This window comes from Arachis ipaensis, chromosome B10 (genome assembly GCF_059453495.1).
Source record: "Arachis ipaensis isolate K30076 ecotype BB chromosome B10, ASM5945349v1, whole genome shotgun sequence".
In the NCBI taxonomy this organism is placed as follows: Eukaryota; Viridiplantae; Streptophyta; class Magnoliopsida; order Fabales; family Fabaceae; genus Arachis; species Arachis ipaensis.
The window spans coordinates 104,683,467-104,755,555 of NC_142435.1; the positions used below are offsets into that span (position 1 = coordinate 104,683,467).

The 72,089-nt window shown below is 36.5% G+C and overlaps 2 protein-coding genes across 2 annotated transcripts; both read right to left on the minus strand.

Moving 5' to 3' along the window:
- Positions 1–33,562: 33,562 nt before the first annotated feature.
- Positions 33,563–36,993, minus strand: LOC107622917 (protein NTM1-like 9). Its single transcript, XM_016324994.3, has 6 exons — positions 36,339–36,993; positions 35,951–36,228; positions 35,280–35,582; positions 34,707–34,976; positions 34,143–34,571; positions 33,563–34,053 (listed from the first exon to the last, which is right to left on the minus strand). The coding sequence occupies exons 1-6, from the start codon at positions 36,544–36,546 to the stop codon at positions 33,763–33,765; spliced, it is 1,779 nt and encodes a 592-aa protein (XP_016180480.1). The 5' UTR covers positions 36,547–36,993; the 3' UTR covers positions 33,563–33,762.
- Positions 36,994–41,923: 4,930 nt separating this feature from the next.
- On the minus strand, positions 41,924–44,876 carry LOC148581172 (uncharacterized). The gene is made up of 5 exons (XM_088492322.1): positions 44,829–44,876; positions 44,332–44,549; positions 43,677–43,927; positions 43,304–43,534; positions 41,924–42,189 (listed from the first exon to the last, which is right to left on the minus strand). The coding sequence occupies exons 1-5, from the start codon at positions 44,874–44,876 to the stop codon at positions 41,924–41,926; spliced, it is 1,014 nt and encodes a 337-aa protein (XP_088348448.1).
- Between the last annotated feature and the right edge of the window lie 27,213 nt (positions 44,877–72,089).

A 72,089-nucleotide genomic window follows, 5' to 3' on the forward strand; every position in this document is an offset into this window, starting at 1 on the left:
AATTCTCATCACAATTGATAAGGATAACTAGGATAGGACTTCCAGTTCTTATAACTTGCCAAGAGATTTTATTATTGTTAATTTATTTTAGTTGTCATTTAAATTACCTGTCCCTTATTTTAAAAACCCCCAATTTACAAAACTCATAACCAATAATAAGAACAAACTTCCCTGCAATTCCTTGAGAAGACGACCCGAGGTTTAGATACTTCGGTTATCAATCTTAAAGGGGTTTGTTACTTGTGACAACCAAAATGTTTGTAAGAAAGGACTTTTGTTGGTTTAGAAACTATACCTGCAACGAGGATTTATCTGCGAATTTCTAGACCACGCAAAAGTTCTCTCTTCAAAATGGCGCCGTTGCCAGGGAATTGTAAATGTGTGCCTTATTATTGGTTATTGTAAATATTTGCTTTTTACTTGTTTATTTGTTTTTATTTTTGCTTTTTCATAAATTAAGAGGTTATTGGTTTTTATTAAAATTTTTTCAAAAATTTGATCTTCGTGTTCATCTTGATCTTCAAGTTGTTCTTAGTTGTTTTCTTCGTTTTGATCTAAAAATTTTAAGTTTGGTATCATTTTATTATTTTTCTCTTTCCTCATTAAATTCAGAAATTCAAAATTTAAAACTCATATTTCAAGGTTTCAAATTTCAATTTTGAAAATCCAAATTAAAAAAAATTTAAATTCAAATTTCAAATTTCAATTTTCAAAATTCAAATTTAAAAATTTAAAATTCAAATCTCAAATTTCAAAATTTAAAATTTTAAAATTAAATCTTTTTCAAAAAAATCATATCTTTTTTAAAATCTTATCTTATCTTATTTCAAAAAATTAAATTTCAAATTTCAATATTTAAATTCCAAAATTCAAAATCCAAATTTTAAATTTTAAATTTAAAAATTTTAAAAATCAAACCTTTTCAAAAATTTAAATCTTTTTCAAATTTTTATCTTATATTGTTGACTTTTTCAAAATTCAAATTTCAAAATACAAATTTCAAATTTCAAATTTCAAAATTTAAAATTCAAAATTTAATTTTCAAAATTTAAATAACCTTTTAATTTAAATTTGTTTTTATTTTCGTTTTTACTTTTTATTTGCTACTATGAACTCTCACCCCTTTGGCTATGAGTCTAGTTACAATTATGTTGCAGGAAGAGGAAATTACAATGAGAACAGACATCAAGGTTGGAACAATCAAAGATGGGAGGAGCCACAAGGATTTGATCAACCCTCATGGCAACAACCACCTCCAATGGACTACCAAAAAGCCCCGCCATATGCTTATGAACTATCTCCTCAACACAACTTTGAACCATCATACTCACAAGCCCCTTACCACCAAACACCCCCATATGACTCTAATCCACCACACCAACCACCATATGAACCACACCCAGAACCGCCACCTCAATATTCACCATCTCCATATCCTTATCAAGAAGAACCACCTTCCTATTATGAACCCTTTCTCCAAAATAATGAACCCTCATACCCACCCCAACCTCCAATGGATGACAGACTTCGTGTTATTCTTCAAGGGCAAGCGAAGATACAAACGAGTGTACTGGAACTCACTGCTGCCTTAACTGAGGTAGTAAATTTAATAGCTTCCCGACATCTGAGCACTCAAAGTACTCCCATGGCTACATGTGGAGAATCAAAAGAAGAGCATAGCATGAAGGAGACACTAGAAACTTCGGTGGATAATGAGAAACATGGCTTTGTATTGGAACAAGTGGAGGAAGCCATAATAGTTGCAGAGGAAGAAATGGTTGAAGATTTAGGAGATGCAGGACCTCCATGGCAAAGTCAAGTTATAGAGCCTCCTTCAAAGATGTTTGAAATTGATGTTGAGGAGGGTGTACAACCTCCAAGGCATATCATGGCTAAATACTTTGAAGAGGTTGATCAAGAGATGGAGATTCAAGAAGAAGAAGCACAACCTCCTATGCCTTTGGTAAGTGGTGAAGAAGAGACTGAATTGGAAGAAATCCACCAAGAGGAAGAGGTTGAAATTGAAGAAGCTTGCAAGGAGGTGGAAGTTGTCAAGGAAGAATTCAAGGGAATGGAGCTGGAAATCACCTTGCCAATGCTGTTGGAGATCTCTCCCCCAAAGCCATCATCATCCATTCCTTCATTCAAGTGGGTAAATATTTCATCTCTAAGCTTAATTAGCTCACTTGAATATGCTTTACTTGAAACAGATGGTCAGCTTAGAGCTCTTTGTGGCATTAAGCGTCAGAGGGAGATGGTTAGTGGTAAGAATTGTCATGCAAGGTTCAATATGGTTGCATGCTCCAAACTGAAGTATCATGGTTGGAAGAATACTAAATTGTATGGGTCTAGGAAGCTGTTTGGATGCCTCAGTGAGAATTCAGATTGCTTACCACCTGGTTGTAAGAAAGATGGTCAACAAGAAGACGGGTGCAAAGGCAAGGTCTGGGACCCCGGAATTCAGTCTAGAAATCAACACTCTTGGGGCCTTGTCACTTGCTTTAACCTGCTTGAAGGCTTTCTGCGCCTAGTTTGGGACTCCGGAGGCCATTGGATTCACAAACATTGGTGGAGATTTCTGGATGAGTTCAAGCACAAGCCACCATAACAAAGGACTCTAACTAAAAGTGCTAGGTGGGAGACAACCCACCATGGTATGATCGTTCCTTTTTTTTATTTTTATTTAGTTTTATTTGTTTTCGAGTTTTATTTTACTTTATTCTATTGAACCTGGAATTATTCATAACCTCCATATCAGCATTTGCATTCTGCATTCTGCATATTGCATACTGCATCCCAAAAAAAAAAAAAGCACGCACGCGACGTAGCAGCGTCGCTAACGCGTCCGCGTCACAAGTGCATTAGGAGAAAAGAAAAGTGAACAGAGAGTCACGCGAGAGCGTGGCTGGAGGCGTGCCTTTGGCACAAATTGATCCACGCGACCGCGTCGCTGACGCGTCCACGTCATTTGCGAAAAATGCCTCCCACACGTCCGCGTCACCCACGCGAACGCGTGCCCTGAAAATCGACGTAAAAAGGGTGTATGGCAGCAAGTTGTGATGGAATGGGGCTGGACTCGTGCTGGAAGCCCAAGCCCTCCCACGCGGCCGCGTCGTTTTCCAAAAATGGCCATCCACGCGACCGCGTCACCCACGTGACCGCGTCACCCAAAAATTTGGCAAAAGAGTTTTGAACAGAGAGTTGTGCGAACGCGAGGCTGCACTCGCGCCAATCGCACAAATCAGGCCACGCGATCGCGTGATCCACGCGTCCGCGTCACCTGACCTTATCGCGCACCACGCGACCGCATCACTCACGCGTCCGCGTCGCCTGCGCCGCACAACTTATCCAAATCAGTGCCAAAAATCTTATCTTTTCTTCCCCAATCCTAATTTTTCCTCCCTCCTTTCTTACTTACTTCTTCTTCCCTTCTTTCCCTTCTTATTCTTCTTATCTTTCATTTTATTTTACTTAATTTATTTGCATATTTCCTTCATTGCATCTCAATTTTGCGCATATTTTTATTTTCTTTTCTAAATTAGTTATTTTTCTTTTGGTGTTAAAATTTTCTTATTTAACTGTTGCATCTTCTCTTGAATTATTTTGGGTGCTTAGTGACTTGTGTTATTCTGGTTAGGTAATATTATTTAAATCAATGCCAATCTTTTATACCTGTATTACTTTTGCATTGACTTGAACTTATATTATCTTTCCCCACCCACTCTCTTCCCCATTATTGTAAATTTTTGCACTCTTGATTTGCCATGTACTTCTACTGTTTTTTCACTCGCATGTTGTAGCTACCATGTAATTGAGACCCTTATTATCTGGCATTAACACTCATATCTTATTTATTTTCTATCTTTATTTTGGGTTACTTTTTCTTTTTTTTTTCTCTTCTTTCAGGATGGCCACCAATAAAGGAGAGGAAAAGCTTCTTAATGGGGAGACAAACAAGTCCATCTGCACAATCTCTAGAGAAAAGCATCAGTTGGAGCCACCCATCCACTTGTACATCTTAGGATGCACCGAGGATGGTGCAATATTTAAGTGTGGGGAGGTCGATATCGATCTCCATGGGTTAGTTACTCTTCTGCCTCAACACCAATGGTTTATTTTCCTTGTTAGTTGTTGCATTTACATGTTTGATTGCATATCTGTTTGATTTTGTGCATATTTTACCACTTGGTTGAAGAAATATTTTTTTTTCAAAAACTTTTAGAGCATTTCACTAATTTGAATAAAATTTAATGTTACACTTGTTTGAAGAAATATTATACTGGAACATGGTTTAGAGCTCGAACACACAAAACCTGTGAAATTTTTTAGCCTATTTGAATTGGTTACATTTTACCAACCAATATTTTATTTTTGGTGTGTGTTTTTCTCTCTAAAATTGTGATCTTTGTCTTGCTTAATTCTATATTTCCATGGTTTGATGTATGCATACACTTACATGATTGAGGCCTTTGTTTCACTGAGCTTACATACCCATATGGCCTTACCCTTTCATTATTCTTTGCAAACCAATGTTGAGCCTATTATACCCATTTGTTCTTTACTTTAGCACATCATTAACTCTAAGCGAAAAATAATAATGTCCTTAATTTGAATCCTTGATTAGCTTAGACTAGTGAGAGTGCTCATGAATTAAGTGTGGGGAAGTGAATTTGGAAACATTTGGTTTGAGAATTGAGTATGTTAGAATTTTCTAAAAATGTGAAAGAAATGTTTAGGACATGATTCATGCATCCAATAATTTAATCATATGCATTGAGAAAAATAAAAGAAAAGAAAAAATATATATATATATATATAATAAATAAAAAAAAGTGAGAAAAAGAAAAGAAAAAAAAGAGCAATTAAGCAAAAAGGGGACAAAATGTCCCAAAGTAAGTGGTGAAAGCAATGCATATGTACTATACTTGAAATTAGAATGCATGAATATGTGGAAAACATGGTTAATGGATAGTTAGATGTGGTATTATGATTACATGGATTGTCTAAAGTTAGGTGAAAAGTTTAAGTTAATTAAGGATTCAGATTTTAGTCCACTTGGCCAAATACAATCCTACCTTGACCCTAACCCCATTACAACCCTTAAAAGACCTCTTGATATATGTATCTATGCATTAAATTTATGTTTATTGTTAGATGAAGAGCAAGCCTTAGAAAGCAAGGTTAGTAGAGAATTGAGAGAATCGAACCTAAAACACTTGAGTGATTAGAGTGCATACACTTCCAGTGAGGGTTCGATGCTCGATTCTTTGTTCCTGGCTTTCATGAGCTATTTTCTTCTACAGGCCTATTTTTACTTCATTTTTATGATTTGAATTAGTGAAATCCAGATCATATTTATTCTTGGAGAACTTATTTACTTTTAACCAAGTAGGTAGAAACATTCTTCATGTAGTTGGATTCATATAGATAGGTTGCATTTCATACATTATACCATTGCTCTTCACCCCTTTATAGCTTCTCTTGAGCTTAGCATGATGACATGCTAATGTTTAAGTGTGGGGAGGTTGATAAACCACTATTTTATGATTTATCTTGTGCTCAATTGAGTGATTTTATCAACTCTTTACCCACTTATTCATACTATTTGCATGGTTTTACGTTTTTCTTCCTAATTTTGTGCTATGATTGAAAACATGTTTCCTGGGCCTTTAAATTGCTAATATTAATCCTCTCTTATTACCATTAGATGCCTTGATATGTGTGTTAAGTGATTTCAGAGTTTATAGGGCAGGAATGGCTTAGAGGATGGAAAGGAAGCATGCAAAAATGGAAGGAATACAAGAAGTTGAAGGAACTGCAAGGCTGTCAGCCTAACCTCTTCGCACTCAAACGGCTATAACTTTAGCTACAGAGGTCCAAATGATGCGGTTCTAGTTGCGTTGGAAAGCTAACTTCTGGGGCTTCGATTTGATATATAATTTGTCATAGTTTCCCTGATGATAAGTGACGCGAACGCGTGGTCTACGCGGACGCGTCGCAGTGGCAAAAAAACCAGCGTGTTTGAATTCGAAACCAACGAATTCTGGGTTGTTTCTGACCCAGTTCTCGGCCCAGAAAACACAGATTAGAGGTTATAAAGTGGGAGAATGCATCCATTCACAATCATCAGCTTATAATTCATAATTTTTAGTTTTAGATGTAGTTTTAGAGAGAGAGAGGCTCTCTCCTCTCAGGATTTATGATTATTTTTTCTTCATCACAGGTTCAATGTTCCTTTAATTTATGTTTCTACTTTTATTTTATTGTTTTAATTGATATTTATCTTCTCAATTTAGCTTATAAACCTTTCCATGTTATATTTGAATTTATGTTTAGACGTAATTTGATGTGTTTCAGATTTATGAATGCTTTTAATTTAATTTAGAATTTTTTCTTTTGGCTTTGGTTAAGTCATTGGAGACACTTGAGTTATCAAACTCATTGTTGATTGAAAATTAGAAATTTTCAAGAATTAATTCGAGTTCCACTAACTCTAGCCTTTCCCAAAGAAAGACTAGGACCTGAGGAATCAAAATTAATTCATCCACTTAACTTACCTTCATAGTTAGAGGTTAACAAAGTGGGAGAAAAATCCAATTCTCATCACAATTGATAAGGATAACTAGGCTAGGACTTCCAGTTCTTATACCTTGCCAAGAGATTTTATTATTGTTAATTTATTTTAGTTGTCATTTAAATTACCTGACCCTTATTTTAAAAACCCCCAATTTACAAAACTCATAACCAATAATAAGAACATACTTCCCTGCAATTCCTTGAGAAGACGACCCGAGGTTTAAATACTTCGGTTATCAATCTTAAAGGGGTTTGTTACTTGTGACAACCAAAACGTTTGTAAGAAAGAACTTTTGTTGGTTTAGAAACTATACCTGCAACGAGGATTTATCTGCGAATTTCTAGACCACGCAAAAGTTTTCTCTTCAAGCATCTTCTTTAGTGAATGAGATGGTAGGCAAGTTGGTCATTTGGTTGTCTTCCCCGACCTGATATACCTCCTTGAGATGCCTTTTCGTGATAATTTTGATGTTCCTCCTCCTGCAAATCCACCATTTATCACGTGTACATGTCGTTCTAGAGTGTGAGGGGGCGTTCTGGTCGTCCCCCTTCTTCATCCCGCCTTCTCTTCCTCGGGTCATCTGACTTATCGGCCAGATATCTGTTAAGTCGGCCTTCTCTGGTCAACTTTTCTTTGACATTCTTCAAATCGTAGCATTCATTAGTGGAATATCCGTAGAGTTTATGATACTCGCAATATCTCAGGATCAAACTCAAGAAGAGGTCCCTTGTTCCTGTTCCTGCTTATAAACAGTCAGAAAACAAGAAAAAGTGAGAATCTCTACGTCAGAGTGAAGAGAATTCCCAATGACGTAACTTGAGTAAAAGAAATAAAACAAAATAAATTAAATAAATAGAGCAAAAATTTTTGAAAATTAATAAGAAAAACTGAACAAAAATTTTGAAAATAATGAAGAAAATAGATAGGAAAATAAAATAGATAAACTAAGGAAACACCAAACTTAATTTCGAAATTAAGGAAAAAATGCAAACAAATTAAAACAAAGAACATCTAATCTAAGAAATCAAACAACGGGTAGTTGTCAATCACAGTCAATTCCCGACAATGGTGCCAAAAACTTGATGTGGATTTCGAAAGCCACAATTGAACCGGTAAGTGTACCGGGTCGTATCAAGTAATACCTTAGGTGAGTAAGGGTCGATCCCACGAGGATTGATGGATCAAGCAACGATGATTGATTGATTAACTTAGTCAGACAAGCAAAAAAGAGTATTTTGGTTTCTAAATTGCATAGAACAATAATCAGAAGATCTAAAAAAGCAAGTAGTAAACAGATTGTGAGACTTATATGAAAAACAGTTAAGGTTTTGGAGATATTTACTTTTCCGGATTAATAGTTCTTACCAACTACTCTAATCCTGCAAGATTCAATTCATGACAAACTTTAATTGATTAAACCCTAATTTCTTAGTAATTTAATCTCCTCTAACCTAATCAACTGCAAATTCTTTGGTCACTTAATTTAGATTAAAGGTTTAAGTCCAATTCTAGTTTATTAGCCACACAAACCCTAAATACCCAAAGATAAGATGACTATATGTCACGTATCACATTAAGTTCAGGTAATGAGAGAATTATGAGGAATTACGTCCAAGTTGTTATTCAGGTGAGTTAATTTTTCCAAGAATCAACAAGAATTCAAGTAGAAAAAGAGTTATCTTCCAATATACTCTAATTCCTAAGATGAAGAATGGAAGTAATCATTTAATGTAAATCAGTGCATTAATTAAAAGTAGAATGACAATAGTATTAATCCATTAAAATAAACAGAGCTCCTCACCTTAACAGAGGGGGTTTAATTGCTCATGGCTTAGAGAAAACTAAGGTTCTAAAATTGTGTAAAGTGCGAAATGAGAAAGAGAGGGCGGAGAAGAGAAGAGCCCAAAGGACTGAATCTTTTTCCCTTTTATATCTAACTTAATTGATTTGAAATTAAAATAAAATAATAACTACTAAAACCTAAAAGATTGTGTTTTGTTTTAATAATAATAAAAAAATAGAAAATAAAATTAATAAATAAAACTAAAGCCAATGAGCCCTTCTTTGAATTCCAAATATGTGCTACTGGCCTGGCGTTTAGCGCCGCTGAGGCAGAGGTCTTTGTGGACGTTAATGTCTTCCTGGTGCTAAACACCAGACTCGACGTTTAACGCCACTAGTGTGTGGTTCTGGGCAAGTTTTACGAAGCGCCTGACGCTAAATGGCAGGACGTGGCGTTTAGCGCCAACTCTACAGAGGGCTTGCACAAGATACGAGGTGCCTGGCGCCAAATGCCAGGTAGCGGCATTTAGCGCCAGCTCAAGAAAATCCAATTTCCTCCTTTTTCTTCTGCACGAACTTTGTCAAACTCGCCCGAATTTTTTTTGAAATCAATAAAATCACAATACGTATCAAAGTAGCATCCAAACAGGTCTAAATTACTAAAATCTCATAGAAACTCAATAAACTTCTATCTAAAATACTAAAAAAAATATAAAAAAGATGCTCACGCATCAATTTTATATTTTGGGTCAGGATATAAATAGATATTTTAACGAGAAAAAATCTGAGGAATAAAAGATACTTTAATGCTAGAATCATTAAATATTTAAGAAATTTGAATATAAAATATTAGTAAATAATTTATAAACATAAAAATTATAAAATTTGTTGAGATATAAAAGGTACGTTTTTTGTAGAAAGGATTAATTAATGGAATTGATGATATGACCATTTTTTTTTTTTTTGGTGACTAGATGATATAACCATTTAACATTAAGTCGATAATGATAATCACTAAATTTATCAATTATAAAGTTTGAATTAAAACAAATAAAATGAGATACAATAACTCATAATGTAGAATAAAAATCAAATGATAGCATAACAAATCAATTATCCATTCTCGATTTGACCAATAGTTAAGCAATAATCAAATTCAGAAAGCTTGTTTCAACCAAAATATCTTATGAACATCATTTCATTTCACCAGTTATATCAAAGGAAAAAAAAATATTCAATCTTCAAATTTAACCCATCTCATAAATGCTTCCAACACCTTCAATCACCACATCACTGGCAAGGGTGAATGGTGGACAAAGATGGAGCAGCGGCCTCTAGAGGACAACAATGTTACAACTTACACGGACGTACGTGTGTCCTAATTGTCATACCAAATAAATTAAAGATCTTTTTAACAAAAATAAATCACAACCATTCATCTTTAATACGAACGTGTCAAAGCTAGTATTACAACGTCGAACTGTCCTTAAATTAATTGATGTTGCTCTACAGTCTACACTATACTTTTCAAGGTGCCGTTGCACTCCGTACATTAATTAATTAATCCATTGTTTGATTTGTTTCTTTCTTGCTACTTATATCCCTTTCAAACACCACATCCACGTTGCTTATATGTCACCTTTCCTCATTTTCTATCAAAAGTCTTTACTTACCAAAATTGTGTTATGGAAACCTGACACAAATGAAAGTTTATTTAGTACGCTTATTTATTATGACGGTTAAAATTGAATGCCATGTGAAATGTTTGAAGTTAACTGACGAACTTAAACTTATAGTGTGTCGGTTAGTTGTAACTTGTAACTGTTTTCCCTAAGATTGATCAGTGTCGTTAATGTGTAATAATAACTAACAAGTATATGAACGCACGTTTGGTGTTGTCTTGTACTGTTTGTACTTCACCTAGTGATCCACATTATGAGGAAATCACATAATTCACAAATCTTTTTTTTTTCAGAAATTATTTTTTATATGGATAAATATATGATATTTTTGTTGTATATTGCTATTTGGAGTCTTTTGCACACAAATAGAATTGTCAGAGAGATTGACACAACACACACCCTGTATATTGTATATTCAGCGAAGAAATTCGAAGCAGAAATTCGCCATATGTCAACCAGTGGGACAACACGGACCTGCATGTTGAAAGAACAGTAATTTCTCGTTTAGTTCCAAGACACTTTTACTTCTGATCCATGGCCACGTGTCGCACTCCATGTACACGCAGACATGCACCCTACGTGTTGAGATTCTCAAAATCCATTTTAGTGCGTCCATCGCCACATGTCAAGCAACAGACAACACGCATCCTGTGTGTTGACCCTGGTCTCCATGCACTCGACAGGCGCCCTCTCAGAAAACTGCAGCATGCAACTATACAATGGTGCCTTTAAAAGGGGAGGGGGGAGGCAGAGCTTTGTCTTCAATATTTCTCATTTTCCATTTGAACATTTCCAAATCTGAAGGTGATTGCGAGAGTTTAAGAGTGGAAGAAGGTGATTGAAGAAGATAAATTTTGGTAAGAGTAAGTAGTGTGTTTAGTAACTATGGTTCGTGATTATACTAATGTAGTAGAACACGTTATTAATTATTTGAGACAGCCTAATGTGATAAGTTTATTATCTTTGTTAATTTAATGCTTAGTATTTAGAATTATAATATATTATTTTTAGTGTGGTTATTTTAGTTGATATTATTAGCAGTTGTAGTAAGTTAAATAAATTAAATACTTTTTGTTTATTTTTCTGTGATAATATTAACAATTTTATTTACTATAATAATGTTATTGTAATTTAATTAGTTAATATGTAGTTATTAAAATTAATAAAGAATAAAAATATTGATAAATTTATTTTAGAATTTTGTTATTATATTTTTATTTTCTTTTATATCAAAAATTATTTTTCTTGAACTTAAATGACATAATTTACAATCTAATTGTTAAAATTAATAAATAATATAAATGGAAATTAATTTTTTGGAAATTTTGTAATTATGTTTTATTTTATTTTATGTTATAATATTTATATTTTGTACTAGTTGGTAGTTATTAATATTAATAAATACATGAAATATAAAAAATGTGATTTTTCGAGTTTTATATAATTATTTTTAATTTATGTGGTAATGTTTTTTTTTTAATTTTATTGTAATTTGTATTTTATTAATTTGAATAAATAATATTAACCCTAAACCAAATTATCTGTAATTATTTTTGCATTAGTTTTTCAAATTTTATGTAATTATTTATATTTTATTTTCTGGATATAATTTTGATTTTAAATTTTGGACGACTATGAAATTGTTTTCTATTTTTTGTTTTCGGCTGTCCTGTACCAGGCTAACAGGAATCTTCTAATGCATAAACTTGATCCATAGGAGATGTGGCATCCAACGGTTGACCAGACCTTACGAACAATAGAATTCTACCATGTCTCGAGAGTGGGACAGATCAGAAGGCATTCTGCCTTGCTATCTGCTATTGTGAAAATGTGGAGGCCGGAGATTCATTCTTTCGTAATGCCGGCCGGTGAGGTTACAGTAACACTGGAGGACGTGTTACACATATTTGGTCTACTAATTGATGGAGAGGTTGTGACTAGTTGGACCGATAGAAATCAGAACTTCTTGGTCAACCAGAGCATGGCGATTTTCGACAGCGAACCTGTTGTGAGTAGTTCATATAAAAGTTATATAAAGCTGGCCTGGGATTTTCCATATCTGAGACACATAACCTCTAGACACTTGGGAGTCTGTTCAGCGATACGTTAGGTGCCACATCTTCTGTCTACTGGGAACCACCTTCTTCGTGGATAAGTCGACAACATATGGCCACGCAAAGTACCTACCACTGCTCTAAAATTTTGAGCAGATCAGCACTTATAGTTGGGGGTCAACAACTCTCGCACATCTTTACATGTCATTGTGTCATGCAACATGGTATGATTCCAAGGATATGGATGGCCCGCTTGATTTGTTGTTTGTTTGGGCGTGGGAGCAAATGTGTAACACCCTACCACACAGAGTCTTATATTTAAGTCATAAAATTGAGGTGACAAGGTATTATGACCTCTAAAAGTAAAAATATATATTAATAATAGTTGAAAGAAATTTATACCGAGAAGCCTTTGAAGAAAAAATAAAACAAATTGTTAAACCGAAAATCGCAATACTCATGTGAACGTTAGCGTAAAACAAAGAGGATAAGAGTAGAGCAATATATATATATAAGAGGTGACTTCCAAGGATACGGACAGCAAAACTTCTGACTTAGTTAGCGGAGTTAAAATCAATCAGAGCATATATATATACATACATATACACAAGGATAACCCAAAATACTGTTTCTAACACTTGTTTCTTCAAGTCAACCTCTATGAGGGACAAAGCATAATATATACATAATGGAGAGATAAATGTATCGATATATATAATATACTAAAACATAAACCCAAAACTCAAGAATCCTTCGCTGACAGATGCTCCCAGAATGCCTCAGCGAGGTGCCACTTGACATGCATCTGAAAACCACAAAATATGTATGGGATGAGAACCGGAGGTTCTCAGTATGGTAACGGTGCCCACATAACTAACATATAAGGTCCCAGGAAAGTTGAAGGTGATCCTAGAACTTCCGACAATAGATTCAAACTTAAAACTAACATTTTAAACCATAAACAGGGTGAGGTATCTAAGGCTCCATATCAAACCCTAACTTAACCCCTAAGCTCATCATCCCTTTCTCTAATCCTCCGAAACACCGATGTACAGACAAACAAAACAGACAAGGCAAGCACAAGTAGATATTCAAATATAGAAAATAAGCATAGATATTCAAATAAGCAAACCCAAGTAATGCAAAACCAAACAAGTCACATAAATGTATATGATGCATGCCTTTCCTACTGGCCGTGAGCTCACTTGTCAGTTACTTTGCCAGAACCCGACACATCTGGTAGCTAACCCAGATATCATCCTCTTGAAAATTGGTGGGCGGTACACCACCACGAACCCCACCTGGCAGGCGGTACACCACCACGAACCCCACTATTGCGAGTGGTACACCACCACGAACCTTGCAAGATCTCCAATTGGAAAACAACACACACACATGGGCGGTAAACCACCACGAACCCCACATAACATTCTCTTTAAAAACATGTGGGCGGTACACCACCACAAACCCTACACAACATTCACTTTTAAAACCTTTGGGCGGTACACCACCACAAACCCCACATACATCTCGACGCTGGGCAAGCGGTAAACCACCACGAACCTTGCCAGGTCAAGCTCAAAACGAATTTCATTTTCAAATTCATTACAAATTATTCATTCATTAAGGCCAAATTAATCATATACATATCATATTTCTGTACTTCTCATTCATAATTCACCATTAATCAATCATCCAACCATTTCAGTTCTATATCACAAAATCATCATCAATTATCTTATACCTCATAAACTTAGAATTCAACTCATACAAATTCATATACTCATCATCAATATATCATACATTTCTATAAACCTCATTACTCAACACAATCACCCTCAATAACTCATCAAGCATTTCAACAATTCACTCAACAAACTCTAACACAAGTCACTAATCCACAACCACACATATCAATAATTATTCACCTCAAAATCACCAAGCTTCATAAATACGACAAATATCAGTCATCAACAGCATCAACAATCCAATCTTATCTTATGGTTAGCTAACCTAAGTTTTCACGTTACATTATATTTTAATTACGAGAAACCGAAACTGAAACCATACCTTGGATGATTCCTCCCTAAGCTCGAAACACCTCAATCATCCACTGTTTCTCAAGCTCCAAAACTCCAACTCCTTACCAACTGAATTTCCAACTCCCATTATTCAAGTTCAAGCTTCCAATGTCCACCAATTTAACTCCAAAACACCCAATTCAATCTAATACAATCCAAATTCACTATAATTAACAGAGTTTTCTAATTAATGATTCATAGAGGGTTAAGTGATTTTTTACCTTATCCACTCAAAATTAGGATGGAATCTAACAATTATCCACCGCTAGAGTATCCCTAAACCATCAAAATCACAAAATCTCTCAATTTCCAAAACCTAAATCACGAACTGAAAAGGGGAGAACTGGATAAAAATCATGATTCTATTACCAAATTATTTCATATTTTTTGTAGAGAATTTCAAGATGAACGCGTGGCCGCTAACGGCTTGTCAATCGGATTCCCGGATCAAAAGTTACAGGCGATTGAAAATCGAAGTGAATAGTAACTTTCTCTTCTCTTCTCACCACCGTTTTCTTACTCTTTCTCTCTCTTGCAGTGTGTTTCCCTTTTTTCTTGAGGGGAAAAGTCGCTGAAGCCACTTATATAAGGTGAATGGGTTGGGCCTTAAGCCCAATATGGGCCTATTTCAACTCGTTTGGTCCGTTCGACCCAATTGTGGGCCAAATCTTTTAAAATTAGTTTCAAAATTCACGTTTTAATTAATTCTACCCCAATAAACTATAAAATTCCATTTTTTATTTTCTTTTATCAATGATTAGTTTATTGGCTAATTATTTACTAATTTTGTGGGTTTTACAGAATGTCCTTTCTTGTGCCCATTCCAAGACAGCAGCTTGCATCGGCTGATATACCGGTTGCACGCAGGTAACAGTAGATAATTTATTGAAGTTTGAAACGTATTTTATTTATGTTTTACTGGCAATATGTAATTTAAACTCTGTTATAATGTTGTGTATTGCAGGTGGAGTCATCATCCACGAACCAGGGCGTGGATGTCGAGGAGCACGGCGTCTATTAGGCATGACATAGACAACATGGAAGATGTCAGTATCAGTATTAATTTATAAGAATAATTGATGGTATTAATACTCTAACTTAATCCATGCAATATTTTACAGTTTGTCTGGTGGCCATACATCGGCATCATCATGCCGGCCGAACTACATCAGCACCTTTATTTGTGTGACACAGTAGGGCCGTTGCTTTCATTCGAGTGTGTCAAATGGCATCCTGCGAACCTAGTGATTTGCTAGCACGGGTATGCACAGTCCCCCCTCTGCCGATTACTATAGTTTGTACCTTGGATTATTCTGGATGTACCTGAGGTTGTTGGAGTTCATTCCTTAGCAGCCACCCCAGCAGCCATATGGAGTGTTCCAGCCATTTTTTTATCGTCACCCATGATGAGCGGATATTTTATACGCTTTTTGGCATCATTTTCATATAGTTTTCTTTGTGTTTTATTTAAGGTTTATTATATTTTCATAGGTTTTAATGCAAAATTCACATTTTTAGATTCTACTTTGAGTTTATGTGTTTTATGGTGATTTCAGGTATTTTCTGGCTGAAATTGAGGAGCTTGAGCAAAAGTCTGATTCAAAAGCAGAGAAAGGACTGCAGATGCTGTCAGGATCTGACCTCTGTTCACTCAAAAGAGCTTTTCTGGAGCTTCATAAGTCCAAATGGTGCTCTCTCAACGGCTATGAAAAGCTAACATCCAGGGCTTTCTAGAAATATATAATAGTCCATACTTTTCTTTAGAAATGAAGGCCCAAAACTGGCGTTTAACGTCAGCCACCAGCCCTATTCCTGGTGTCCAGCGCCCACAGGGGAGCAGCTGGCGTCCAACGCCCAGGATGGAGTCCCTAGCCATCGTTTAACTCCCCTAAGGGGTACTAGCTCGTGGGAAACACTCAAGCTCAGCCCAAACACTCATCAAGTGGGCCCCAGAAGTAGATTTTCGCACTACAAGACTAGTTTATCTTATTTTTTGTAATCCTTAGTTACTAGACTAGTATAAATATAACAAAGATCACCATTGTTAAGGATTTTTTTATCTTTTCCCATTCGAATACTATTATGTACATTATGAGTCACTAACCTCCTAAGGTTAAGGTTAGGAGCTCTACTGAGTTTCATGGATCAATAATATTATTGTTTTCATTCAATATGTCTAATTCTATTCTCTTATGCAACCTTGTTCTTCATCTTATGAATTGAGGGTGACCCATGACAATCACCCTTATTCTACGTGGGTTTCGTGCGATTCCTGACCCGGATAGGGTTGAACTAAAACTAGAGATTATATTGCAGATTCTAATAGAGCATCTAAGCAACTTTGGATATGTGACATATAATTCCGTTGACTATAGGTGCGTGAGGTCTCTGTGGCACCAAGGATAGAGTCAGAGAAGCAGCACTTTCTGATCCGGAAGATCTGCCTTGTCTGTGGCACCTTGAGTAGGATTGTGAACGGAAGTGGATTGCTTAGAGCTTCATCTTCTGCTATAGTGAGAAACCTAGAGGTGGCTTGATGAGAGGACATGAGTCATCTCAATGTGGTGGATTGCTGCAGTGGAGGAGGTTAACTTGATGAGAGGACATGAATTAATCACTTACAGCTGCCATTGAAGGAATCAGAAGGTTATTGAAGAAGACAGTAAGAAAAGTTAATCCGGAAAGACAAAGTACCTCCGAAGCCTCAATCGTTCTATCACCATTAAATTCTTATCTATCCAGTAACATTCTATTTATCTATTTTATATGATTTTCATGACAAACTATAATTTCTATCGGCCTAACTAAGATCTGCAAGGTATCCACTGCTTGCTTAAACCAACAACCTCCATAGGATCGACCCTCACTCACCTGAGGTATTACTTGGACGAACCGGTATACTTGCCGGTCTATCTGTGCGAATTCTGCGGAGCCAGTTTCGTGCACCAAGTTTTTGGCGCCGTTGCTGGAGATTGTTCGGATTTGACAAACAATCGGATTATCTTGTTGCTTAGATTAGGTACTTTTTACATTTTGTTTGAGTCTTTTATTTTCTTTTTCGAAAAAATAAAAAATTTTTCAAAAATCTTTTCGTTTCCTTTTGATCTTGATCTTTTTGTTTGAGTCTTTGTTCTTGTTCTTGTTAAAGTTTCGAACTTTCTTACTTTCTTTTCAAAGAATTTCAAAAAAAAATAGTGTTTTTTGTTTGAGTCTAGTATCAATTCTTAAGTTTAGTGTCCCTTGTGTGTTTATCTTTTTTTTTAAATTTTCGAATTGTTCTTGGTGTTCTTTCTTTGTATTCAAGTTGTTCTTGTTTCTTTTCTTGTTTTGATCTTAAAATTTTTAAGTTTGGTGTCTTTTGGTGTTCTTCTTTTTAGTGTTTTCAAAAATTTAGTCTTAGATCTAAAAATTTTAAGTTTGGTGTCTTTTGGTTGTTTTTCTCTTTCTTCATTAATTCAAAAAAATAAAAAATATATATCTTTTCTATCTTTAATTAAAATTTTCAAAAATTCCAAAAAATTTTCAAATTTTAATTTTAAATCATTATCTTATCTTATCTTAATTTCAAATTTCAAATTTCAAATCTTATTTTTTAAAAATCTTTTAAAATCTTTTCTTTTAATTTGATTCTTTCCTATCTTATCTTTCTTTTTAAATTTTAAAATTCAAAACTTTTTCAAATCTATATCTTATCTTGTTTCAAATTCAATTTTCAAACTTCAAATTTCAAATTTCAAAATCAAATCTTTTTCAAATCTTATCTTATTTTCAAATCTTTCTTAATTAGTTACTTATTTTCTCTTTCTTCTTTTTCAAAACTTCCTAACTAATTCATCTCTCTTCTATTTTCGAAAATCTCTTGCTTCTTTCTCTCTCTTCTTTTTTGAAAATCATCTATTTAATTTTCAATTCTTTTTAATTAATTAGTTTTTTTTAATTTAATTGATAAATAAAATAAAAATAAAAATATTTTAATTCTATTTTCCCTTGTTACTTCTTAACGTCCAATCTTTCCTACCTTTCTTCACCATGAACACAAACGGGAATGGTTCAAAAAAACTTTGGGGTCCTACATGGCCCTCACTCCTGACTTCTATGGGAGAAGTATTAGTATACCTCCCATTGGAGTAAGTAATTTTGAGCTAAATCCTCAACTCATTATTCTAGTGTAACAAAACTGCTAGTTCTCTGGACTTCCACAGGAAGAATCTACTGAGTTCCTGAAAAACTTTTACAAATTGCTGACACAGTACACACTGAGGGAGTAGATCAGGATATCTATAGACTACTACTCTTTCCCTTTGCTGTAAGAGATCAAGCAAAGAGGTGGTTAGATAACAAACCCATATCTAGTTTGAAAACATGGAAGCAGCTAGTAGACAAGTTTCTGAATCAATACTTTCCCCCAAGGAAATTGACCTAGTTAAGGCTGGACATCCAAGACTTCAAGCAAGAGAATAATGAATCTCGTCATGATGCTTGGGGGAGGTAAGAAGAATATTACAGAAATGCCCCACTGAAATATTTTCAGAATAGGTGCAATTAGACATCTTTTATTATGGCCTCACAGACATGGCTAGGATGTCTCTAGACCACTCTGACGGTGGTTCTATACATATGAGGATAACAATTGAAGAAGCTCACGAGCTTATTGAGACAGTTGCCATGAACCAGCATCTGTACTTGGCTGATGAGACTTCTATAAAAGGAGAGGTTAAGGCAGTATCTACTGAATCTAACTCTCCAGAACAAGATGGTCCATTGACTCAGCAGCTACACGCCCTTGCATAGCAGTTGCTGGAATTGCAAGAAGCCTTGCGAGAAACTCAAGCTTCTAACAGGAATGTAGAAGCCCAGTTGAGCCAAACAAGGTAGCAATTATCTAAGCATATAAAAGATGAATGTCAGGCAATCCAGTTGAGGAGTGGGAAAACATTAAATACCCAACCTCAGAGCAACAGAAGACCAAAAGAAGAAAAGTTGACAGAGGACAAACAGACTACTGTCCAAGACACCTCTATGGACGTTGCACGGCTTAAGAGGAATGTCATTGGCGTTCAACGCCAAGAAGGGGTAGTCACTCTCGGCGTTGAACGCCCAAAGGGGGGCAATATACTTGGCGTTCAATGCCAAGAAGGGATACCCACCCTTGGCATTGAACGCCCACAAGGGAACAGTGTTCCTGGCATTGAACGCCAGGAAGGGGGTAGCAAGGGCGCTGAACGCCCAACCAGGGATGGTCAGACACATGCAAATGCTGATAAGACCTTTCCTAAGCAAGCTACTAACCCCCCTTCCAATTCTGTAGGCATTCAACCTACATCAACCAAGGTTGATGAGTATAGGGCCAAGATGCCATATTCTCAGAAGCTTTGCCACGGAGAAAAAGATAAATAGTTTGCCCGCTTTGCGAATTATCTCAAGACACTTGAGATCAAGATTCCTTTTGCAGAGGCTCTGGAGCAGATACCTTCTTATGCTAAGTTCATGAAAGACATCTTAAGTCATAAGAAGGATTGGAGAGAGGCAGAAACAGTCCTCCTCATGGAAGAATGCAGTGCAATAATTCAAAAGAGCTTACCAGAAAAACTCAAAGATCCTGGGAGCTTTATGATACCCTGCACCTTAGGGCATGCTGCACAAAGACAGCCCTATGTGATCTAGGAGCAAGTATTAACTTAATACCTGCATCATTAATAAAGAAACTCTATTTAACTCATGAAGTTAAACCAACCCGCATATGTCTTCAACTTGCTGATGGCTCTGTTAAGCTTCCATCAGGCGCGACTGAGGACATGATTGTTAGGGTTGGACCCTTTGCTTTCTTCATAAACTTTGTGGTGCTGGAAATGGATGAGCACAAGAGTGCAACCCTCATTCTAGGAAGACCCTTTCTAGCTATAGGACAGACCCTCGTTGACGTTTAGAAAGGGGAAGTGACCCTGAGAGTCAATGAGGATGAGTTCGTACTAAATGCTATCAAAGCCATGCAGCATCCAAACACTCCAGAGGAATGCATTAGTGTTGACATCATTGATTCCATGGTGGAAGAAATGAATATGGCTGAAGGACTTGAGGAAGAGCTGAACGACATCTTTTATGATGCTCAGCCTGATTTAGAGGAGTCAGAGGAAATAAAGGAGCCTCTAAAAACTCCTAAGGAGGAAGACAAGCCTCCTAAACTCGAGCTCAAGTCATTACCATCCTCTTTGAAATATGCATTTCTTGGAGATGGGGATACTTATCCTGTGATTATAAGCTCTGCCTTAGAGCCACAGGAAGAAAAAGCACTAATCCAAGTGCTAAAGACACACAAGACAGCTCTTGGGTAGACAATAAGTAACCTTAAGGGCATTAGCCCAACCCGATGTATGCACAAGATCCTGTTAGAGGATGACGCCAAAGCAGTGGTACAACAACAAAGGCGACTGAATCCAGCCATGAAGGAAGTGGTACAAAAGGAAGTCACAAAATTATGGGAGGCTGGGATTATTTATCCCATTTCTGACAGCCCCTGGGTGAGCCCTGTCCAAATTATTCCCAAAAAGGGAGGCATGATAGTGATTCACAATAAAAAGAATAAACTGATTCCTACAAGGACAGTTACAGGGTGGCGTATGTGCATTGACTATAGAAGGCTCAATAACGCCACCAGAAAGGATCATTTTCCTTTATCATTCATAGATCAAGTGCTAGAGAGACTAGCAGGGCATGCATTTTATTGTTTCCTGGATGGCTATTCCGGTTACAATCAAATTGCAGTAGATCTACAGGATCAAGAAAAGACAGCATTCACATGCCCATATGGCGTGTTTGCTTATCGGTGGATGCCATTTGGCCTGTGCAATGCACCTGCCACATTTCAAAGATGTATGCTATCCATCTTCTCTGACATGGTGGAGAAGTTCCTTGAGGTATTCATGGATGACTTTTCCGTCTTTGGAGACTCATTTAACTCCTGTCTTGACCATCTGGCCTTAGTTCTCAAACGATGCCAAGAGACAAATCTGGTTTTAAACTGGAAAAAATGTCACTTCATGGTGACTGAAGGGATTGTTCTTGGGCATCAAATTTCGAACAAAGGAATAGAGGTGAATCAAGTTAGGGTAGAGGTAATTGAGCGGTTACCACCACCCACTAATGTTAAAGGGATCAGAAGTTTCCTAGGACATGCAGGATTCTACAGGAGGTTTATTAAAGATTTTTCTAAAATCGCTAAACCCCTGTGCAACTTACTAACTACCGACACTCCATTTGTCTTTGACCAAGAGTGTCTACAGGCTTTTGAGACTCTGAAAGCTAAGATTATCACTGCGCCTGTCATCTCTGCACCCAACTGGGACTTGCCATTCGAACTGATGTGTGATGCCAGTGACCATGCCATTGGCGCAGTTCTGGGGCAGTGGCATGACAAACTTCTGAATGTCATTTATTATGCCAGCCGTGTTCTAAATGATGCGCAGAAGAACTACACTACTACAGTCATTTATTACTTCCAGTGGTTTATGCCATTGACAAGTTTAGGTCCTATCTAGTAGGATCCAAGGTCATTATCTACACTAACCATGCTGCCCTCAAATATCTACTCACCAAACAAGACTCTAAGCCCAGGCTGATAAGATGGGTATTACTCCTGCAATAGTTTGATATAGAAATCAGAGACAGAAAAGGGTCAGAAAATTAAGTGGCTGACCACTTATCTCAGATTGAACCAATAGAAGGGACATCTCCTTTCTCTATTGAGGTATCTGAAACCTTCCCGGATGAGCAACTCTTTGCCATCTGGACAACACCTTGGTTTGCAGATATTGCAAATTACAAGACTATAAGATTCATCCCCAAGGAATAAAGTAGGCAGCAATCCTGGAAACTCGTTCATGATGCTAGATACTACTTGTAGGATGAACCATATCGCTTTAAGAGATGCTTGGATGGAATAATCTGCCGCTATGTATCTGAAGAAGAGGCACAGAAAATCCTATGGCATTGTGATGCACCACTATTTTGTGGTACATTTTGTGCGTGATTTAGTGGATTTCATCAACTTCTTTCACACTTATTCACATAAAATGCATAGTTTTGTATTTCCTTCCTAATTTTTCTTAATGGTTGAAAACAAGCTTTTTAGGCTCTAAATAAGCTATATTTTAATCTCCCTCTATTGCCATTCGATGCCGTGATCTGTTTATCGAGTGATTTTAGAGTTTATAGGGGAAAGAATAGTTTAGAAGAGGGAAAGGAAGCATGCATAAGTGGAAGGAGCATGAAAAATGGAGCTTTGGAGCATTGGCATCGACGCGCACGCATAGCCGATGCGCACGCGTGGGAGCTTGGATCTGGTTTGGCGCGTAAAAAGGGACGCATTCGCGCAGCTGGGAAAAATCTCATCGATGCATACGCATAGCTGACGCGTACGCGTGAATCGTAAAACCCACCGACGCGTATGCGTGACCCACGCGTACGCGTGGCGCTCGGCACGTGACTTCTTTAATGAAATCGTGGCTGGCAATTTCTGAGGAGCTCCAGGCCCAGTTTGAGTGGAATTCTTGAGGGAAAAGACCCAAGGGATCAAGGAATGAAGGGGGATTCACACATTAGACACTTTCTTAGCTAGTCTTGGAGTTTATGTTTCTAGAGAGAGAAACTCCAACTTCTCTCTAGGTTTTGGCTTGTTCAATTTCAATTTCACTTGGATCCTTTGGTTAGATCTAAATTTAATACAATTTTACATTGTTCTAATTTGTAGATCTCATTCTTCTACTCTCAATTTAGTGTTCTTGTTACTCTAGTGTTGTAGATCTTGGATGTGGATCTTGTTACTTTGATTTCTATTAATACATTGAGGAATTTCATGTTCATTGTTGTTAATTTCTTGATTGTTGTTAATTGTCTGTAGTAGATAGCTCTAGTTCAAATTCTCATCTCAAATTCATGATGTCTTTCATTATCGCTCATCAAGTGCTTGAGAAAATGACAACTATAGCTATGGAGTAGATCTTCACTCTTGGCTTGGGAGGTTGGGTAATTGGATACACTTGAATTGTCAATGCCTTTTGTTGATTGAGAATTGGAAATTGCTAATTGATTTGAATGACACTAACTCTAGTCTTTCCTTGGGATTTGACTAGGACTTGTGGACTCAAATTGATTATCTCCACTTGACTTTTCTTCATAGTTAGAGGTTAACTAAGTGGAGCAATAACCAATTCTTATCACAATTGTTGGAGGCAATGAGGTTAGGAATTCCAATTCCCACCCCTAGCCAAGAATTTTATATTGATTGATTGTCATTCACCCTTGCTTGATTTGAATTCTTATGTCCCTTAGTATCATTGTTACTTGTTCATTGTTTTAATTCAAGTCTATTTACATTTCTCATATTCAATCTCAAAACACCAAGAGAACTCCTAACCAATGATGTGCATCTTAAGGCAACTCCTAGGGAGAACGACTCGGGACTAATTCTCTCGGTTATTGATTTGAATTGTGGACACACATTTTTTATGTTTGATACATTATAGCTTGTTAGTTTAGACTATACTCACGATGGAATTATTTGGTAAAATTCTATACCGACAAAATATCGCGCATCACATTGCCATGGCTCCAATTATAGAGGACACTTTGGAGGAGAGCACATAGCCACTAAAGTCCTCCAAAGTGGTTTCTATTAGCCCACACTCTTCAAGGATTCCCAAGAGTTTGTCCGTCGATGTGACAGTTGCCAAAGGGCTGGTAATCTCCCTCATGGCCACGACATGCCTCAGCAAGGAATCCTAGAGATTGAGCTATTTGATAATAACTCACATGAGTGAGGTCGATCCCACATGGATTGAAGGATTGAGCAATTTTAGTTTAGTGGTTGATTTAGTCAAGCGAATCAAGTATTGGTTGAGTGGTTTGTATTTGGCAGAAACTAAATTGCATGAATTGTAAAGGGAGAGGGAAGAATTGCAGTAAATTAAAGAGAACAAGAAGTAAAAGTGTTGAATCTTAAAGAACAAGTAAATTAAATTACAGAAACTTAGATTGCAAGAAATATAAATAACTGAATATTAAAGTGTAAGAAATGTAAATTGCTTGAATTATAAAAGGGTTTAGGGAGCTGGGATTGCAGAAATTAAACAAGTAGAAGTAAATTGCAACAAAACAAAAGAGTAGAAGGTGAATTGAAGTAAAGTAGATCTAAACAGAAAAGTAGAAATGCTTGAGAAATTAAAACAGAAAGTGATGCTTAATTTGCAGCAATTAAAAGGATGTTGAAGATCTCAGGAGTGGAAGAGACTAGAAAACAAGTCTAGATCTCAAATCCTTCCTTGATCCAACAAGAACAATTGCAAAAGAAATAAAGAAAAATAAATTGCAGAAAGAGAAGAAGATGAAGCAGTAAACAGAAATGGAAATTGAATTATGCAGAAAAATAAACAAGAGATCTGAAGGTGAGATTGAAACAGAAGTTCTTCAATTCTCCACCCAAGATCAAAAGCAAGAAAACTAAAGAGCGCTCAAGCAAGAACAAGAAAGAAGAGAGATCAATTCCCCTTCCCAATTCTCTAAGATCTAAATTCAAAAATAAAAGCTAAAAATTACAAAAATGGAAATTCAAAGAAGCAAAAGAAAATTCCAAAGTCAGTAAAAAGCTCCTTTCTAAATCAAACTAACACCTATTTATACACTTCCTAAATTGGATCTAAGAATTTGGGTGGGCTCTAAAATTTGGTGAAGAAATTAATTAATTTGAATTTTTGATGAATTTTTGGCCCATGGTGCACCTCCCAGGGGAAGGTTTGGCTCTTGGCAAGAGCTTTGGCCAAGAGCTTTGGTTCCCTTTCCTTCCTAAAGTGCTGCGCGCCCTTCCCTTGTGACAAGAGAACAAAGCTCTTTGCAAGAGCTTGAAAGCTCTTGGCAAGAGCTTTACTTGTCCTTGAGGTCCCTGGTTCAAGTCTTGGGTGGAGCCTTGTGGAGTTAATTTCCTTGGCACGAGAGTAGCGCCCAAAGTCTTGCTTCCTTGAGGTGCCCGGTTCAATCCTTGGGGAGTGCAAAAGCTGCCCATTTTTCATGGCACAAGAGTAGCGCCTAAAGCTTTGCTTCCTTGAGGAACATGGTTCGAATCCCATGGAGTGAAAACAAGCCAATTTTGGCTTGTTTTTCTTGTAAAGTAGCGATTCACTCTCTCCCTTTGGTCATGGGTTCAAGTCTTGGTGAGTGCATTAGTGAGCTTTTCTTTCTTGATTTTCTTCAAGGCATGCCCGAAAAAGCTCTTGGCAAGAGTTTCAAAGCTCTTGGCAAGAGCTTGGCTTCTGATTCTTTGAAGGAAAGCTCTCCACAAGAGCTTTAAAGCTCTTGGCAAGAGCTTTATACCCTTGTTTCTTGAATGCATCCACACTTCTCCTTCTTTGAGCCACGCTTCTCTTTCTTGTGCCACGCTTTCTTTCTTTGCTTAGATCATGCTCCTTAGGCTATGCTTTTCTTATTTTTTTTCTTTTCTTCACCTACAAGTAATCAAAATAACCAATCAAAATATCACAAAATTCACAAAGCTTAAAATTCATTTAAAACCAATTAATTTTAGTTTAAAGTTCATGATTTTTCATCAATTAAAGGGTGATTGATTGATTCAAAGAGATCATGCAATTCCATTCCAAATTGCTTACTTATAATGCAAGAAAGTGCATAAAACCTAATAAAAACAAAGAAAAAGACTAGTAAAACTAGGCTAAGATGACTTGTCATCAACACCAGGCATCATTGGACATTTTGGTTCGTTGAAGCCATCGTATCCCCACACCCAATAGTCGAGCGAGTGGTTGCATCGATCCACATCTTGAGATCGATACAGGTCATCTAAATGTGCCAACAGAGGCTTCGAGCGGTCTTTACTTGAATGCGCCAACACGGGAGGTTGTTGATGAGTATATCCCTGGTCTTTTCGCTCATCAGTACAACCTACGGACAGATGTCTATCCACCGAACAGGTTTACTCTGTCAAGTGTTAACAAGATAGTGAACAAGGCGATGGGGGTTTTTTAAGAAGAAACTGTGAGCTGATTGATGCGTGAGCATCTTGATTCACCACTATTTTGTGGTACATTTTATGCTGAATTGAGTGGATTTTATCCATTATTCTCACACTTATTCATAGAATTTGCATGTTTTACATTTTCCTTCCTAATTTGGTGCTATGATTGAAAACATGCTTCTTTGGCCTTAAATCTGCTAATTTTTAACCCTCTCTTATTACCATTTGATGCCGTGATGCGTGTGTTAAGTGTTTTCAGGTTTTATAGGGCAGGAATGACTTATAGGATGGAAAGGAAGCATGCAAAAGTGGAAGGAACACAAGAAAATGAGTATTTCAGAAGCTGATAGCGACGTGCGCGCATGGGCGATGCATATGCATGACCAGTGCAGCAGGCAAGCGACGTGTACGCGTGGATGACGCGTACGCGTGACTTGGAATTCTTTCAGCGATGCGTACGCGTGGACGACACATACGTGTGACAGAGCGTCACGTGCTGCAATTTACAAAAAATACTAGGGGTGATTTATGGGCTGCTTTGGACCCAGTTTCAGGTGCAAAAATACTGATTAGAGGCTGCAGAGTGGAGCTGGAAGGGGATTCAATCATTCACACTTTCATTCACAATTAGTTAGGTTTAGATGTAGTTTTCTAGAGAGAGAGGCTCTCTCCTCTCTCTAGGTTTTAGGGTTTCTCTTTCAATTTCTCCATAGGTTCAGGTTCAATTTTACTTTAATTTAGTTTTCTCTTACTTTTATTTGTTCAAACACTTTAGTTCATCTTCCTCCCTTGTTATTTCCCTTTTTCGCCATTTTCATGTTTGAGCTATTGTTACATTTGATTTCTTCTAATACAATTTGTGTTTTCTATGTTTATTGTTGCTCTCTTTAATTGTTAGTCATTGATACTTGCAATTGGTTGTTTAGATTTAATATTCCTCGTTAGTTTTTTTATGTTTTTATGTTATGCCTTCCAAGTGTTTGATAAAATGCTTGGTTAGATTTTAAATTAGATTTTTATGTTCTTAACTTGGATTGATCAATTGGAGACTCTTGAGTTATCAAAATTCTTTTGTTGATTGGTGATTGAAAATTGCTAGTTGGCTTAGGCTTCACTAAATCTAGTCTTTGATTAGGACTTGTGAACTTAAGTTGATTTTGCTCACTTGACTTTCCTTCAATTGTTAAAGGTTAACTAAGTGAAAGCAAAAGGAAATTACCATCACAATTGATGATGATAATGAGGATAGGAATTCCAATTCTCAATCCTTGTTAGGACTTTTCTTAGTTGTTATTTTATTTCCTTGTTATTTACATTACTTATTTCTTATCACAAAAATCCCAAAAACGTTTTCCCATAACCAATAGTAAGTACACTTCCCTGCAATTCCTTGAGAGACGACCTGAGGTTTAAATACTTCGGTTAATTTTATTGGGTTTGCTTAAGTGACAACAATTTAAATGTTGATTGAGGTTTAATTGTCGGTTTAGAACTATACTTGCAACGTGATATTTTTGTGAAAATATTTACCGATATTTTTCCTCTGTCACATCTTATACCCATTTTCTGCTTATTTTCCAGTTAAATTTAGTTAGAATTTAGTAAGTTTAATTATATTTTGGTGTTAAAATCCTTTTTGGATGCTATTTTGAGTTTTTCTGGTGTTTTTAGTATTTCAGGTGAAATTCGGATCAATTTGGCAGAGTTTTGAACAAAAAAGAGAAACTTTGAAGCTGCTCCCCTGGGTGCTAAATGCCAGCAACCAACAAACTAAGGGGAGCTCTCTGCCTATGGGGGTGCTAAACGCTTGCAGGGTGTTTAGCGCCAGGGAATCCGAACTCAACCTCATCAAAGGAGCATCTTTTATGGAATTTAGCTTTTAGTTATTATCTTATCTTTTATTTTTGTAATTTTTATTTACAAACATAATCTTTTAGGTTTAGATTTTATTATTTTATTTTAGCTTCAAATCAAATTAGGTTAGATATAAAAGGAAAAAGATTCTCCCTTTAGGGAGATCTCCGCACTTCCGCACTTTACACTTTTTAGAACCTTTGTTTTCTCTGTAAGTCATGAGCCACTAAACGTCCTCGGTTAAGGTTAGGAGCTCTGTTTATTTCTACGTATTAAGACTATTGCTTTTCTATTTTAATTAATATATTGATTCAGTTTCAATGATTGCTTTCGTTCTTCATCTTATGAATCTGGGTAGAACGACAATATAACCCTTATTCTACATGTGTTCTTGTGATTCTCGACAGAGTTATCTCACTTGAACAACAACTTGAAAACAAATTCCTCCTAAATTACTAATTACTTGAACTAATCAGGATACATGACATATAATCCTCTTAGTTTCAAATATTTAGGGTTTCTGTGGCCATAAACTAGAATTGCTCTTAACCCTCTAATCTAAATTAAGTGACCAAGACATTAGCGATTGATTTGTGTTAGAGGAGACTAAATCACTAAGATATTAGGGTTTAGTGAATTACAGTTTGGTGTGAAACGAATATTGCATGATTAAGATAGTTGGTAAGAAAACTTAATCCGGAAGAATAAACAACTCCGAAGCCTTAACTGTTTTCTCTCATATATTTCACACACGTTTTATTGTTTGATTTCTAATTCTCTGAATTTACTATTTAATGCATTTTACAACCCTCAAAACACAACTTTCTGCTTGCTTGACTAAGTGATTCATTCGACCATTGTTGCTCAGTCCATCAATCCTCATAGGATCGATCCTCACTCACTTGAGGTATTATTTGGTACAATCCGGTGCACTTACCGGTTAGTTTGTGGGTATTCAAAATCCCGCATCACTGATTAGTCATACTTAGTCTATTTACTCTTTGTATTAGTTGCACTCATCTTCAGTTGAGTCGAACTCAGTATTATTTAATCTTTGTATTAGTTGTAATTAATTTTAGTCGATTCGAACTTAGTTTATTTAATCTATAAAATCATGAGCTTCAAAATCAAGAATCCAAATACATTAACTTAAAAATACATAAACTTAGAAATTCAGAATCCAACTACAACGAACAATTGACCTTTACAACTGAAAAGAAACCCTATGAACCACCACTATCACCAACCCCACTCGGTCCAGTACGTTGCGGACATTTACTACCTATGACCCTATCTCCTGCAAAGGCGACATACTCGGGGACCACGCATTTTCCGTGAATCTAATTTATTCAGATAGCGAGTCGATTTGGGATGACTTTTTGACATTCGTCTCAAGCCAGGATTCGCGACCATCGTCGCTCCTGGGTAATTAGGCCATGTCTCTGTGTCGCCCAACGGGATAAACTCAATTTTATAGACCTTGCAAATATCTGACATATTGTATACATCACTATCATACACCTGCCAATCAAGGAGCTAGTTAGCTTAGCACGCAATAACATGGCGACATAGAAGTCACTCCACCTAAAAATTCCCACAGTCGCATCTTCGTCATGCAAGATCAACTACTAACACTCTTCCGCTTGCATTTCGCGCACCTCAAACATCTCATTTCTTCTATCAAACCGGTGCATGACTATGTTTCCTGCATGCTGCATATTTGCCTTTATCCGCTGAGTGGCAAACTCAGAGTAACTAAAACCAACACACTTGCATTGGTGAGCCTCAGTACTCTTCCGCGTGAATAACTCATTTAACCGATAATAAGTGGCTCGGACGAGCACCAAGGCAGGATGCTCTCGACAAGGTTTGTCGTCATTTGACCCAATCAATGTCCCTCGTCAAATGCCAATACTTACTGAGGTAGTTCGATGTTGTCGCACCAACGAGCATATGCCTCGCCTCGTTCTTGCAACCTCTTATAGTTGACATTGTACTCCTCCACCGTCTTTTGATAACCAATGTTCACCATAAGCTTTTGCAAATACGGGACCTTGAATTCCCTTAAGATGTTGCTACCAATGTGCCAAATACAAAACATCTGCCATGCTTTCAACGGTTTCCAATCACTTGCGCTACGATTTACTCCTGCCCGGATTGACTCATGATGATTGGAGATTATACCCACGCCGTCTCTTCTTACAACATGCCTTCGTAAATTACTAAGAAAAAATTGCCACGCATCAGCAGTTGATGGCAAAAGCAATCGGCAAAATATTTTGATTCCCATCTTGCGCAACTGCAACCAAAAGGCAACCTTTATATTTTCCGTATAGGTGGGTGCTGTCAACTTGAACTAGCGGCTTGCAATATTTGAAGGCTCTTATGCATGGATTGAAACTTTAGAATACCCGATGAAGTATCCTAACAACTGCCACCTCTTCACTACCGTTATACAGGGATCGTGTTTCTATTTGGACTTGTGAACCAGGCATCTTCTGAACCATTGCGGAGAACCACAATGGCAAAGCTCCATAGATTCTTCCCATCTGCCGAAAATTTTTGCTATCGACTTTCTGCTTTGCTAACCAAGTCTTTCGGTAACTAATAGTGTAGTTGAATCATGCCTGGACTTCCGCAATTATAGATTTCACCTTTATAGATGGGTCGAATTCGACCAATGGTTTCATAGCCTCAGCAATCATGTCTGAGTCCAACTTGAAGTGATCCTGTTAGATCGTTCCCATGGAACACGTGTGCCTCCCGTTGTATCTTCGAATCTCCCAGCAAGTTTTCTTCTGTATCAAGCTGGCTCAGATAAGCCAATTGCACCCACATCCATAAGTCTTGCATTTTGCATAGAACGTCTGTAACTCGGGTTCATAACAATGTAATCGACTCCTCTAGAGAGAGTGTAACTCCGAATTAGCGTAATGACTGATTTTCTAGAACCGTATTCCATTCTGATCCTGAACTCCCCGTCCTCAGGATCAGCAACACCTATAAAAAGAATAAATTGTTGCTCATCGATCTGTCAAAACAAAATTTAAGGAAACATACTACCAACTGCTCACGTATCTATGTTCGCATATTCCGGAAACTCTGGTGCATGCTTGGCGTCAAGATCCAAGCTACGCATAAAAGGTGGAATGTCTATCAGTTGACCAACTGCAGGTGGAACCACTAAAGTTTCCGTGACTGCCTCACCTCCCCCATCGCTGTCCTTGTCCTCGTCACTGGCTTCATACGTAGCTTCGAACTCCTCGTCGCTATCATTGTTCATTTCTTCGTTACGCTTCAGTTTTGTCATCTTGAACATCTGGGTCATGTTGAACCTCATCTGCAGTTATATGTTCAAACTCAACATACAACTCATTCCTTGGATGTTGCACCTGAGTTTGCTAGTGAATATGAAACATCTGCTAAATACTTGTTTCGTCAACGATCGGCATAACCTCAAACTGTATCAGGCTGCCAAATATGACAACCGAACTTTGGTAGAAAATGTTGCTCACCCTCTTTAAAATATCACTCTCTATGCTCTGACAGAGCCTATACTGTAGTTCCGCAAACGTTATAGTGCACGGAACCACAAACGAAAATGTACTCTCACAAGCAAAGCTCACGCCCTCATATGTATTTCATATAACCTCACCATTGTGGTAAATCACTATATATATTTGATGTGCCTTCCATCATACCAACAGTAGAGGAAAACACCTCTCTCGCAATGTAGTAAGATAGTAAAGAGTTTTGGTTTTTATAGGTAGAGGACTCACCTTGCAAGTTTTGTGTTGCAAAGCCATCCAACTAGCGTTTGCCACGTGTCCAACACGCAGGGTGTATGTTGGCTTGAAGCTCGCCACTTGGATAACACGCAGGGCAGGGGCGAAGCTACATACATAAAAAGGGCTAATTTTAATTTTTTACATGTAAATTAAATGTAAATTTCAGTTTAGTCATCCTTTAAAATTTTATTTAGTCTTATTTTATTGTGTAAATATTTTTGACCTCCTTCTAATATTTCTTCTAACTCCGCCCTGACGCAGGGTGCGTGTTGCTGCTGATTGAGCCATATGTCCATCATGCAGCATGCATGCTGAGTCAGCATGTGACCTACATGTTGTACCTATTGTATCTGCAACATCTACTCACTTGTATATACACAAAAAAACTTCATTTCCAGCAAAAACTCGCCTCTTTTTTTTTATATTAAAATTTTTTAGCCTATTTTTTTTCGTAAAATATAATAATATAATAATTAATAACTATATAAGTATATTCATTGCAGAGTTTGTTATTGTTTGGACATTATTTCCGTACAGAGCATTTAATCCGCTAGCACCTGTTTTTTTTTTTTTCCTGTATATATTTAGTTACTTACGATTGAATACTTCGTAAACTCGCATGCAAAACACCCCGTAGAAGTTAGCGAACAAATATAGAATAATGACATACTACCATCTCCATAATCATCCTAATTTTCTACTATTTTATGTTAGAAAAATTCATTAGAAGGATAAAATAAAAGGGTATAGGCTAGTACCATTATTATTAGAGTAAACCATAACAAAAATTCTAGAAATATTGAATTCTTGAAAACAATAAATTCTTCCTTCTCGTTAACGACATATTACTTTTAAAAACTTTTAAAACATAATAACAGCATCCAACCGTAAAGAAAGATCGTACCTGTTAACAAAAGTGGTCATGTGACAAACAGAAATACTTAGGTAATATTCGTTAAGCTAATACGACACCATTATTATAACCTATTCCCACATTACAAACTCTAATTTCCTAGTTGTCAACCTTAATTTTCTAAAATTTTCAAATTATAAACCCTAATTTCCCAAATTTGAACCCGAATACAACGATGGACGATCTCAAATCACCACCATTAACAACTCTTAATTTAATTACAAATTCATTCTCATAAAACAGTATAAAACACTTTGACAAACATTAATCAAAATCTAAATAAACTAAAAATATACATATAAAAAAATAGAGAACGAAAACGAGAGGGAGTTGGTGGCGCGAAGAGAGTCGAAGGCAGAGGAAGACGAAGAGGGCGGAGACTGAAGTAGAGCCAAAGCAGAGGCAGATAGAGACGACAGATTAGGAAGGCAGATTGAAATAAAGAAAGAGGCAAGGCAACAATAAAGGACATAGTTGGCAACACGCACAGAACAAAGGAGAGAAGGTGAAGGGAGGGAGAAGGTAGGAGTGATGAGGAGGGGAGAAGAGAGGCATAAAGAGAAGAGATATTAGGTTTTATAATTTCTAATGAAAGCCACCAAAACATTTTTGTTCGATAAAGAAATTGGTATTTTTATTGCATTTTAAAATATTTTGAGGATATTTTAATTATTAATACATTTCTGTTAATGTTTTGATAATTAAAGAACATTTTTAGTGCTTTACTCTCATCATTATTACACGAATAGCTTTCTTGGCATTCATAGGTAGTAAGCAAGTAATTAAGAGAGAAGAAAACGGTAACACAAGTGTTGATCTAAATTCTACTAGCCAGCGAGGTAAGCAACTAAGTATATTATACAGCTACATATTGAAACGCATACTCTCTCACAATAGAGTTATCAACAAATCTAGGAGTCAATCCTAAAAGCCTCCACAACTGGCCCTAAAAAAAGAAAGGAAAAAAAAATGGAGGCACATTACACGCATAAAGGAATGATCTCCTAGAAGTTCATAAGTTAATATATCCCCATATGTTAGCAAAGAACACAAACGAGACCAATACAAAGGCAGAAGCCACAACAACACAAGACCACATTTTGAAATTGGAGGAAGCCTTTGATATGTAACTAAGCCTTCTGCGCAATAATCCCTTCAACCCCAACATGGAAGAACCTCCTTTAGCAAGTTTAGATATCATGTTTCTTTTATCAGTTGATTCAGTTTTCTCCTGGCGTTCATTCAGATCATTAGCAGTATCATGCTTATCTGCAGTATGACTTTTGAAAGTTTTGTTTTTGTTCTACAAAAGCAAAAAACAAATCTCATGAACACGTGCACAGACAATTCTTTATATAAACCAAAGCTAAATAAACGAAATTAGCTTCTTACCCCTGCAATTATTGGTTTTGAATCATGCTCTTGTTTAGGACTCCCATCATCTGCCATCTTGTTTGAGACATCTGCACACTGCTTTAACAATCGGATTCTCCTTGCTGCATTACCTTGATCTGTAAAGATCATTGCTGGTTGTTCATTTCGCACTTGTCGAGTCCTTATCTTGATTCCAGTATCACCACTAACATAGGTATTAAGGTTTCTCGGCTGCTCATAATCATTGAATACGTTATACACTTGGACTGTTCTGGCATCCGGAAAAGAAGCCATCTGGGAATTGTTTTGAATTAACGCGACACTGCTCTTCTGCTCATCAGCACTGAAGTCAGACGTGAAGGTGCTGCAAAATTGCGGAGTTGTTGCCAAAGCAACCTTTCTGTGAATTGCCTCCTCGGGATAAACAACATTCGTCGGGTGTACACACTGAAGAATACAGAGAACTATAATTATAAAGAATTTTCAAGAAACAATGCTAAATAATATAGCTGCTGCTCAGGGTTGATGAACCACACTCAATACAATGACCAAAATATAAATAGCAATAGAGCTGTTACTCACTGTCATATTGGTCAGCCCTGCATCTGGTTCGCTACCTGATACACTTTGCTTAACATTATTAAAAAAGTTGTTCTGTGCTTGACTATAGGGATCCTCATAGGAGATCTCATCCCAATTGACAGAATTTAAGATGTCTGCAATATTTGTCTCATTGTTTGCTTGGTAGTAAAATTCTGGTGGAATATGGCTATGGACTGGGGAGAATAATTTGTCATCAAATATCTTGTCTTCGGGGTCATTGAATATGTCCCAATTCAACGGCGGAATGTCCTGTCAGAAACATAAATTCAGTTACTAAAATAAATAAAATGCACACTAAGAAATCCATACATATAGAGAAGTGGAGATACTCAATTTTTTTATGGTGATAAAAACATTATTTTAAAGTAATGTATACTGAAACCTAACTGAAAGATAAACTGCTATTCTCATAGCAAGTGAACATTGAAATCACTCTAAATTATCCTCTAGGTAGTCAGAATTCTCCATTGTGACTTTAGGATTTATTTTTTCCCCCAAAAGAACATGATGATGATCCAGTAAAATATTCAAACTGAGTCAGTCAAATCTAACCTCAGCAGGTAGTTCAAAAGCTTGATTTCGCCTTTCACAAGCATCATATCCGTCACTATGGCAATCAGCAGAGGTTATAACGTTGGAAACCGCTTCCTCAGAGTTCTCAGGGATAACACCCTGGTGCTTCTCATCTGTAACTTGAGACGGCGATACTTCAGCCAGAGCCTGATCAGACTGTATTTCTTCAGGGGAGTAATTGGCCGCCATGGGAGCCGAATCTGTTTGTTCCACCTCATCACAGTTTGAAACCTCAAGACTCTCATCTTGTTTCTTGAATAACCGGCAGAGTACATACGCATTCTGTTACAAACCAAACCAAATAAACAGACTTGTAGGAATCAATAAACATATCCCAACCATGCTAAATATTTACCAAAATCACCACCAGTATAAAATACATGCTAAAATACAAAATACACATGGAAAATAAGTTAAACAACACATATTTATACACAAATAGATGGTGGCGCTGTTTGGTGGCCGATTTTGGTGTACACCATTTTCGAACATATCCTGTAGGAGGCAGTGGATATGATAATAGTGGTAAAAAATTGAACATATAAAATGAAATACAAGATCCCAATAACCTCTACAAAGATCCAATGGTAAATCACAACATACATAAAAAGATGATATACATATACATATGTAAGTATAGGTACAGGTACCTGTCCAGGGTTGGTGCCATCAAGCTCCTTGAGGGTGGGGCGGTACTCATGCATGACCCAATTGGTTCTCTTCCCTTTGGGAGCACGACCTGTGTAGAACACCAGAGTCTTCTTCATCCCAATCAAGGTGGAACCTGACTTGATCTTACGATCTTTTCCTGTGGCCTTCCAGTACCCATGATTCGTTGCTCGGTTCAACCGGTGACCATTTGGATACTTCCGGTCCTGTGGACAGAAGAAGAACCACTCCGGATCCTTGTTTCTTATCACCGACAAATCTGCAACAAAATAAAAAGAAGTTACGATCACGTTATTGTCATCAAATTCAGAAACAGGGAACATGAGCAGAAAATTAGTAAAGCCAAGAAACTTCATCTATGATTGATACCTGGCAAGTCCCAAGGCTCCCATTTGCAAACATCGATTTCTCGAATAACCCAGACTTCTTCTCCATTTCCGTTGATTTTCTGTCTCAGATAATAGTCAACAAGCTCCTCGTCGGAAGGTCGAAATCGGAAACCTAAGGGAAGCGAATTGAGAGACAAAACTGCAACCTCGCCGGCGTGCGGCGGATAACAGTCAACAACGGCTCCCATTGGACGAGCTCTTATATTTCCGGTTTATGATTTTGCAGCAGAGACGAAAACAGAGAGAAACGAAAGAGAGAAAAAAGAAGCGAAAGAGAATGGGATGATGAATTATAAAAGCAAATGAAGAGATGAGGAAGGAATCAGAGGAATAATTCGATTCAATATTTGGTGAGAATTTGGGGTGTGATGGGTGAGTGGCCCCTTTAGCTTTTGCTCACTTTTTATTTATCAGACATTCAGACTAACAAAGTAGTCGCCAACAAAGTAAAAGAAGTTGCACAGAAAGTGAAAAAGAAAGAGAGAGAAGAAAGAAAGTTTCGTCAGTGCTACACACTGTAGAGTACTAATACTGCTTTCATAGTTTACGTGACAAGCGCGTTCACGGTTCCTCGTGTATATCCCGCGTTACCATTGTTTACCCTTGGTTTTTGCTTCCGAAACTACAATTTTGCCACTTTTGAAGTATATGGCGCGGACTGAGTTGATGGAATATAGAGGGGTACAGTTGGAATTAAAATTATGAGTGTGGTTGTTGTTGTTCAAAAAGGAAACTGCAGAAGGAGGGAAAAAAGGACATGCTGTCAAGCAAATGAAAAGCTGACGCGTGTACCTGAAACGGACGAGAGGTCCCTCATTTTACGTCGTGAGTAAGGAAACGCAAGTTTTGCCCCAAAAATTTAAATGAAAAAAAAAAAAAAATAGATATACACTTTAGTTTTGTTTAGTACTCCTCGTCTCTTTCACAATATTTTTTAATTTGATGTTAGTCATATTTATACCGATATATTTTTGGATTTTTTCTTTAGTTCTTATTTCTATTTTTATATTTTTAAAATTATAAATTACATGACCAACAAAATTTAAGTAATTTTTATCAAATATTTAACTAATAAAAAATATTTTTATACTAAATTTTAAGAGTATTTATTTTAATACAATAATAAATTCATATGTACTAATACAATAAAAATATGAACAAATAAAAACATGATATATGAATTATATTATCACGTCAGTATTTAATATTTTTTTCAAAATATATATTATATCACTATTTTTATTAAAACATTCTTATAATTTAATAAAAATAAAAATATTTTGTTATTTAATTTTATATAAAAATTTAGATATCTTTTTTATATTAGACAAAACACTATTTTTTTGAATTAATCAAATTTTAAAATTCAACTAATTTTAATATTATATTTTTAAATTTTAAATAATTTAAAAAATAAAACAAAAATACATCTAAAAAATAAAAAAATTGTTCACCATTTCTAAAGTTTTGATGTTCTTCATCTCCTTCCTTCTCTTCTTTCTCTCTACTAAAAAAGAAGAAGCTCTCTTCCAGTTCTTCCACGACAGTCGACACCCTACCAAATTTTCTGATGCAAATAAGGATCTATATTATTGTGTCTTCTAAGGGAATTGTTGGCCTGTAAAGGCCTGGCTAAAAGACCAACCAAGAGGGGCAACATCATTGGAGGCAACGGTGCAGCCGTCGCTGGTAATGACCTTAAAGGAGAGGCTTTGTCCATTGAGGTAAGTATTGCTCTGCAAATTCTGACCCCAGCTTAACTATCAATTAGAGGCCCATTTATCCATTCACTGCTTTATTCATATTCTTAACTCTGGATGTGGTTCTCTTTTAGCATCTGCTAGTGTGCTGGATTCTGATTATGAATGTGATAAACCTCATTTTTAGAGTTTATCTTGTGCTTAATTTAGAGAATTTTATCAACTTTTTTTCTCACATTTATTCAATGAAATGGTATGGTTTTATGACTTTCTCCTAATTTGTGCATAAGAGTGAAAACATGCTTTTTAGGCCTTTAATTGGTTAATTTTAATTCACCTTGATTCCACTCGATGCCTTGATATGTGTGTTAGCGATTTCAGGTTTAAGAGGCAAGGAATGGATCAAATGAGTAAAGAGAAAAGCATGCAAGTGGAGAATTCATGAAGAAATGAGCTTGTGGAGATTTCAAGTTGACGCGCACGCGTGAGAAGGTCATTTGCCAACGACGTGTACGCGTGACAAGGAGAATTGCAAGATGACGCGTACGCGTGACCGACGCGTACGCGTGGCAAGCGGCACGTGACCTCATTAAAGGCAATTCGTTGGGGGCGATTTCTAAGCTTCCCAGGCCCAGATCCAACTCATTTCTGAGGCTACTTCATGCAGAATTCAAGAGGGGTCAGGGGGGAAGCAATTAGTTGAGTTTTCACCATGCTTTAGGTTAGAATTCTAGAGAGTCAAGCTCTCTCTTCTCTCTAGAATTAGGTTAGATGTAGATTAGGATTTCTTTAGATCTAGGTTTAATTCATGCCTTGATTTACTTTTCCTTTGCAAATTCTTGTTCCTTTACCTTTACTTTCCTAGTTTAGTATTTTACTCCTTGTAATTGTTTACTTTGTTGTTAATGCACTCTTGTTCCTTTTATTTTCCTTTAATGCAATTTATGTTTGATTTCTTTTATTGTTTAATTCCTTTGTTGTTGTTAATTTCTTGCAATTGGTAGTTGTAGATTTTATTCTTGTTGTCATTTTATCTTGCTTCCCTTTTGTGCCTTCTAAGTGTTTGATAAAATGTTTGGAAGGATGTTAGAGTAGATTTTTGTGTTCTTGGCTTGGGATGGTAACTTAGGTGAACTTGAGTTGCTAATTTCCAAGTGATTGATGATTGATGTCCATTGACTCTAGCTTCCACTAAGTTAATTAGTGAGGTGGTTAGGACTTATGGATTAGGATTAATGTAGCTCATTTGACTTTTCTTTACTTGTTAGAAGATGACTTAATGGGATTGATCCTTGCAATTATGATGTTGTGGTTAGTGACAAAGATAAAGATCCTTAACCATCAACCCTTGCCAAGACCTTTTTATCATTTGAGTTTCATTTACTTTCTTGTTATTTACATTTCTTGTCTCTTATTCCTTTTTATCATTTGAGTTTCATTTACTTTCTTGTTATTTACATTTCTTGTCTCTTATTCCAAAATTCCGAAAATACTTATCCCATAACCAATAACATGAACACTTTCCTGGAATTCCTTGAGAGATGACCCGAGGTTTAAATACTTCGGTTATTTTTATTGGGGTTTATACTTGTGACAAACAAATTAAATTTTGATTGAGGATTGTTGTTGGTTTAGAACTATACTTGCAACGAGATTTCATTGAAAAATTCTTTACTGACAAATTTCCCTTCATCAGAATAAAAATTACAGATGACATGAAACTTGATGATACGATCCACACGGCTACATTAACTCTGAAGGAAGGATAGGGTCATGTCATTTCATTGTTTATGCACTAAATAAAATCACTAACTATCTTCGTTGTTCATGTTTATTTTACTGTATTCAGGACAGGAACCTGTTATTTTAAAAACCATTGTATAGTCTGAAACTATTAACTTTCATGGGTATTTTACAGATTTGAAAGATAGATCTCAGGAAAGAACATTGAAATTGGCATAATCAGATCTGAAATCATTCTGCAACTGAATCTTTTTTTCATTCTCATTATCTTTTTCATGATTACGCAACACAAGCATCAACACAAGCTGCAAAACAGTTACTATTATCTCTGTTCTGCTTACTTGTAAAAACAATAAAGCACTAACAAATCATTTTTGAAAGGCATCACAAGCTGGTGGTGCAAGAAAAAAGTAAAGGCTCTAAGAGAGGAGATGAGCAGAGAGATTGAAGAGGGAATTGTGATTATTGCATTACTAACTCAAGTTGATACATATATGAGCATATATATACAGAGGAGTGTAGAGTAAGGTTGGTGAGTTAGTTATTAACAAACTCTACCACTTTAGCATAACAGAAATGGAAGGTAATAACAGAAAAGGGGAAGTATGCACAACTGACTTCACTAACTGATTGAACTAACTGAATCCTAAGTTCTTAGCTTTTCTGCATAAGCTTCACATGTCTTTATTGTATCCTCTATCATGTCCCCGCAAACTCAAGGGTGCTGAATTTTCCAAATTCTGCACCTTGAGTTTGTCCCTAAGATGAAGAAATGCTGTGGAGGGGAGAGCTTTGGTAAAGGTGTCTACAATCTGAACTGAGTTGGGGACATGACTCACTTGAATGACTTTGCTTGTGACATAATCCCTGACAAAATGCAAGTCAATTTCAAAGTGTTTTGTCTTTAAATGCAGGATAGGATTTTCCGCTAAGAACATAGTTCTTTGATTATCGCAATATGCCATGGGAGCTTCTTGAACAGGCCACTTTAATTCCTCTATCAGACCTTTGATCCAGATCAGTTCTGCTACTAAATCTGCCAATGCTCTATACTCTGCCTTTGTACTTGATCTAGCTACCACTCCTTGTTTCTTTGAGTGCCAAGAAACCAGATTCCTTCCCACATATACACAGAATCCACCAATTGATTTCCTGTCACTCGGGTCACATGCCCAATCCGGGTTACAATAAGTTGTTATCTTCATAGATGGATCTTTAGAAAGCTTATGACCATAGGTGGCAGCTCCACTTACATAACATAGTATCCTTTTGACTAGCTTCCAGTGTGACTCTAGTAGAGCTTGCATGAATTGAGCTAGTTTGTTTACACTGAAGGTTAGATCAAGCCTGGTTACTGTCAAGTATTGAAGATTTTTTACCACTAATCGATACAGGTGGGGATTGTCAAGCTCTGCTCCCCCTATAGCTTGAATATTTAAGGATAACGATAGTGGTGTTGAACAATATTTGCAGCCATTCATGCCTGCTTTTACAAGTAAGTCTTTTACATACTTGCTTTGAGTCATTAGTAGACCACTATCATCAATCCTGGTTACTTGAATTTCCAGGAAATAGTGCAGCTCCCCCATGTCTTTGAGTGCAAACGCTGAGTTCAGCTTGAGTAACTATTGTGATCACCTCATTTGAACTCCCAGTTACAATGATGTCATCAACATAGATTAGCACATAGGTAATGAAAAAGATTGTTTGCTGAACAAAAATAGATACAACTAATTTGGTTGGAGAGAAACTAAGCTTCTGAAGAGCTAAGAAGATCTTGTGGTACCAGGCCCTAGGTGCCTGTTTTAGGTCATAGAGTACCTTAGTGAGCTTGCACACCAAGGTGTTGTCACTCGAGGTATATTCTAGTGGCTGCTTTATGTAAACGTCCTCTATGAGCTCCCTATGCAGGAATGCATTGTTAACATCTACTTGTCTGATTGACCAGCTTCTTACTAGTGCAATTGAGAGTATGATCCGAATTTATGTTGGCTTGACGACTGGGTTGTAGATCTCAGTAAAATTGAAGTCTGGTCTCTGGGAGAATCCCTAAGCAACCAGGCGCGCCTTATATTTTTGCAAGCTTCCATCAGCATTATATTTGACTCTGTATACCCATTTGCTATATAGCTTTCCTTCCAGCTGGCAGTGACACTAGCTTCCAAGTCTTGTTCATTTGCAGAGCCTCAAATTCTGCATCCATAGCCTCTTTCCATTTTGGATCAGCTAGTGCCTGATGCACATTTCTAGGTTCCACACTCACATGAAAGGCTTTTGGTTTCAAGGAGCCAGTTTTGCTTCCTGTTACCATGGGGTGAGAATTAATTGCTGCATCATGAGGTTTAAGGGAGGTTGAGGTTGAGGCCCAGGGTAGCACAACTTCGAGATCTGATATAGGGACAGGAATAGGTATATCAGATGGAGCTATATGTGATGTAGAGGTAGTGTTGAGTGAGGTTTGGCAAAATGGTCTGATTAGGGTTGGCTGAGGGAACATTAGGACAGGGAGGTACAATAGGTGGGGATGACAAATTTTGCTGATAATGGTTGGCAGTGCTATTCATGAGTGGGGATGTAGTATCAGGTCTGGCTAAGATAGGAGGAGGTTGAGATGCTATAGGAGGCTTAGGTATGATATATAGTGGTGGCAGGGTTGGATAGAAAGGTTCCTGAGGCTGCTTTGTTGCATTGTTGAATTCTGAATGTGGATCTTTGAAGGGAAAATTATCTTCATCAAACACCACATTTCTAGTGATCACTATCTTGCCCGAGTTGGTTAGGCATTAGTACCGTTTGTGACTGGTGCTGTACCCAAGGAACACACAAGTTGATGACCTAAATTGTAGCTTATTCTTGTTGTAAGGCTATAAATGTGGGAAGCATATACAACCAAACACCCTTAAGCTATTATACTGTGGTTTCTTGCCAAATAATCTTTTAGTGGTTGACACACCATTCAGGACTGGTGTGGGCAAGATATTGATGATTTGAGCAGCTGTTGTGAAAGTATGTCTCCAGAACTTGATAGGCACTGAGGCTGTAGCAAGCAATGTTAGTCCCATCTCAACCACATGTGTATACTTTCTTTCAGCTGTGTCGTTTTATTGATGAATATGTAAACAAGAAAATTGATGAATTATCCCTTGTTCTTGTAATGACTTGGAAAGACTAATGTACTCCGCTGCATTATCACTTTGAAACATTTTTAGCTTAGCATTTAATTGTAGTTCGGCCATGTGTTGGAAATGCAGAAACACTAATTTTAACTGAGCTCTACTTCTAATGAGGTATATCCAGGTAAATCTAGAATAAGCATCAATAAAATTGATAAAGTAGTTATGTCCATTTGAATCACAGAATGGAGCAGGGCCCCAAATGTCAGAATACACAAGTTCTAAAGGATTATTATAAGTGGACTCAGACTTAGGAAAAGGTAAAGCATGAGATTTGCCAATGCAACAAGAACTACAAAGTGACTTATTTGGTGAAAAAGAAAGATAACAGGACTTTAGGACTTTAGAAACAACCGTGGCTGAGGCATGCCCAATCCTAGCATGCCAAAGCATGTATTTATTTGTGTCTGCCTCGTTTGAACTTATGAGAGCAGAAGGAGAATGCTCAGGACGCAAATTGAGAAGCCTATACATGCCTCTTGCAACATCCCCTTGCAGGATTACTTCTTCAGTATCTTGAGATTTGATATAGCAACCATGAGAATGAAACTCAAAGAACACTTTATTATCACAATAAAATTGATAAACACTAAGTAAATTATTTGTTATATTTGGCACTAGTAACATTTTTTGCATTATCAATTTCTTTGAGCTCAAATCAGTTTTGAAATATGCTTTTCCAACACAATGAATAGCCAAAACCTATGCCGTTTTCAACTACTACTTGATCTTTGCCTTCATAGTTTTGTTTTTCGGTCACATTCTCTGGATCTGCAGTTATGTGATGAGTAGCTCCAGAATCTGGATACCAGATTGATTCTTGAATTGTTGCCGGATTGGCTAGAACATTTCTCAAGTTTGCTTCTGGTTGCTGAGCTTGTTGTTGCCTATTTTCATATCTTTCTCTGTACTGAGGCTGGGAGTAGGATATTTGTGCATTATCATCTTTATATCTGTACCAGCAGGTTCTTACAGTGTGACCAAACTTGCTGCATAATTGACATTGAGGCCTGTCTTGCATTCTTTCTTAGCCTTGTTATGGTCTTCCATAGTTCTGATGACTTTGAGTTCTAGATCTATCTGAATAGGACTGATGTGGCTGCCTTCCTCCTCTAGAACTTTGGAACCTGCCTTTACCTCAAAAATTGCTTCTTAAACCACCTCTTTGAGCAAAATTTTTCTGATAACTACCTTGAACAAATTGATTTGTGTAATCTGATTGAGTAACATTAGCTTGTACCAGATGATCTAATTCAGGCTTTCTGAACCTTTCTAGCATGCTTTCATGTGCAAACAGGAATGCCTCTAGCTCTCCAACTGTGATACCTTGAGGCCTTGTTAGAATTGAGGTGAGTACAGTGCATAATCTTCAGTAAGGCCATGAAGAGTCGCATTTACATGTTCAATTTTACTTACTTTTTCTCCTACTAAAGTTAGTTCATCGATTGTGCTCTTGATTGTTAGCACATAATCATTCACTACGGCACTGATCTTCGTACCGTTGAGCTTGTTTCTCAATTGAATCACTTTGGCCTTGACTTGTGACGCAAAATGACTCTTTAACCCATTCCAAATCTGGTAGGTGAAGATGCAACCAACCATTTGAGTTGTGTATGACTTTGACATTGAGGCCAGCAATCCGGACTTTAACAATGCATCTTGCTTCTTCCATCTTGAAAATTCTGGATTGGCTTATCCATTTTCAAGAATTTGCAACGGAATTCTTGCTCTGGTAATGTGATTGAGTAAATTATTTTCTTCTATCATAGCTTCAACCTGATCCTTCCATTGTAAGAAATTATCAGTGTCAAACTTCATGTATATTGGATTTATTGTAAAACTTGGTGTACTCACCGTTTGAGCTGAGTGTGCAGCAGTAGCTGAATTGTTTGATGCAGCCATGGTTTATATGCGAACCAAGCTTTGATACCATGAAAGGTATCACAAGATGGTGGTGCAAGAGAAGAGCAGAGGCTCTAAGAGGGGAGATGAGCAGAGAGATTGAAGAGGGAATTGTGATTATTGCATTACTAACTCAAGTTGATACAGAGGAGTGTAGAGCAAGGTTGGTGAGTTAGTTACTAACAAACTCTGCCACCTCAAATAACAGAAATGGAAGGTAATAACAAAAAAGGGAAAATATGCACAACTAGCTTCATTAACTGATTGCACTAACTGAATCTTGAGTTCTTAGCTTTTCTACATAAGCTTCACGTATCTCTATTGTATCCTCTATCAATTTCATTATGTTATTTAATCCAATCTATTTTCATCCATGATAATGGAGCAACCACAAGTATTTTTAAATCAAAGAATTTTATTCAGAAGATTACATGTAACAATTTTTATAAAGCACTCGTAAATTTCTTTTGACAATCTTCGATCTCTATGCTTTAAATCATTTTATGCGTAACAATAGAGAATACCATGGGCAAGCTAATAGTGTGTTCCTTTCAATTTTCTTTTCTACTTTGATCAAACTAGTGATTTGGAACTACCATCATAGCTAGGTTATAAGGAGTTATGAGCTAACGGTATAGCCAATTTCTAAAAAAAAAAAAAGCTCTGTCCAATAAGCGCAGTTCAAATTGTCACTTAAAGGGCTAAAAAGCCCATGTTTAACTGGGCTTCAAAAACCAAACCCAGAACCCTAACCCATGCATCTGTCCTCGAATCTGCCTACAAGCCACATAACTTCACTCAATATCAGCATTTGGGCAAATATGACTTTCAACATATAGGCAAATAACTCAGTTTTCAAACCAGTAAAAGCCCCACACTGCACCCCATCTAAACTGTGTTCACATCATCAATGATTGGTGTTATCTTAGCCATTGAAATATTTTATGTTAAATCTAGACGGTTTCAGAGACCGGAGTTCTGAAACTCTACATCCTACTTTACCTCACCTGAAATGTTTCCTATACTATTATACTTTTCAATTTTTTTACTCGTTTTATGTTTGTTTCCTAACTTTATTAGATTTTCTTTATTTCATTAAGAATTGGGCTATGATTGAAGGCTCTATAAAAAAAAATAGATTTGATGGTATGCGACCCTACGGCCAAGTTGATTTGGGATTTTATTTTATTTCTTAATTTCTTTGTTCAATATAAATACATTATATATTTTCAATATAAGTACATAATGTAACACACTTTTAATCGCTATTTAAAAACCAAATTAACACATTTCACATCTCACGTCTCCCATCATATTAAAGGTGTATGTGGTTTTGTGTTTGGTTTTGTGTTAAAAAAGAGAAAAGCGTGTTTGAGTCTATTGGACGTTTTATTTTTATGTTTGGCAACTTTTTTATCCTGTCAACGCAAAAATGATTTCTACCTTTCAATTCACGTTTATCAAAAGCTACAAATTTTAGCTTTTGCATTCATTTTTTCACATTACACTGAAATTTATTTTTTATGTACCATTTGTTTTCTTCATTATTCATATGTTTGTTATTTTTTTATAATATTTTTTTCAATACTCTCTTATATATATTATTATTTTTTATAAAACTTCTATTTTTTATTTATATGAATTTTTTTATTGTTACTATTATTTTTTTTGTATAGAATATTTTTTTTGTTTTGTATTATAATTTTATTAATCCTATTAGAGTATTAAAGGGTACTTAGAGTACTAGAAAAAGAATATTAAAATTTATTTAAATATCTAAAATAAAATTATAAGATAATATAAAATAATTATTTAAATTCATGTTCTTTTCTTTAATTTTTTATCTAAAAAGATTTTGAATAATGTAATTCAAATAATATTTAATTTATTATAATTTATTTTGAATAAAAATCACCAAACATAAATTATATTAATACCAACTCACTTTTGATCAAAATCAATTTTATAAAATTAATTTTATGCAAATTTTCGTTTACGAACGTTAATCCAAACACACACTTAAAAATTAAAATCGAAAAAAAGGCTATCATATAAATTTTAGCTTCATCACTACACTGTCTTTACTCTTTCCCTCTCTGGCACAAAGAAAAGCGAACCAATAAACATTGTTGAGGGCCGCTGCTGTCATCTTTGTCTTAAACGATGGCCCTATATCTTTCTCTCCCCTCTAAGATCTCCTTTTCTTTTTTTTTTCTTTTTTCTCTCCTTTCTCTCTCCTCTAAGGGTTTTCCACTTCTGGTTTTATTTTAGATTTTTGGTTTTTTTTCTTTTAATTTTTTTTCTTAGTTTTAAATCTCAATAATTCTCCAGTAACTTTTCTCTTCTTTTGTATTATAATATTTCTTTTCTATAGTATTTTAATCTCTTTTATAAGTGTTTTAGATTTGATTATACATGTTTTCTAAATCTAGAAAAAATATGTCAATAGAAAAGTTTTTTATTCACAGAAGTTTTTATAGGTCAGGAAAGTGTTTAAATCTACTCCTTAGAAGAGAAGAAAAATTATCTCATTACTGAAATAAATAATTTTAAAAATTATTACCAAAATCAGCAATCCAGCCTTATTTCGTTTACAGTATAAATGAGATAAGTTTCCACATATCTTGTTTACACTGTAAATGAGATAAGGCACATGTGCGTGACACGTGTATATCTCGTTTACTGTGTAAACGAGATACATGCAAGCTTATTTCATTTACACTGTAAAATTGCCAGCTTTCTCGTTGAAATTTTCCTTCACTTGATGTATTTGTTAAGTGATTTCAGGTTTCCAAGGCAAGTATGGGTTGAAGAAGTGAAGGAAAGAGCATGCAAAAGGGAAGAAACTATGAAGAAATGAAGTTTGGAAGTTTCAGCACGAGTGCGTACGCACAAGTACGCATGCGTACGCACAGGAGGGATTTGCAAGCGATGCGTACGCGTGACCCACGCGTGCGCGTGGATGGATTTTTGCACAGCGATGCGTACCCACGCGTATGCGTGACCCGAATTACGTCAGCTCATTAATTGCAAATCGTTGGGGGCGATTTTTGGGTCTCCAGAACCCAGTCCAACTCATTTTCTGAAGCTATTTAAGGCCAAAGTGAAGAGGAATGAAGGGGGGAGGGCAATTAGGTTTAGCTTTTATGATGTTTTCTCTTAGTTTCTAGAGAGAGAAGCTCCCCCTCTCTCTAGAATTATGGTTTTTAGTTTAGTTTCCCTTTAGTTTCAGCACTTTAATTCTTGCTTTAATGTAGTTTATAACACCCTCACTTTAGCACGTCATGATCGTACTAAAAATAAGGGGTTACTAACATGTTTTCCTTTATTATCTATTTAATATTGAGCCTTTACGTCGATATCGCATTTCAATTTTTAAGAAAATTCTAGAAAATGTGTTTTTATTAATTAAAACCACATATCAAAGATCTTCAAGTAATAGTAATCACATAGTTATTACTAATAATAAATTTCATACAAACAAATTCAATATAAAACTCGAAAACATTACTTATCCCTCTGGGTAAAATAAACTCCTAATTAACAGAGGCGAGGGAACTCTATGAAAATAACTCAACTCATAACTTACTCAGATAAAACTAATAACCATCCGCGGCTTCAAGCTGAGTCTTTGAACCTGTGTCACTGAAAGGGTTGAAGATTTTGGGGTGAGAACAAACCACACGTTCTCAGTAGGGAATGGGAATGCCATAAAAATAATGAATTTAATGCAAATAATTAACTTACTTAGTAAAACTATTTTGTTAAACCTTTGGAAATACTTTTATTTCTACTTCAGATAAATAATTACTTTTCTTTAAATTTCTAAACTCAAAACAGATTTTAATCACAAAATTAGTCATACTAACCATCTCTCAGCCACATAATCACATTTCAACCACAACATCTCACCTCAATACATTCTTGAACTAATAGCACAAGTAAGGGATTCAAACCAATATACAAACAAGTCAAATAGCACAATCAAAGAGAAGTAATACAAGCAAACTCAACCAAATACAAATGTGCAAACAACATGATGCATGTCTATTCCTAATGCAGGCCATGAGCTCATGTGTCGGTTGCCTACCTGCTCCCGACATTACCCGGGCATGAGTCCCAGATATGACTTTTCAGATGCATATAATGTGCTTATAAGTCATACGGCTAGGCCGCATACAGTGTGACTTTCCAAATCAATAAGTGTACATCTAAAAAACAGTTCTCAGTGTGTAGGCGTCCCCACTTTACATTTGGCACTAAGGCCCAAACAATGTCACATCTGCTCTCATGTGGCAGTCATTTCATTAATTCATATATTCCTTTAATCTTTGTTCTATGCTCTCCTGTGGCAGAGATTGCTTTAATTATCTTACTTTCCTTTACTTTTCGTTCTTCCTCTTCTTTTCTTTCTTATCAAACCGAACTCAAAACATAACTTAAAGCAAAATTCCTTCTCAAAAGATTGAGTTTAAAACATCATACTTTTCTTAATAAATCGGTTTGAAAACAAAACTCTTTTCGTAATAAATCGAAATCAAGTAATATTCTCAAATTAAATTTACTTTTAAATAACACTTTAAATGAAGTCTTAGAGTTTTATAAAAATTTGGCAACAATTCCTTTAAAATCCGGGTTTTGCCACCCTTCAAGGTTCCCAACCTAACCACCTTTCAAACCCTTTTTAAAACATTTTCAAGTAACAAATCATTTTGAATATTCATACCGTTCAAAATATCAAATAGAATCAAATCATTTTCTTTAGAGCTAAGCCTCTTTCTATTTCAATAAAATTAGCCCGTTTCGAATCTTTTGCTTTTGAAATTAAAGGAAATTCATTTCTTCATTCAGACTTTACAAATCCCTCTGACCATACTCGTTTAACATTTAATACTAACCAAAATCACATTCTTGCGTATTTTTACCAGCCCTTCATCAGCACCTATTCATCATCATACTAATACCAAAATCAGTTACCACCACTTCCATAACCATAAATTTCAGCATTAAACACAGTCTCAATTCAAATCTAATTCATAAACTCAAATCACATTTCAATTTAACAAGCAACACCAAATTGACCAACACTCACAATTACAACCAATTCTTATCAATTAGACACACAAAACACGTGTAAATTATTTGCAATTACTCAATAAGCTTTTTGGCATTCTTATATTAAAAATTTATAATTTTAAAAACGAAACCCCCTTACTTCCGTATGAAATCAAAATCAACGAAAGTTCTGGAAAAACTTTCTGACCGAACTACTGAAGAGGAAAGCGTCAGAAATCATCTGTACCTCCTAGAATTCCAGTTAGTCGAACTCAAGGGACAGGAGAGCTACATCACCGTCGACTTCTACCGAACAAAAGTAACACTAACATATAAAGGAAGAGGATATGAACACTTTTATCGGATTAGATTTTTTATTGGAATTACAAATCTCAAGAAATCGAAGTCGAAAGATCAAAGGGAGTCATGGTTTCCTCCCTCACCCACGGTCTCTCTCTCGGCCTTTCTTTCTTCTCCCTGTCCGTGGCAATAATGAATTAATGAAAGGAGATAGGTAGAGATTTTGATTAGTGAGGATGGTGAGGTGTCATTGTTATATATGTGTAGATGTATACATATGAGCCACGTTTCAATCTCTTTTCTTTGATTCCCTTAAAGGCTCACGGTTATATATATATATGGAACTAAGGTAATGAATATAATAAATGGTGATTTGGTGGCATTGGTTATTATATGTATATATACATATAAGCTATGCTTCATTTCCTTTCTTTTGCTCTAAATGGCTTCGGCCACTTCTTCTTTTTCTTTTAAATAATAATAATAATAATAATAATAATAATAATAATTCTTTTATATATATATATTTTGAAATATTTTATTATAATAATAAAAATAATTTAAAATTTTAATAGATTTTAAACTCAAATTATCATAAAATTTAATTTAATTACTTTTAGAGGAATAATATTTTTTAAATAAAATAATACATCATTATTTAATTTTTTAAAAAATTGGGGTGTTATATAGTTTCATTTATGTTTCTATGCTTTATTGTCTTTATCTTCTTCATTTCTTTTGTCATTTTTTCTTTTATGTCAATCTTCATGTTATGAACACTTTTGTTATTTTAATTCCAATTAATGCAATTTTATGTTTTCATGTCATTTATTGCTTTCTCTAGTTGTTATTGTTACTTTCTTACCTTTGTAGCTGTAGAATGTATTTTGATGCAATTTAATATTATTTTATTTTCATGCACACCAAGTGTTTGATAAAATGCTTGGCTTAGTCTTCACTTAGTTTTTCTACACTCTTGGCTTGAAATTGATGACTTTGGTGATCATTGAGTCATTGATGTCCATTCTTGTTTAATACATTAGAGTAGTTAGTTGATTTGGTCTCCATTGACTCTATGTGACCCTTAGTGTTGACATAGGACTTATGGATTGAAATTAACTATGCCTATTTGACTTATCTTTGATGTAAGGTTGACTAAGTAAGATTAACTCTTCATAATCATCATGTGTTTGTGGTCAATGTCTAGGATACGTAACCTTAGCTCTCAATTACTTGCCAAGATGTTTTCTTGCAATTGAAGTTTTCTTTCCTTGTATTTTATTGCTTTGACTTTATTGGTTTGATGTTAATTTCTTGCATGTTTAGTTTTCACACCTTTGGTTGAGAAAATTGGATGTTTGGGTGGAATTGAGTTGTGGATGTCCATTCCACATTGTGTGAGAATAGTTAATTGGTTTGGTTTCCATTGACGCTAGTCTTTCACTAAGTAATTAGTGAGTTGACTAGGACTTATGGATCGAGATCAATTATGCTCTTTTGACTAATTCTCAAGGAGGATTGACTAATTTGGATTGATTCCACACAATTGCCATGTTTATGGTCCATAACTAGGATAGGAATCCTAAATTCCCCAATTCTCACCAAGAGCTCTTTTTAGCATTTCATTTCCATTTTCATTGCTTTAATTGCTTTCCTTTTAATTCCTTGCATGACCATTTGCTTCCTTACTATTTACATCTCTTACTCTCTTGCTTTCATTTCCAATTCCCATACTCTTTCTCATAGCCAATAATTGTACACTTAATTGAAACTCCTAGAGAAGAACGACCCGGGAGTCTAAATACTCTCGGTTTATCTTTGGTTTGAATTGTGATAACATTTGATTGATGATCAATTTGTTGGGTTTGGACTATACTTGCAACGCCAATTCCATTTTGATAATCAAATTCCTAACCTATGCTACCAACGAATTGATTCTTGTTTTGATTGATTCTAAACCGGGAATAATTCTCTTATCAAATTTGGCGCCGTTACCGGGGAGTTGCAATGGTGTTAAGTTATTGGCTAGTGTATCTATGTGAATATTGTAAATAACTTGCTTTTGGTTCTCTTATTTTTGTCAATGGTTAGGATTGGGATCCCAGAGGACATTGGACATTCTAGCACTGGTGGGGAAGTCAAGCACAAGCCACCATAGCAAGGGCTCTCCCAATTGTCTAACTTAAAGACATTAAATAAAAGTGTTTGGTAACACCTTTCTAACCCTTTCTTTGTACATAGTTTCAATTTATTGCATTTTGTCTCTTGTAGATAGTTTAGCTTAGTTTAATTTCAAGCTTAATTTGCTTAGATTTTAGTTTAGATTATGTGTTTTTGATGAATAATATGTTTTGGGGTTGAAAAGCTATTTTGGATGTCAAGTTTGGTGCCTTAGAGCACTAAAATTTTTTGAGAAAAATAGAGCATGTGCGTGCGCACACACCTGTGCGTATGCACACAACCCCAATTTTTGCGTTCTGTGCGTGCGCACCCTTCTGTGCGCACGCACACGAGCTTATGTACCCTCTGTTGGGAGCGTTAGCACACTTTGTGCGTCCGCATCCCCCTTCTTTTGTCTCTGTGCGTCTGCACGGACCTGTGTGCGTACGCACAGAAGGCGTGAAAGCTGGCCATTTTGGACGTTTCATATTTCAAAAAAAAAAATTTGGCTTTCTGTGCATGGGCACAGCGCACACATCAAAACATGGCCTCTGGTGGCGGCGTTGGCACGCATAGTGCGAACGCACAACCAGTTTGAGTTTTCTCATTGACGCGTACGCGTCCCTCACGCGTACGCGTCACCTCGCGTTTTTCCCACCTCACGCGTACGCGTCGATTTCTTTTCTTCGCTGCACCGCGCGCACGCGTCCTCGACGCGTACGCGTGACACCTCGCTCGTGCGCACGCCCCTTTGTGCGTACGCACACCTCTGTTTTCTCACTACTACACTTCTTTTCTTCCCTTCTCTCTACTTCTTCTCTCCTTCTTCCTTCCACCTCTCTTTTCTCTTACTTTTGCCCACTTCTCTACTTGCTTTACTTTGTTTTGCTTGTATTTCATTTTTAATTTAGTAATTATATTAGTTTTGCTTTAGTTGTTTGTTAATTAAATAAGTTGCATGTGTTTGCTTAATGTTGATTGGGTTGCTTCTCGCTTAAATTTTAATTTGATGAATATGTGCACTATGTATCAAGTCTTTGATTGCCTTGATGAATTGTGAGTTTGATGCATATGTTGTCGCGACCATATGTGTTAGGCTATATCCTTATTTGGCAACTTCATTATGAGTTGTGCACTTTTACTCTAGTGAATTGAGTTGAACTACTTAGCCATCATGGTTCTCAAGTGAATATAATCACATAACAAGGTATTTGTTTCTTGTTAATGCCTTGCATTTTTTTTGGGTCGACTTGACTTGATTCTTATCAAGACTTGTCAGTTTTTGTAACAAGCACCTTATACATGTGATTATTTCATTATTCCTAAGGGTGATTAAGTAGTCTCTTCTCATCATTGAATTGGTTATTGTTAATTGTGCCATTTTCTATTAATTTAGCGCTTTCACTTGCACAATTTCAATATCTAATATCTCAACACTCAATTCACTTTTAAGGTTCCCTAGGGTTGGTTGTGCCTTAAGTGTTGCTTATTCTTTACTTGCACCCTAGGCTTCTTAATTGAGGAACATGCTATTTCTTTTGCTTTTGTGGTTATTGTTTTACCCGATCAATGTGTTGTGTTCTAAATTGTGTGCGTATTTAGAATACATACATTGCTTTTTATCATACAACACACATCTTACTTTTTTTCAATTGTTGTTTAGTTGTCTACAAAGCAACCAGAACCCCCGGAGCCCACCCGCTGAAGGTGGAGCCTCAAAGCCCTTCATCCCTCGGATTGTGTTCGTGCACGGAGGACCATGCAACCTTTAAGTGTGGGGGAGGATTCGTCATTTTGGGGGAGTAAACTTGCTTTTTCCAAACACTTTGCACTTTCATTTTTTGTTTTCTTTTAGTAGGTTTCTTGTATATATTTGGAATTTTTTTTTACTATTGCATTGCATTTTCTTTTGGTATATATATCATAGTTTATATCTAGCTATTGCATGTTACATTTTTTTGCATCTTTTCCTTAGTATATATTTTATAGATAGAAGTTGTGATTGGATGATGTGAATAGTATAATGCCTAGTCAATTTTGTCCTAATTATTCATGTTAATTTTTGTTTGTTGAAAACTAGGAATAGAACTAGGAAAGATTTTGAAATTGCATCCATCACAACATACATACATACATACATACATACATACATACATACATACATACATACATATAGTAAATAAGTTTGGTAAAATAACAAAGAATTTTTAAGAAATCTCTTTTTGGGTATTCCATTGATTAGATTTGAAAATTATTTTTGAACTTGCTTGAAGTATCTTTTTATGAAACATTGAAAAGAGCTTGAACAAATTACCTAGTGAGATTTGAGCTTAAATTGTGTGGTTGCATATTTTCAATCACAAATTTTGTTCTTGTGTGTTATAAACTCCTTTTATGATTGTGATCTTAGATTTGTTTTAGTCTATATGTCCTATATTTGTTGTTTTGGATTGCATCTAATATGATTGAGACCATTTCTTGAAATTGAACTCACAAACCCATATGGCCAATCCTTGCATCTATCTTTGTAAACCACTTTTTGAGCTTTTAATTCCCTTTTGTTCTCATTATAAGCACAATTATTCACCCTAAGTGAAAAACCATTATGTCCATTGATTGTATCTTTGATTAGCTTGGGTTTGAGTGTGTGTGTGTTAATCAAGTGTGGGGGAATTTGTGGGGAACATTGGTAGTTAGTGCTTTGGGTGTTCATTGAAAATATTTGGAAAAGTGAGAAAATACTCATGCATTCATTACTTGGAACATATGCATCTCTCTTTAATTATAAAGAAAAGAGAAATTTTGGTGTATATATATATATAAGAAAAAAAAAGAGAGAAAAAGAAATGATAATAAGAATGTAATAAGAGATGCATATGTGGTAGAATTGAAAGGAAATGCATGAGTGAATGTGAGAAAGGGATACATGGGTAGCTAGGATTGTTTTGTTATGTATATAGGATGATATATAGGATTAGGTGGATGCTTGAGCTAATCAAAGATCCAATCTATTAGCCTGCTTAACCATATTAATCATACCCTTACCTAAGCCCCATTACAACCTACAAAAGTCCTCATGATATTTGCATTCATTCATCAAATATTAGTTGATTGTTAGATGACTTGCAAATCTTTGAGAAACATGATTAAAGGAGGATTGAGTGATTAAATCCTACACACTGAGCGATTAGAGTGTAAACACATCCGGTGAGGGTTACAATTGCTCAATTCTATGTCTCCATTGCTTATCTTGTATCTTCTTGCAAGTTATTGAATTTAATTCTAGAAATTTCAAATCAAATCTTTGGACATTGAGTATATTGCTATATTTGCTTTGCCTTGGTCCTAAGTTTCTACTTTGGATTGATTGAAATTCTTTTGTTTGTGTTTACCAAACTCAATAGAAAGCATACTGTAGATATATATAGATGGCATTTAGTATAGTTACATGCATGTAGGTAGTTGCATTAATTAAATAATTACCCCTTCATTCATCTCCTTTGAGTGGTTTAGCATGAGAACATGCTATTGTTTAAGTGTGAGAGAATTGATGAGTCCATATTTTTCGATATATTTTGGTTTAATTCGAGTAGATTTCATCACATAAACCAACATTTATTCATCTAAATAGCATGCTTTTGTGTTTTCTTCCTAAATTGTGCTTGAAAGTAAAAATATGCTCTTTTGTGCTTAATTTAGTCAATTTTAATTCACTTTAATCCCATTTGGTGCCTTGATGTATTTGTTAAGTGATTTCAGGTTTCCAAGGCAAGTATGGGTTGAAGAAGTGAAGGAAAGAGCATGAAAAAGGGAAGAAACCATGAAGAAATGAAGTTTGAAAGTTTCAGCACGCGTGCATACGCACAGGAGGGATTTGCAAGCGATGCGTACACGTGACCCACGCGTACGCGTGGATGGATTTTTCTGAAGCTATTTAAGGCCAAAGTGAAGAGGAATGAAGGGGGGCAATTATGTTTAGCTTTTATGATGTTTTCTCTTAGTTTCTAGAGAGAGAAGCTCCCCCCTCTCTAGAATTAGGGTTTTTAGCTTAGTTTTCTTTTAATTTCAGCACTTTAATTCTTGCTTTAGTGTAGTTTCATTTATATTTCTATGCTTTACTGTCTTTATCTTCTTCATCTCTTTTGTCATTTTCTCTTTTATGTCAATTTTCATTCTAATTAATGCAATTTTATGTTTCCATGTCATTTATTGCTTTCTCTAGTTGTTTGATGCCAGGGCATCTTAGGCTAGTTTCACTATCCTTTTTTTTTGTTTTTGATAGGTTTTATGCACTTTCTTGAGTCATAAGTAAGCAATTTGGGTAGAAATTCATGCATACCTAAATTCATCCAACTATGGTTAATTTGATGTAATTTCATGAGAATTATGTTATAATTACCTGTATGCTAAGAATGATAAGAATTCTCATGACTTTAGCAAGGCTTTGATGCATGTATTGGTTGATGATAGGTGAAAGAAAGCATGGAGGAAGGTTGTAGAAGGAGCCTGGAAAAGATGAAGAAGAAGCAACGTTGGTGGCCAAGTTGGACCACCAACGTTGCCTCAAACGTTGGAAGAGAGGCAGAGTAATTGTCTGAACAAGTTGCTGATGCTCACGTTGGAGGGGGCGTTGGACATCCAGCATTACCCCCAACGTTGTGATAAAATATTCAATTCTGGAGCCAAATCCCCAAACCCACTGATAGCTTCCCAAGTGACACTGAGAAGAATCCAAGAGGAGGAACACAAAATGTGAGATGGGAAGAATGTAAGGCAGTTACTCTTGCAAATGAAGAAATCCTGGAAGAAGATACTAGTAAGCCAATAGAGCATAGCCAAGGAAATTCCCAGAGCAACATGGAGAAAAAGGAACAAGGAACTGGATCTGTACAAAGAAAAGACTCAACAAGGAAGGAAACTTTGAAACCTTATGTGCCAAAGGCACTATTTCCTCAGAGACTCAAGGGAGATGAAAAAGAAAGGTCATATTCAAGATTCCTAGACATGTTTGCATCTCTCAGTATCAACATTCCCTTCCTCAAAATCCTTAAACAGATGCCTACTTATATCAAGTGGATGAAGGAGCTACTAGCTAGGAAGAGCAACCTGAAAGGTGGCCAAACAGTGGTGATGAACAAGGAATGCAGTGCTCTCATTCAGAAGGACGTACTCCGGAAGAAAAAAAATCCAGGGAGCTTTCATATTCCCTGTACCATAGGAGAAACAAAAATTGACAGAAAATTTTGTGATCCAGGAGCTAGCATAAATGTGATGCCTCTATTTCTTATGAAGAAGTTGCATATCAATGAGCTGAGATCCACTAATGTAATAATACAATTGGCTGATAAAACTCAGAAGCAGGCTGAAGGAATAGTGAAAAATGTGTTAGTGGGAAACTACTTCCTCCCTACAGACTTTGTTATTCTGGACATGGAGGAAAGTTACCTCCATCCCATTATTCTGGGGAGACCATTTCTAGCTACTTATCGAGCACTCATTGATGTAGAACAAGGAGAGTTGATACTGAGAATACAGGATGAGCAGCTCACTTTCCAGGCCTTCAAGCCCGTGCATGAATCTGAGCAAGAGAGCAAGAAATTAAAGGAAGAATACAGTGAGAACTCTCTAAAGGAAAACAGCAATGAAACACCAGGCAAGCATCTGGAGCTTTCCTTGATGGATAAACAAGAAGCTCAAGAGATGAAGTAACCAATGGAGTTCAAGGAAGAGCCGAAGCTACAAGAATCAGGAAGAGTAGCTAATGAGGAACCCTCTGACACAATAATCACTGGAGCACCACTGGAAGAAGAGAAAAGAGTTGTGAAGAAATTGCCAAGGGGATGGAAAAATAAGAAGATTCCTACAAGAGGGTTTTTCCCCTGGAGACAAGGTGATATCAATCCACCATCCACAAATCCCACCCCATCTTCCAACCATTCCATCTCAGTTACCTCAAGTGTTCAAAATCAGAAAGGTCCTTTCCCTAGAGCATTTGGAAATTGTCAAGGAATCAAATGGGGACAGTTTCACAGTGAGAGGAGAGGATCTCAGGCACTACAATCCATCCTAACAGTAAACCAACCATCAAGTTAGTGACGTTAAAAGAGTGCTTGTTGGGAGGCAACCCAACCAAAGGTAATTCTCTTTTCATAGCTTGTCAATAAAAGACTAAGTAGATTCTCTGCATTGCAAGGAGCTAAGTTTGGTGTTGCACACCAAAGAATTTTAAGGATGAATGTGTAATTCTAAGTTTGGTGTTCTACCATGGATTTCATTAAGAACACATTGCACCCTCAGCATAACTAGTTGTCACTAGCTCCAACCAATCAGAGAAACTACTTGACTTGTTTAGTCTCTAGTTCAGAATTTATTTTCTAGTTTATAATTGTTTACTAGTTCATAGTTTACTTTTTTAAATAAAAGTACTTGATGTTCTTTGCATAGATTCAATTTGCTGCATAAGGCAAGAAACTACGTTTGGTGTTCACACACCAATCTAAGTTCAAAAGCCTACAAACATACATGCATGATAACAATCTCTCAAGTGCTTGGGGAATAAGCAACTTCCAATAACTTGCAGGAATTCAATCAATCTCTTAGAAGGAATACACACCATTAGCTGAGAGCAAAAAGAAGGCACCACCAAGAGGTTGTATTGTTACTTAATTCCATCCGCTTTGAAATGCTCTAAATTGGAAGTATGAAATAGTCAATTGTAGTTTAAGTTGTTTGCATTCTGTTGTATCAATTTTGCAATAAGTATGCTAGCCTAAGTGTGTGTGCTTTCACCTTCACCCGTTTAAATGCTTGTCTTGTCCCCTGAGTCTTTTCAATTTGAATAATAGAAATGGTTGAACAAGAAGTGGAATAGTTTCTTTTTAGCAAGAAGTGAAATAACAGTAAGTGGTGGTATATATGTTTGATTGTGTAGTAGCTCACTTATAATGAATAAAAGGATAGATTGTTCCTCTTTTAGTGTAAACTAGCATGCTGTCTATAAATCTTAGCAAATAAAAGTCCTTGGATGAAAGAAAAACAAATAGAAAAAAAAAAAGAAAAGCCAAAAGTGGCAACAAAAACAGAAGAAAGCAAAAGAATAAGGCTAGATACCAATAGCTTGGACCTTAGGACATATGCCTGTGGTGTCTTTGTACTAGGATCTGCTTGGATGATTAGGTTCTATGGAGTGCTTTAACACTTGGTAACTTGGGTTAACTAACCCGGGATTATCAATCGAAAGTCCATTATCAAGAGCAACCTAGTTACAAGACACTTAGTGACCTAAAGAAGTGCTGGGCATCAATGTCCTAAGAAGAATTGTGAGCCAAGTGTCTATAGTAAATATGTGTTGAGTACAAATAAGTTAAGAAACTGCTACAACACATGACACTGAGCTAAAGTTTACAGAAAAAGAAAATAAAGAAAAGCAATTACAAAGGATGAGTGAATAATAAGAGGTCATAGCAGTGTGTTAATGGATGCTTAAAAGAGACAGTCTATGCCTAAAGATCAATAAAAAGTGAGCTACTCCATTGTCTGCATAAAACCCCATGAGCTAATAATAATGACTTGCTGATATGAACATCACCTTCTCTTTTATTCTTTCTTCTCAAATAATTCATTACTTGCTTAGGGACAAGCAAGATTTAAGTATGGTGTTGTAATGCCAGGGCATCTTAGGCTAGTTTCACTATCCTTTTTCTTTGTTTTTGATAGGTTTTATGCACTTTCTTGAGTCATAAGTAAGCAATTTGGGTAGAAATTCATGCATACTGGTGTGCGAAATCGTGATCATTCCATTCCTTGGTAACGGCGCTAAAAACTCAATACGCATGTTCATGATCTTGTATCTGTTTCACAACTTCGTACAACTAACCAACAAGTGCACTGGGTTGTCCAAGTAATAAACCTTACGTGAGTAAGGGTCGATCCCACGGAGATTGTCGGCTTGAAGCAAGCTATGGTCACATTGTAAATCTCAGTCAGGCGGATTCAAATAGTTTTATAAAGTGATAAATAAAAGACAAATAGAATATAACTAGGATAGAGATACTTATGTAATTCATTGGTGAGAATTTCAGATAAGCATATAGAGATACTTTCGTTCCTCTGATCTCTGCTTTTCTGCTATCTTCATCCAATCAATCCTACTCCTTTCCATGGCAAGCTTTTTGTAGGGCATCACTGTTGTCAATGGCTACATCCCATTGACGTTAGGATTTTTTCCAGTAAAGAAGTTCATAAAAACAGTCGCGTTGTAGATATAGTCTCTAAACCAACAAAAATCTCTTCGTACAAACGTTTTGGTTGTCACAAGTAACAAACCCCTTAAAAATTGTTAACCGAGTATTCAAACCTCGGGTCGTCTTCTCAAGGAACTGTAGGGAAGTATGTTCTTATTATTGGTTATGGAGGTTGTAAAATCGGGGTTGAGAGTGAAGAGTAGATATGACAAATAATTTAAATGGTAATTAAAATAAATAAATACTGTAAAGCAATCTTTTGGCAAGGTAAGAGAAATCGGAAGTCCAACTTAGTTATCTCTCTCAACAATAATGAAAGTTGAATCTAAATTCCACTTAGTTAACCTTTACTAAAGTAAAGGAAAGTCAAGGGACTAATTAGTTTGACCTTCGAATCCTATTTATTTCCTAAGAAAAAGTTGGGATTATTGAAGTTCAGTTCAATTAGCAAGATAACGATTATCAATTATGCTGAGTTTAATAATGTTGAGTTACAGATTTCTTAACCAAGACCAAAAGGGAAAAAGTAAAATTGTTGGAATAAAAATGTCCTTAGACGGAAAGCAATGGTAACACAAATTAAGGAGAAAGCAATCAATAACTGAAATACCTCAAATAATCATTAATTCAAATCATAACATGGAAAGGGTTCATAAGTCAAGTTGGCAACATTTATAGGTACGAATAAAAGCATTAAAGTAAATATTAAACCTGGATCGAGAGTCACTCTTACAAACTAAGAGAAGTCCTAAATCCTAATCCTAATCCTAAGAGAGAGAGGAGAGAACCTCTCTCAAACTAAATCTAAATCATGGAAAGTGAAAATTGGCGAGCTCTCTGGTGCACGAAATTGTGATGTCCAGGCTCGAACAATCCCTGGTAATGGCTCCAAAGCTTGGTGCTTTGATCTTAATTCATAATTGTCACAACTTCGATACAACTAACCAGCAAGTGCACTGGGTCGTCCAAGTAATACCTTACGTGAGTAAGGGTCGAATCCCACGGAGATTGTTGGTATGAAGCAAGCTATGGTCACCTTGTAAATCTCAGTCAGGCAGATATAAAGTGATAATGGTGTTTTCGAATTTAATATAATAAAATAGGGATAGGAATACTTATGTAATTCATTGGTAGGAATTTCAGATAAGCGAATGGAGATGCTTTCGTTCCTCTGAACCTCTGCTTTCCTGCTATCTTCATCCAATCAGTCTTACTCCTTTCCATGGCTGGCTTTATGCAAGGGCATCACCGTTGTCAGTGGCTACATCTCCTCCTCTCAGTGAATAATATGCTCACGCACCCTGTCACGGCACGGCTATTCATCTGTCGGTTCTCGATCATGCTGGAATAGGATTCACCCTCCTTTTGTGTCTGTCACTAACGCCCAGCACTCGCGAGTTTGAAGCTCGTCACAGTCATTCAATCATTGAATCCTACTCAGAATACCACAGACAAGGTTTAGACCTTCCGGATTCTCTTGAATGCCGCCATCATTCTAGCTTACGCCACGAAGATTCTGGTTAGGAGATCTAAGAGATACTCATTCTAGCTTAATTCATGTAGAACAGAAGTGTTTGTCAGGCACGCGTTCATAAGGGGGAAGGATGATGAGAGTCACACATAATCATCACCTTCATCACGTTCTTGGGTGCGAATGGATATCTTAGAAGAGAAATAAGATGAATTGAATAGAAAACAGTAGTACTTGCATTAATCTTTGAGGAACAGCAGAGCTACACACCTTAATCTATGGAGTGTAGAAACTCTACCGTTGAAAATACATAAGTGAAGGTCCAGGCATGGCCGAGATGGCCAGCCCCCTAAAACGTGATCAAAGGATCATGAGGTAATCCAAAGATGTCTAATACAATAGTAAAAGGTCCTATTTATAATAAACTAGTCACTAGGGTTTACATGAGTAAGTAATTGATGCATAAATCCACTTCCGGGGCCCACTTGGTGTGTGTTTGGGCTGAGCTTGAGTGTTGCACGTGCAGAGGCCATTTGTGGAGTTGAACGCCAGTTTCTGTGCCAGTTTGGGCGTTCAACTCTGGTTTTGGATCCTTTTCTGGCGCTGGACGCCAGATTTGGGCAGAAGGCTAGCGTTGAACGCCAGTTTATGTCATCAATTCTTGGCCAAAGTATGGACTATTATATATTGCTGGAAAGCCCTGGATGTCTACTTTCCAACGCAATTGGAAGCGCGCCATTTCGAGCTCTGTAGCTCCAGAAAATCCACTTTGGGTGCAGGGAGGTCAGAATCCAACAGCATCAGCAGTCCTTTTTCAACCTCTGAATCTGATTTCTGCTCAAGTCCCTCAATTTCAGCCAGAAAATACCTGAAATCACAGAAAAACACAAAAACTCATAGTAAAGTCCAGAAATGTGAATTTATCATAAAAACTAATGAAAACATCCCAAAAAGTAACTAGATCCTACTAAAAACATACTAAAAACAATGCCAAAAAGCGTATAAATTATCCGCTCATCACAACACCAAACTTAAATTGTTGCTTGTCCCCAAGCAACTGAAAATCAAATAGGATAAAAAGAAGAGAATATACTATAAATTCCAAACTATCAATGAAACAGAGCTTCAATCATATGAGCGGGATTTATAGCTTTTTGCCTCTTGAATAGTTTTGGCATCTCACTTTATCCATTGAGGTTCAGAATGATTGGCATCTATAGGAACTCAGAGTTCAGATAGTGTTATTGATTCTCCTAGTTCAGTATGATGATTCTTGAACACAGCTTCTTTATGAGTCTTGGCCGTGGCCCTAAGCACTTTGTTTTCCAGTATTACCACCGGATACATAAATGCCACAGACACATAATTGGGTGAACCTTTTCAGATTGTGACTCAGCTTTGCTAGAGTCCCCAATTAGAGGTGTCCAGGGTTCTTAAGCACACTCTTCTTTTGCTTTGGACCTTGACTTTAACCGTTCAGTCTCAAGTTTTCACTTGACACCTACACGCCACAAGCACATGATTAGGGACAGCTTGGTTTAGCCGCTTAGACCAGGATTTTATTCCTTTTAGGCCCTCCTATTCACTGATGCTCAAAGCCTTGGGATCCTTTTTATTGGCTTTTTGCTCTTGCCTCTTGGTTTTAAGAGCTTTTGGCTTTTTCTGCTTGCTTTTTTTTTCTTTCTAATTTTTTTTGCCTATTTTTTTTTCTGCAAGCTTTGTTCTTTGCTGCTTTTTCTTGCTTCAAGAATCATTTTTATGATTTTTCAGATTATCAAATAACATGTCTCCTAGTCATCATTCTTTCAAGAGCCAACATATTTAACATCCTTAAACAACAACTTCAAAAGACATATGCACTGTTCAAGCATACATTCAGAAAACAAGAAGCATTGTCACCACATCAATATAATTAAGCTAAGTTCAAGGATAAATTCGAAACTCATGTACTTCTTGTTCTTTTGAATTAAAACATTTTTCATTTAAGAGAGGTGATGGATTCATAGGACATTTATAACTTTAAGACAAAGTTACTAACTACTAATGATCATGTAATGAAGACACAAACATAGATAAGCATATAACATAGAAAACGAAAAACAGAGAAAGTAAGAACAAGGAATGAGTCCACCTTAGTGATGTCCTTGAGCTCTTCTATGTCTCTTCCTTGTCTTTGCTGCTCCTCCTTCATTGCTTTTAGATCTTTTCTGATTTCATGAAGGATGATGGAGTGCTCTTGATGTTCCACCCTTAGTTGCTTCCAATAATTGTGTGGAAGAAAATGTATCCCCTGAGGTATCTCAGGGATCTCTTGATTTGCAGTCAAATGTTCTACCACTGAGCTATAGACCCTTTTTGGAAGCTTTTGTCTTTCCTTTCTTCTTTCTAGAGGTTTCTCTGGCCTTAGGTGCCATCAATAGTTATGAAAAAAACAAAAAAGCTATGCTTTTACCACACCAAACTTAGAATGTTGCTCGCCCTCGAGCAAAAGAAGAAAGAATAGAAGAATAAGAAGAAGATATGGAGGAGATGGAGGGAGATGTGTATTCGGCCATATGGGTGGGATTGGGTGGGAAAGAGATGTTGAATTTTGAAGGAAAGTGGGTGTTTGGATGTGAGTGGTAAAGGGTTAATAGAGAATAGTGTTTATTGGGAATAGAGGATGATTGAGAAGAGAGAAGAGAGTGAGTGGAGGTAGGTGGGGATCCTGTGGGGTCCACAGATCCTGAGGTGATCCTGTGAGGTCCACAGATCTTGAGGTGTCAAGGCATTTACATCCCTGCACCAATTTAGGCATGCAAAATGCCCTTGCACACAACTCTGGGCGTTCAGCGCCAGGTTGGTGCCCATTTTGGGCGTTCAACGCCCCTTTGCTGCCATTTCTGGCGTTGAACGCCAGAACCATGTTTGTTCTGGGCGTTCAGCACCAGGATGCTCCCATTCTGGGCGTTCAGCGCCAGAACTATGCTCTGTTCTGGCATTTGAACGCCAGACAGATGCTCCTCCAGGGTGTGATTTTTCTTCTGCTGTTTTTGATTCCGTTTTTGATTTTTTTGTTTATTTTGTGACTCCACATGATCATGAACCTAAGAAAACATGAAAAACAATAAAAATAAGAATTAGATAAACATTGGGTTGCCTCCTAACAAGCGCTTCTTTAATGTCAATAGCTTGACAGTGGGCTCTCATGGAGCCTCACAAATGTGCAGAGCTTTGTTGAGACTCTCCAACACCAAACTTAGAGTTTGGATATGGGAGTTCAACACCAAACTTAGAGTTTGGTTGTGGCCTCCCAACACCAAACTTAGAGTTTGACTGTGGGGGCTCTGGTTGACTCTGCTGGGAGAGAAGCTTTTCCTGCTTCCTCTCCATGGTTGCAGAGGGGGATCCTTGAGTTTTGAATACAAGGGAGTTCTCATTCCATTGAAGGAATATTTCCCCTCTGTCAACATCAATCACAGCTCTTGCTGTGGCCAGGAAAGGTCTTCCTAGGATGATGGATTCATCCTCTTCCTTTCCAGTATCCAGAACTATGAAATCAGTAGGTATGTAAAGGCCCTCAACCTTTACTAATACATCTTCTACTTGTCCATAAGCCTGTCTTCTTGAGCTGTCTGCCATCTCTAGTGAGATTTTAGCAGCTTGCACCCCATAGATTCCCAGTTTCTCTATTACAGAGAGGGGCATGAGGTTTATTCCTGAACCAAGGTCACACAGAGCCTTAAAGATCATGGTGCCTATGGTACAGGGTATTATGAACTTTCCAGGATCCTGTCTCTTCTGAGGCAATGTCAGTTGATCCAGATCACTTAGTTCATTGATGAACAAGGGAGGTTCAACTTCCCAAGCATCAATGCCAAACAATTTGGCATTCAGCTTCATGATTGCACCAAGAAACTTGGCAGTTTTCTCTTCAGTAACATCCTCATTCTCTTCAGAAGAGGAATACTCATCAGAGCTCATGAAGGGCATAAGGAGGTTCAATGGAATCTCTATGGTCTCTAAATGAGCCTCAGATTCCTTTGGATCCTCAGAGGGAAGCTCCTTATTGATCACTGGACGTCCCAGGAGGTCTTCCCCCTTGGGATTCACGTCCTCTTCTCTCCTCACAGGTTTGGCCATGGCGCTTATGTCAATGGCCTTGCACTCTCCTTTTGGATTCTCTTCTGTATTGCTTGGGAGATTACTAGGAGGGATTTCAGTGATCCTTTTACTCAGCTGGCCCACTTGTGCTTCCAGATTTCTAATGGAAGACCTTGTTTCATTCATGAAACTTACAGTGGCCTTAGATAGATCAGAGACTAGATTTGCTAAATTAGAAGCATTTTGTTCAGAGTTCTCTGTCTGTTGCTGAGTTGATGATGGAAAAGGTTTGCTATTGCTAAACCTGTTTCTTCCACCATTATTAAAGCCTTGTTGGGGCTTTTGATCCTTCCATGAGAAATTTGGATGATTTCTCCATGTTGAGTTATAGGTGTTTCCATAAGGTTCACCTAAGTAATTTACCTCTGCTATTGCAGGGTTCTCAGGATCATAGGCTTCTTCTTCAGAAGATGCCTCTTGAGTACTGTTGGATGCAGCTTGCATTCCATGCAGACTCTGAGAAATCATATTGACTTGCTGAGTCAATATTTTATTCTGAGCCAATATGGCATTCAGAGTATCAACCTCAAGAACTCCCTTCTTCATAGGCGTCCCATTACTCACAGGATTCCTTTCAGAAGTGTACATGAACTGGTTATTAGCAACCATGTCAATGAGTTCTTGAGCTTCTGCAGGCGTTTTCTTTAGGTGAATGGATCCACCTGCAGAAGTGTCCAGTGACATCTTTGATAGCTCAGATAAACCATCATAGAATATATCCAGGATGGTCCATTCTGAAAGCATGTCAGAAGGACACTTTTTGGTCAACTGTTTGTATCTTTCCCAAGCTTCATAGAGAGATTCACCTTCTTTTTGTCTGAAGGTTTGAACATCAGCTCTAAGCTTGCTCAGCTTTTGAGGAGGAAAGTACTTGGCTAAGAAAGCCGTGACCAGCTTATTCCAAGAGTTCAGGCTGTCTTTGGGTTGAGAATCCAACCATAATCTAGCTCTGTCTCTTACAGCAAAAGGGAAAAGCATGAGCCTGTAGACTTCAGGATCTACTCCATTAGTCTTAACAGTATCACATATCTGCAAGAATTCAGTTAAGAACTGAAAAGGATCTTCAGATGGAAGTCCATGAAACTTGCAGTTCTGCTGCATTAGAAAAACTAATTGAGGTTTCAGCTCAAAGTTGTTTGCTCCAATGGCAGGAATGGAGATGCTTCTTCCATGTAAATTGGAATTAGGTGCAGTGAAGTCACCAAGCATCTTCCTTACATTATTATTATTTTCGGCTGCCATCTCCTTTGCCTGTTCGAAAATTTCTGAAAGGTTATCTCTGGATTGTTGTATTTTAGCTTCTCTTAATTTCCTCTTCAGAGTCCTTTCAGGTTCTGGATCTGCTTCCACAAGAATGTTCTTATCCTTGCTCCTGCTCATATGACAAAGAAAAAGGCACAGAAAAATAATAATAATAATAGAGATCCTTTATACCACAGTATAGGGATCCCTGTGTGAGTAGAAGAAGAGGGGGAGATAAAGAATGTGATGTAAAGGAAGAAATGCAACTGTACGAATGGAAGAGATGTGAGATGAGATGTTAGGATATGAATGAATAAATAGAATAAGATGGGGGCGGGATAATTTTCGAAAATAATTTTTTTTTTAAAAAAAAGGGTTAGTGATTTTCGAAAATGGTTTTTTGAAAAATGTTTAGTATTTTTTTTTTCGAAAATTTTTGAAATCAAAAATAAAAAATAAAAATAATTAGTTAATTAAAAAGAGATTTTTGAAAAAAAAAGGGAGATATTTTCGAAAATTAGAGAGAGAGAGTTAGTTAGGTAGTTTTGAAAAAGTTAAGAAACAAACAAAAAGTTAGTTAGTTAGTTGAAACAAATTTTTGAAAAGATAGGAAGTTAGGAGGTTAGGAAAGATATTTGAAAAGATATTTTTGAAAAAGATAAGATAAGAAGATATTTTTGAAAAGATATGATAAAATTAGTTTTGAAAAAGATTTGATTTTTAAAATCACAATTAATGACTTGATTCATAAGAAATCACAAGATATGATTCTAGAACTTAAAGTTTGAATCTTTCTTAACAAGTAAGTAACAAACTTGAAATTTTTGAATCAAAACATTAATTGATTATGTTATTTTCGAAAATTTGGTATAAAAATAAGAAAAAGAGTTTTGAAAAATATTTTTGAAATTTTCGAAAATAACTAATAATTTTGAAAAAGATTTGATTTTTGAAAAAGATTTTGAAAAAGATAAGATTTTCAAATTGAAAATTTGATTTGACTCATGAGAAACAATTTGATTTTAAAGATTTTTGAAAAAGTCAATCCAAATTTTCGAATTTGATGAGAGAAAAAGGGAAAGATATTTTTTTTTTGATTTTTGAATTTTTATGAAAAACATGAAAATTATGCAATGCATGAAATTTTTAGATCAAAACAATGAATGCATGCAAGAATGCTATGAATGTCAAGATGAACACCAAGAACACCTTGAATGTCATGATGAACATCAAGAACATATTTTGAAAAACTTTTAATGCAAAGAAAACATGCAAGACACCAAACTTAGAATTCTTTAATGCTTACGCACTAAGAATTCAAGAATGCATATGATAAACATGAAAAGACACAAAACAAAAAATCATCAAGATCAAACAAGAAGACTTACCAAGAACAACTTGAAGATCATGAAGAACACTATGAATGCATGATATTTTCGAAAAATGCAAGATGCATATGCAAGTGACACCAAACTTATAATGTGACTCAAGACTCAAACAAGAAACAGAAAATATTTTTGATTTTTATGATTTTCTAATTTTTTTGGATTTTTTTTTTCGAAAATTATATGAAAAAGAAAAAATAAGGATTCCAAAATTTTTTATATGAATTCCAGGAATCTTGCCATGTTAGTCTAAAACTTCAGTCCAGGAATTAGACATGGCTCACTAGCCAGCCAAGCTTTCAATGAAAGCTCCAGTCCAAAACACTAGACATGGCCAATGGCCAGCCAAGCTTTAGTCTTTAACACGAGAGTATATTGCTCTTTGATAACAAGTTGCAAGCCTCAGTCCAAAAGAATTTAGACATGGCTTTACAGCCAGCCAGGCTTCACATGCTTCATGAAACACTAGAATTCATTCTTAAAAATTTTGAATAAATTTTTGAAAACATTTTTATTTTTTTCGAAAACAAAAGAGAAATTTTTGAAAGATTTTTGAAAATAAAATAAAAAGAAAATTACCTAATCTGAGCAACAAGATGCACCGTCAGTTGTCCAAACTCGAACAATCCCCGGCAACGGCGCCAAAAACTTGGTGCACGAAATTGTGATGTCCAGGCTCGAACAATCCCTGGTAATGGCTCCAAAGCTTGGTGCTTTGATCTTAATTCATAATTGTCACAACTTCGATACAACTAACCAGCAAGTGCACTGGGTCGTCCAAGTAATACCTTACGTGAGTAAGGGTCGAATCCCACGGAGATTGTTGGTATGAAGCAAGCTATGGTCACCTTGTAAATCTCAGTCAGGCAGATATAAAGTGATAATGGTATTTTCGAATTTAATATAATAAAATAGGGATAGGAATACTTATGTAATTCATTGGTAGGAATTTCAGATAAGCGAATGGAGATGCTTTCGTTCCTCTGAACCTCTGCTTTCCTGCTATCTTCATCCAATCAGTCTTACTCCTTTCCATGGCTGGCTTTATGCAAGGGCATCACCGTCGTCAGTGGCTACATCCCCTCCTCTCAGTGAATAATATGCTCACGCACCCTGTCACGGCACGGCTATTCATCTGTCGGTTCTCGATCATGCTGGAATAGGATTCACCCTCCTTTTGCGTCTGTCACTAACGCCCAGCACTCGCGAGTTTGAAGCTCGTCACAGTCATTCAATCATTGAATCCTACTCAGAATACCACAGACAAGGTTTAGACCTTCCGGATTCTCTTGAATGTCGCCATCATTCTAGCTTACGCCACGAAGATTCTGGTTAGGAGATCTAAGAGATACTCATTCTAGCTTAATTCATGTAGAACAGAAGTGTTTGTCAGGCACGCGTTCATAAGGGGGAAGGATGATGAGCGTCACACATAATCATCACCTTCATCACATTCTTGGGTGCGAATGGATATCTTAGAAGAGAAATAAGATGAATTGAATAGAAAACAGTAGTACTTGCATTAATCTTTGAGGAACAGCAGAGCTCCACACCTTAATCTATGGAGTGTAGAAACTCTACCGTTGAAAATACATAAGTGAAGGTCCAGGCATGGCCGAGATGGCCAGCCCCCTAAAACGTGATCAAAGGATCATGAGGTAATCCAAAGATGTCTAATACAATAGTAAAAGGTCCTATTTATAATAAACTAGTCACTAGGGTTTACATGAGTAAGTAATTGATGCATAAATCCACTTCCGGGGCCCACTTGGTGTGTGTTTGGGCTGAGCTTGAGTGTTGCACGTGCAGAGGCCATTTGTGGAGTTGAACGCCAGTTTCTGTGCCAGTTTGGGCGTTCAACTCTGGTTTTGGATCCTTTTCTGGCGCTGGACGCCAGATTTGGGCAGAAGGCTGGCGTTGAACGCCAGTTTACGTCGTTAATTCTTGGCCAAAGTATGGACTATTATATATTGCTGGAAAGCCCTGGATGTCTACTTTCCAACGCAATTGGAAGCGCGCCATTTCGAATTCTGTAGCTCCAGAAAATCCACTTTGAGTGCAGGGAGGTCAGAATCCAACAGCATCAACAGTCCTTTTTCAACCTCTGAATCTGATTTCTGCTCAAGTCCCTCAATTTCAGCCAGAAAATACCTGAAATCACAGAGAAACACAAAAACTCATAGTAAAGTCCAGAAATGTGAATTTATCATAAAAACTAATGAAAACATCCCAAAAAGTAACTAGATCCTACTAAAAACATACTAAAAACAATGCCAAAAAGCGTATAAATTATCCGCTCATCACTCCCTCTGAATGGATGTGTTCCCTCACTTTGTAACCTCTGGTCTATGCCTTCTGGACTTGGATTTGGGCCAAAAAGGGCTTCAGAATTTGCTATGAGCATTTTCTGCAATTTCTGGTGCGTGGCCTCTGTCACGTGTCCGCGTGGGTCACGCGGTCGCGTCAGTCATGCGACCGCGTCATGTGCGTTCTGCTTAAGGCGCGCGATCGCGTTTGTCATGCGGCCGCGTCGCTGCTGATTCGCGCTTGGCACGCGATCGCTTCGTCCATGCGATCGCGTGGATGCCAGTTTCTTCAGAAGCTCCGTTTTGTGCTTTCCTTCCATATTCTATATTCTATAATTGGACATATAGATTAAAGCAAAGTAAAGAACATCAGAATAAAAAGAAGCGAAACACACAGGAATAAAATTATGGTTTGAATGCAACCATACAATTAATTTCAAGACTCACAGGCTGTGTGTTCTCTAACTCAAGCATCATATATCATTCATATATGTTATGCAGGTTTAGTTAAAAAATCTCATTATTCTCATAAAAAAATTATTTAGGGTAGCCTTTAAAGTTTTAATGTTCCTCCTTGATGAAATGTTGTCAACTTAACTATATAATGTAATGCTATATATACAAGGTTTATGGATTTAAATCTGTTATGTTCAATTTCCTAGCTTACTTCTTTTTATATTTTTCAATTTGAACTATGCTATCTTATGCTTAAAAGGGTAAACTATACTAATTACCACTAATAAGTCAGAATTACAAACTAAACTAGATAACTAAAAATATGAACAAAAAATACAAAATGCAGAAATAGAGTAAAAATACACAAAAGTAACAATGTATAAGTACTCAGAAAAAAAGAAAAATACAGAAAAATATCCAAAATAAAAGAAAAAGAGATGTAGTGGTTCACC

Excerpts from the sequence above, each read along its gene's own strand:
- LOC107622917 (XM_016324994.3), bottom strand. The coding sequence starts at position 36,546 with ATGGGAGCCGTTGTTGACTGTTATCCGCCGCACGCCGGCGAGGTTGCA. Across the intron at positions 35,583-35,950 it reads ATGGCACCAACCCTGGACAG|AATGCGTATGTACTCTGCCG; the intron begins GTACCTGTACCT and ends GGTTTGTAACAG. Across the intron at positions 34,977-35,279 it reads CTTTTGAACTACCTGCTGAG|GACATTCCGCCGTTGAATTG; the intron begins GTTAGATTTGAC and ends TGTTTCTGACAG.
- LOC148581172 (XM_088492322.1), bottom strand. The coding sequence starts at position 44,876 with ATGGCTGCATCAAACAATTCAGCTACTGCTGCACACTCAGCTCAAACG. Across the intron at positions 43,535-43,676 it reads AGTAGTTGAAAACGGCATAG|TGTTCTTTGAGTTTCATTCT; the intron begins GTTTTGGCTATT and ends GTGATAATAAAG. Across the intron at positions 42,190-43,303 it reads TTCTAAAGTCCTAAAGTCCT|ATCTCGAAGTTGTGCTACCC; the intron begins GTTATCTTTCTT and ends TCCCTATATCAG.